Below are 71217 nucleotides of genomic sequence, written 5' to 3' on the forward strand. Positions count from 1 at the left end.
AGCGTGAAAAAGAAACTACGCGGAAGAAAGGACACACACAAACGCTGACCAGCAGCTTTGTCTCAAGCAATGCAGTACTTAGTTGGCCGAGTTTCGTGATATAACATTCGAATTGAAAACAACTGGAAAAATCCGACGTCTCTTTTGCCCGAGGGAACATGCTTGCTGGCTGTTTTACATATGCCGTTCACGGCTATTCCCTTACCATTGAGCGTTCATTTACTGAGTCGTCTTGGACCGGTTCTCAATGAGGGCTTTTTCCCCCTCCCACAGACTGCTATCGCAATTGCTCTTTCATAGAAGTGTGCACACTAAATTAGCGGTTCGTGTCAACCTTGCTAAAAATGGGCAGGATAGCTCCACCTTAGCGTCATCTATTCCTTTTCAGAGAGGAACCGTCGTCAGCGAGGAGAACGGCTTTGTTCTGTAGGAAGCTCTAACACTTGTTTGGTAGCGGTATAGTGTAAGGCCATGAGGACCTCTTGGACGCTCTTTGTGTTGTTCGCTCTGCTCTTGTGGAACTCGTGGGACTTCGTTCCGTTTCTGCAAGGATTAGGAAGCGTTGTGGGGACCGTTGCCATCATCTTGTTCGCCGCGCGCTGGCTCGCCAGACTCACCTGGAAGGTGTTGTTTGTGAAGCATCTTCCGAGCGACGGGAAAAGTGTGCTGGTCACTGGTGAGTTTGCCGGGCTACAGTCTTAATCTTTGAACCCCTATAAATGTTGTTTTTGAGAGTCGAAGCGAATATGCAACTAAATATTGTTGACCGTGGGATACGTTTGCGCCCAAAGTCAGACTACGCGTGAATTGCTCCCTTTTCTTTAACAAAACGCAGGTTTGAAGTTTGAAAATTGCACATGTGTGCTAGTTTCTTCTGTATCCTGTGTGTGTACTGTAGTAAGCCCTAAATGTCGCGATAATATTGCACTCTAAGTTTTTGAAAGCATTACGAAAACCCTCGATTAATTTCGTTCCACCGCAAAGAATACAGCTTAGTTTCGGCACCCTCTCTGGTAAAGTTTTTACTCAGCGGCATTAAATTTTTTTTCTGCAAAGGCAATAATAATCATAAAGTTCAATAAAAGCTGCTGTTCAAAAGATGCAATATATATGTAGTGCGCTGAATTTCAGACAGATAGATTATAAGTAACGAGAGAAGGAAAAGCTTAAAAACATTCAATTTTCGTGCTATAGCTATGCACTGGCCATCTCCGTTAGGGCTAACAGAACAAATTCTACGGCTGAATTTTATTTAGGGATAACGACCGCTTGCTCAGTCAGACGCTCTAATCTAGAAAAAAAGAGTACTTAATCTGTGACAGGGCTGTTCACTAAAGCTAGAGCGCACAAAAATCAGCATATTGTTCTGTGTATCCTTACCAGTCGCACTGCAAAGTAATGAGTCAGTTGAAGTGACGCATTCTTCGCAACGCTTCAAAATCCTCTTAACTCCGTTGATGATACAGTCTTCGAAAACCATTTTGCCGCTGGATAAGAAGCCAGAAATCCTGTTCCATGAGCAAGAATTGCGCGGAAAGACTGCCTTTGAAAACCTCGATGTATAAATGGACGCAATGTGTGCTGCAACGCGATGCAACAACAGAGAAGGCCATTTGGTTTCGGTATTGTGGGGTATAACGTCACAAAGCGAATTTGGCTGTGAGGGACACCGTATGCAGGGCCCCAGATAACTTAGAAAACCTGGGCTCCTTTAGCGTGCACTGATATCGCAGAGTACACGGGCCTCCAGCATTTCGCCTCTATCGAAACGCGACAACCGCGGACCTCTTACGCGTGCCGTCCCTTCGAAGAGACACTCGCTTATCTGCTCTGCATTTTACATAGCCTACTCAAGGCAATGTACTATTATTGATACTAGCTAGAAAACAGTTAGCGCTCCATGACCCACTCTGTTTCCTTCCTCTCATTTAACGCTACACCTATCAATTTTTTATAGCTATGTGCGCTGCCCTGAATTTAACTTCAAACCTTGTAGTTAGCCTTCATGCTTCCGAACAGTATGTGTTTGGTTTGGTTTTATTTGATTTAGCTTCTCAAAGGGACTGAGGCTGTACTCTTCGGATAATTTGGACCACCTGGGGCTTTAGTGTGCACTGACATCGTACAGTACACGGGCCTGTAACATTTTTGCCGTTATCAAAATGCGACCTCCAGGCGTCGTCGAGATCGAGCCTTCGTCTTTCGGGTCAGCAGCCGAGGACCACAACCACTGAGCAACCGAGGCTGCTGGCCAATAGGTGATCACTAGCCTAATGTGCTATTTGGGAATACTGGTTAGGTTCTGTTTATAAGCTGACAGTACCTTCCAAAAGCACTCCACCTCGCTCTGGTCTGGGACCGCAGTGGTAGCCAAGTGGTTGAGCAACCGCTTCGCATGCGCGTGGTGCGGGGTTCGATCCCCAATACCGCCTGGCACCCACCGGCGATAAAATGGGTACAAGCTTTCCCCTGGAAAGGTGCTTGGCGTATCTGGGGTGGAATGCTTGGAAAATGAGTCTTTGACCCCCCCTTGAGAAGTAAAAAATACCTAGTGTCATGGCGCTCTTTGACAATAGATGCCTTTTCGCCATAAAAAATTCATAATCATCATCATCATCATTCTTATCGCCAAGATATTTCAAGTTTATGATCCGGATATGCGATCCCTGCTCTTCGTAGATAGTTGTATTTGCTTACTACTTTTGATTCTTCACCGACATTTGTATACTGTCGTTATCTTCCTAGACAACTGAACTAGACAGGTCCCTGCATGGCACCCTCCTTGGGTTGGATATCATCAGCCTCCTCGTGGGCGACTATGATCTCTACCCTAGACAACTGAACTAGACAGGTCCCTGCATGGCACCCTCCTTGGGTTGGATATCATCAGCCTCCTCGTGGGCGACTATGATCTCTACCCTAGACAACTGAACTAGACAAGTCCCTGCATGACACCCTCCTTGAGTTGGATATGATCAGCTTCTTCGTGGGGGACTACGATCTCTATCACCGACCACTGAACTAGACAAGTCCGTGCATAGCACCCTCCCTACGTTGGATATCATCAGCTTCCTCCTGGGGGACTACGATCTCTACCTCCGACAACTGAACTATACAAGTCCCTGCATGGCACCCTCCTTGAGTTGGATATCATCATCTTCCTCGTGGGCGACTACGATCTCCACCCTAGACAACTGAACTAGGCAATTCCGTGCATAGCACACTCCCTAAGTTGAATATCATCAGCTTCCTCGTGGGCGACTACGATCTCTACCCTAGACAACTGAATTAGACAAGTCCATGCATGGCACCCTCCTTGAGTTGGGTATCATCAGCTTCTTCGTGGGCGACTACGATCTCTACCTCCGACAACTGAACTAGACAAGTCCCTGCATGACACCCTCCTTGAGTTGGATATCATTAGCTTTTTCGTGGGCGACTACGATATCTACCCCAGACAAATGAACTAGACAAGTCTGTGCATGGCACCCTCCTTGAGTTGAATATCATCAGCTTCTTTGTGGAGGACTACGATCGCTACCCTAGACAACTGAACTAGACAAGTCCGTGCATAGCGCCCTCCCTAAGTTGGATATCATCGGCTTCTGTGTGGAGGACTACGATCGCTACCCTAGAGAACTGAACTAGACAAATCCCTGCATGGCACCCTCCCTGAGTTGGATAGCATCAGCTTCCTTACAGAGGATTGCGATCGCTTTGTAAGCACGACAGTTTTTTTCCATCACGTTCATATACGCCTATTCGCACCCTGCCTACGGTAGACGGAAAAACAGGAAAAAAGCACAGAAAATACACGATTGCGGCGCTATACCACGCATGTCGCTTGCCAGAAGGAAAAGAATAGCTCCGGCATTTGAAATGCAAATCTACACACCAGGCGAGGACGCAGGAAGGATGACGCAAGGAATGCTGCGTATGCAAAAAACTGTGCTAGTAGGCAATTCCCATCACGTAGTCTTCGATCGTTCGCGTCGGCGGCGTACCTCTGCATCACAAGAAGTAAATTTGCCGTATTATCTTAAAGGTAGTAGTTATGCTAATCGTACCCAAGCACGTCGCGGATTTCACACGGGAACAGAAGTATGAGTATGCAATCTAAGGGGAAAACTAGACTGCTGTCTCGCCATTTGTGTTATTCTTTTGTGCTGCTTTTATGAACCTTCTATCAATTGCCTACTGCGGCTACTGCGGAGAAAAGATGCGAACACATAGCCTACAGTGCACAAAACTGAAACGAGGAAAGATTTGGCCCCACCGCGGTGGTTCAGTGGTTAGGGCGCTCGACTACTGATCCGGAGTTCCCGGGTTCGAACCCGACCGCGGCGGCTGCGTTTTTGTGGAGGAAAAACGCTAAGGCGCTCGTGTGCTGTGCGATGTCAGTGCACGTTAAAGATCCCCAGGAGGTCGAAATTATTCCGGAGCCCTCCACTACGGCACCTCTTTCTTCCTTTCTTCTTTCACTCCCTACGTTATCCCTTCCCTTACGGCGCGGTTCAGGTGTCCAACGAATATATGAGACAGATATTGCGCCATTTCCTTTCCCCCAAGAAACAACAACAACAATTATTTGAGGTGAGAGGTTTGCGAATATTCGAAATCGGACCAATGGAATATCGCACAATGATTATTTGTGTTCGTTTCAAAGCCTGCGTCTGCCGCGTGCTTCGAATATTCGAAAGGGCACAGATCATTGACTCAAATAGTTTCGGCAGCAGTCCGAGCAAGAGAATTCATCTTGCGCCCTTCCCGCCCTGATCCTAAGTTTGGAAACCGCGCAGTAATTTCTCGCAGCGTTGAAGAGTTCTAAAGTTTTTTGCTTCTGTGGCCTCAATTCAGGCGATTTCTGCGAGCGACACCACGTTTATGACGTCACAAGCGTTAATCGCATGTTACTGTCCGCTTTCCGCGTGAATAAAAAAAAATTTGAGGCTTTTATGTCATCTTAGAGATTTTATGAACTAAGTCGTCATTTCCAGCCGCTATTTCAGTTGTTATACACGCGTCCGAATGTTTTTCCAGCATTATCTGCGTCGTCATCGCTGCGTCAACCGAAGCATCATTTCTGGCCACGAACCGAATTTCGGTTTCGGTTTCCTTTCTTAAAATAGCTGTGATGACCCCACATACTTCGTGTGTCCACACGGGACGGAGAGGCAAAGAAACACCGCTAGACTCAGTTGGAACAAAACAGATATATTCAAGGATTACACATTATCGAGTAAATGATACAAAGGCCGGGGTGCTCAAGCTTATATGCAGCTGCGTCGGCGCCGAAGTCTTCGTCAGGAGGAACGGAGGGGTTGCGGAGTTAATTTTTTTCGTTCGCTCAGGCTCGGATGCTCCCGGATGGCTTGGGCGCTCGGGGCGCCCGAGGACGGACCGCCCGACGGTGTCGTCTCGGGCCCTCTCGTGTCTCAACCAGCCCGCTTTTTTTCTTTCTCCGCCCATTCCGGCGATCCCTATTTTCAGGCAGGAGCAGTGTCTCCCTCGCCCCCCCTCCTAGTGCCGGCGCCTGCGGTATTCCCCGTCTTCCCCGGACCTCCCGCTGGCTTGGGTCTTTTCCCTCCTGTCGGCGTCCATGTCACTCTTTCGCAGAATGCTTGACCAGTTGAAAGTTTGTTCGCTGGCGAATAAAGCTGACGGCCAGGCTCGCGGCATTCGGACCTCTAATGACCTTTACAAATATTCCTGTAGACAGTCTATAGACTGTCCATTGACTTCTGTCTATGAAGTCTGTAGACCAACCTTAGAGAACAGTCTATAGGCAACGCATATCCCACAGACAGTCTAAGACAATCTATAGATTTATGGCCATGCACTTTTCGTAGACTTTTGACTGTTGACAGTCTGTAGACTATTAATAGACAAAAAGAAATATCTGTAGGAAGGCAATAGCCTATAAAAAGTCTATAGACTGTCTGTAGACCATTTTTGTAAGAGGAGCATTGGACCTTAACATCGACGATTCCTGGTGCCATACATTCCCTTGCTCAAGCGCCTCTGGTGTCCCGCAAAGGGAAGATGCCGCCGGAGATAGCGGTCCTCCGGAGACGCGCAGCACACTGTCACATAGCTGTTCTTGTAGTTCTAAGTAAGGGTTTGTGGTGAATTGCGCTTGTAAGAGTTAAAGCTTCTACTAGAATGGCCTGGTGTTCCCTTAAGTGAGACTGAATGTATTTCCTTTCAGGCTGCGGCAACGGCATAGGCCGCGCACTTGCGAAGCGCCTCAGCAGAGAGGGTTTCCTGGTCTTCGCCGGCTGCCGCGACTCCCAATGTGAAGGAGCCAAGGAGCTCAGCCAATTGAAGAACATCAGAGTCTTGCAGCTCGATGTCACCCGGGACGAAGAAGTTGAGGAAGCATTCTCTATCGTCAAACGAGAGCTGGGCTCTCGAGGTAATGCGCACATTCTTTACCGCGCTTGTCACTTCTGACTTGTTTTGCTGCGCACGTCCGCTTCGCTATGACATTTTTACCTGAGCACAGTCGGCATTGTTGCAGTGTATTTGAGAACTGTGCAACTTATTCGCACGGAGTCCGGTACTGCGATTTGACACACAGGTGCCACCGAAGTCTCAGCACAAACATCAAATGCTGAGAAAACCCCAGCTCTTTTTCTCTAAAAGTTCGTCATTCCTATAATCTCCCGGCCTCAAGGAAGCAACAAAGGACACACGCTGCTCAAGAGTAATAACAACAGAAATCTTGGCGCGTATGACCGGTTCTCAAGACACGGGAAAGCTGTTTCAGACACTTATCGAATACTGCGCAGCAGTCTTTATTCAGTGTGAGCGGTTGCAACACTCCTGTTTGTAACGACGCAGGGGACAGAAAACCGCTGGTTAATGCAGCGATATCCATGTGAACGACTATTTCCGGGGCTCAGCTTAAGTTAAGGGCGACCCAGCGAGCCATGGAAAGAAAGTTGATAGGTACAATGTTAAGAGACAGGAAGAGGGCAGAGTGGTTTGGTTTATGGAGGTTTGACATCCCAAAGCGACTCTGGCTATGAAGGACGGCGTAGTGAAGGGATCCGAAAATTTCGACCACCTGGGGTTCTTTAACGTACGCTGACATCGCACAGTACACGGGCCTTTAGAATTTCGCCTCTATCGAAATTCGACAGCCGTGGGCGGGATCGAACCCGCGTCTTTCGGGTCATCCGCCGAGCGCCATAACCACTGAGCCACCGCGGCATCCTAGAGGGCAGAGTGGGTGAGGGAACAAACGCGTGTTAATGACATCCTAGTCGAAATAAACAGGACGAAATGGGCTTTGACAGGGCATGCAGTACGAAGGCAAGATAACCGCTCGTCCTTAAGGGTAACGTAGTGAACGCTCTTCACAAGAGTTCGTATGGGTTTCAGGAGTCAGGGAAACCAGGACACTTAACTCTCACAGTGACGTCTGGGCAGTTGTCTTTTAAGGCAGAAGGATTGGGGGGGGGGGGAGATTAGATTGTTATACCTTGACATAAGAGCACGGCTGGAAGAGCGGCAATGTGGAGGTAAAACACACGAGCATGTCAAGCTGGGCGGCGTGGCAAAGGCGAACGTGACGCATGATATGGACCTGCATCGGCAATGGTGTACGTCGAAGGCCCTCCATGATTTCCCGTGGCGATTGAGGGTGGCGTGAACGCGGTCCACCGTGGTTGAATGCTTGAAATCAAGTTAAGGTAAAGTGCAGAGCTCCAAGTGAAAGTTTTCTTTTGTCTCCTCAGCTCCTGGCGTGCAGCGCATTGCAATAACGACTCTGTCTTAAAGCGGCATTGTCATCAGTTTTAAACCAAACAGTTGTAGCGTTCTACTCGCCTCGCTATCATTACAGCGCTTTCCACCTTCGTCCTATAGGGATGTGCAATTGATCGTAGCACACCGGTGGACACGTCTTGATAAGTTCCCTGTCTTTGCTTTCACTGTTTGCTATTCTTGTGCTTAGGGCAGGAACGATATTGGAAGTGATTCCTTAAAAGCATAGCAAATCCGGGGCAGAGCAAATCGGACGAAAAATTGTACCGGCTCTTCTTATGTTTCAATGCCTCAGAAGTTAAGACCAGGGTTCCTAACAAAGCGCTTTTGTTGGCGCCAAAAAGTATATGTTCACATATTTATTTCATTTATTTGGACATACTGCAGCCCAGTGCTTTGGTCCCAACAGGAGGGGCTTACAAATGGAAGGATAGAACAAAGAGAACACATGCAACGCGAGAAAGAACACTTGGGAAACAACACACTTGTGGGAAAGGAAAAACATCGCAAAAATTGTTAGGCATTAAATGACAACAACAGAACTCGTGTATACTAGGAACCCTGATTTCATGACAAAAAGCTCTTTTGTAAGAAAAACAGGATACATTAACAACGTACATACGTGAAGCCCAGCATGCCTGGTAGGATCGATGATGATGATAGTGAATCTTTATGGCGCAAGGACATCTGGGGTGAAAGGGCGCCATGGCAAAAGGGATTTTTCCTTTGCTCAAGGTGGGGTCAACGACCCATTTCCCAAGCGTTTCACCCTGAATGAGCCGAACACCAGGCCAGGGGAAGCTTGTACCCATTGTATCACCGGTGGGTACCCTGCGGCAATGGGCATCGAACCCCGCACCTCCCGCATGCGAGCCCCCCCCCCCCCCCCCTCCCACCGCCTTTGGCTATAATCTGTTCGTATCCGTGGAGGAGAGCGTGTGGCCAAAGGGTCATGGGCAAAGGGTGGGGTCAGGGACCTTGCGCGGGCATCCCACACACTTTGTATTTTCCTGTTATCGGTCGTTATCGTGTGTCAATGAAATTCCGTATTACGAGTAGTGTAATCGCCATTTACTTAATTTTTTTTTTACTCTGGCAGTCCTCTGGTCCGTCGTAGCCAACGCCGGCGTGCGAAACGACGGACTTCTGGAGTGGATGACGATGGATAGCATCATCAAGGTGTTCAACGTCAATGTCTTCGGAACCCTGCGGGTCACCAAAAAGTTCCTGCCAATGCTTAAAAAGAGCAAAGGACGGATGATCGTAATCGGCAGCCCATTTGGTAAGAATCACGAAGCTTTGGTAGAGCGTGCAATGGTGTAAACTTCCGAATCCTTCCTGGCAGTGCTAGTTCAAAGTGCAGCAGTTTTTTAGCCAACCGCTCTCCCAAAAGCAACATTGAGGCTAATTCCACCAAATTATTGTTCTCAATATATATTGATCCTCTGTTTTTTTTTTTGATGCACTGGTGTTTGGCCTGCTAAAAAGACGCATTTATGGCTGAGAGAATTTTATTTAAAAATTTCTTGGGCCACTTGGTTCAAATTCGTGGCGCGTACACCAAGAATGTCTGGTTATTTGCGTTTTGGAGTGAATACGGTGTGACGTAACGCTTGGCGTCCCAAATCGTAACGTCCTGAGTGGGCTGAGCACAGTGGCGGGTTCTTTACGTGAAAAAGTTAGTACAAAATCTGTCTGGAATCCTCATTTCGCTTCATTATTGCGCTACTCATAAGTAGGAACAACACAGGACGCAAAAATCACACACACAGGCAGACACACAGGGCGCCCCCTCTATGTGCATGGTTCTTGCGTCCAGTGTTGTTCGTACCTATGAGTAGGGCAATAATGTAGTTAAATATGAACCAACTAGGCCCATTTGCAGCTTTACTTTAGCCATTTCGCGCGAGTTCAGCTGTCGCTGAAGTCGGAGTTACCAAAACGTGCGGTCAATTTTATTTCTTTTCCTTTTCAGGGCACTTTACGATGCCATTGGGAGTCGCCTACTGCATGACAAAGCATGCCCTGGTGTCGATGGTCGACGGCCTTCGCAGAGAGTGTCGAGGAAAAGGCGTCGACTTTATCAACATCGAGCCGGCTGCATACAAGTGAGCACCTGATAAGCTAACCGACGATAAACCCGAATCGTAGTAAAGAAAGTTTGCCAAAGATTCGGGCTTACATTTTGAATAAGCTGTTTAAGTGAAAGGTGAGCGCAACTGAGGATTGCTATGCGCCCATCCTAGCATTTTCTCAGTGGCTAAGGGTGGCGAACACAATGTGGCATGAATGATTAACCGCATTAGAGAAATGCTGTCGTTATATGCGTGCGGAGGTCTTCAGCACACCCCCTTTAGAAGCAGTTTTAACTGGGTGCTGTCCAATTCTCATAAATGGTGAGGCGTTGGAATGTACTATACTCGGCATGCTTTTCTTGGCAACGAAGACAAGGCTACACGACCGAAGCGTATCTAACTGTAATACTCTGCCAGTAGCTGCCACACAGGATGTCCTCCTGGCACTTCGCTCGCTTTGGGGTTGCTTCGCTTCGTGGCTGGTGTAACTGGCGCCATCTGTGAATTCTTCTATTAACCAAATGTATCTTACACAGACGATTCCTGTTGTGTCTCGAGTTTCACGTATTTGAGCGAAATGTTTAACGTAGGTTTTTCTCTCCGTCGTAATCATTTCCGCCTACTTCATGTACCATGTGGCAATTCCCCCGCAAATCGATTTTGAAATTTGCTGTTTCCTATGCCTCAGTTCAGGTTTTTTTTTTTCTGCGGGCAACACGGTGCTTGTGACGTCCTAACAATAATCGCTCGTTATTACCCGCTCCCCAACTGAGGAAGAAATTCTCAGGTTTGTATTAGGTCGTCATAGGCACTTCTTGGACGGAGTCGCCATTTCCAGACGTTATTTAAGTTATTAAACGCGCGTATGGGTGCTTTTCTAATGATGTCTGTGGTGCCATTATTTTCTCAACTGAAGCATTCTTCTCGGCCAGAAACCGAATTTCTGTCTCGGTTTGCTGCTGTTGCTTTTTGAGAACTTTTGAAAATTTGAAAACAATTTTTAGGAGCTAGGAAAGTGAAATTTTACGACACTAGTCATACAATTATTTCTAATACGCTGAAAAAATTCAACTGTAAACATCAATAAACAACAATAACTAGCTGAATCCTCCCTCCATGCTTAAATATTGAGTATCACCATTATAGTATGTTCAACACAACACTTTTCAATGCAGCTGGCGAATGTATTCTGCGCTGGATGAGAGGGCGGGTTCTGGCTCGCCAGCTTTGCCTGCATTGCTAAAAGAAGTCGCTGAGTTTAGTCTCTGACAGCCGTGCTTTTGCAGATAGCTGACGAGTTATTACGGGGGAAAAAAAACACTGTTCAGCAGAACCGCCTAAAAGGTCAGAAAAATATACCTGCACATGCGATATAAAGCACGGCGTCTCTAAACCTAATCGATATTTTTCGTAGAGACTAGCAGTAATATTTCAGTTACACAAGTTATTCGCGAAAGACGAGCTACAATTATTACACGCAATGGCCTGGCTTCGAGCATGGGCCTTCAAGGCGCTATGCGACTAGTATTGAGAGGAGGCCGTTGCCTCCATGCGCTGGTGAATTGTGAGCCCATCCTCCAATGCTATACCTATATTTCACTGACACACGGGATCATGCGCAGCTTAGAGGAAGCTGCTGGTAAGACGATCGCACCGTTTACGTAGCATCCCCCCTTTCTAGTCAAGAGAGCGGAAGGGAAGGGGGAGGGCTAATTAATACTGAAAGCTTGACAACTTAGTGGACATCTGCACTGGCTCTAGCGTTGGCCCCCTCCCCACCTGACCTGTAGTAATTGCGCGTCTTAAAGCGCTCATAAGTCAGACAGAGACATTTACTTGGGGAACAGTCCTCGTGTCGTAACCCTGCGACTCCTCAACTATTCTTCTTTCATAGAACTCGGATGACGGCAAACCTTGGTGACCCTGGTTTGGTGCAGCAGGACTGGCAGCAGCAGTCTGCGGAGGTGACAGCCCACTACAGCAAGGCCGAGATTCGGCGCTGGTCGCGCTTGCCGAGGCTTATCTACGATATTATCGAGAGAGAAAACCTCGAAGAAGTCGTCGATCAGATTATGCTAGCGATTCGCGAGACGGATCCGAAGACGTGCTACATTTCACCATGGCTTTTCGGTAATTTCATGTCCCACGTGCCTCGAATACTTCCCACAGAGCTTGCCGATTTGGCCATAGGAACCATTGTAACGCGTGTGCCTTTCGTATTACGACTGGCGGGTTACGGAGCAAAGAAATCTAAGTAAGTCTCGGACACCACTTTTTTTCTTGCACGCGAGGAACTTGTGTGGCGAGGACACCTGGTCGGGCTAGATCGTTTCCGTTCAGCGTCGCAAGAAAATCATGGAGCACGAACCACACCAGACAGGAGGGGACAAATACAACACTGATAGCAGGTATTTTTTAGGCCGTATTTATTGCCCCTGGGCATTAACTATCGCTTGAAAAACATAGGGCCCACGCGAAGAACACCTTTAAACTGATCAGAGATTGGCTAACTGCTCAGAAACGGCCCGTCTTTCGTAACCCGAGCAGCCTTATTCTCAGCTTTGGGTTTTCAATATACAAGCAAACTGATTTAATGTGTCACTGGCATCGCATGGGACTTATGCATCGGCTTTGCTTTTGCAACGTCCATTCATGCTATCCAGTTCTTTCAAGTTTATCAGCTGCGGGAGCTTCGAGGCCTTCGGCTCCATGACTATGCAACATTATGGAATCTTTTATTCGATAGCGTGTACCGCAGAAGGACACAGGCAACATCACAAACCAAGCAACTCAGGAAGAGAGAAGGGTAGGCCGATGTGAAAAGAACTACCATTTTCCTGGCACTTGCATGCCGCCATTTCCGAAGCCCAGTCATTGTTCGTGCGCGCTGCTTTCCTTGTGACAATAAAGGTTCTGTGGAGCTAAGCCTTAAGTGGTGCCGCCAAGAACATATTGAAACGCCTCTTAATTGAGCGTTCTTACGCTTCGATCTCCTTAAGGTCGACGTTGTGTCTTCTGCAGTGTGCAGAACAACGTGTTTGGTGCTGATCATATCCTAAGGCCTTATGGAGAAAGGACCATCAGTTTTGGAGGTTGGTGTGGTTGATTCTCTCAATAAAAGAAGCGGATTCATGACTTTTTATGATCAGTTTCTGCTGTACTTTGGAGCAATTTTAACAATTGTTTCTGCCTCCATTGGAAAAAGCGGGAATGGAGCCGGGCGATTGAACTAGCCGACTAAACGATGGGTAGCGGCATTTAAACTCATTGCCTACAATTTATGCACCATGCATAACGCATGTTTTTTCGAATAATGACTCGCTCTGGCTCTTATTTTTTTCAAGTGGAAAGAATGAACTACAGAATAACAGAGTGCTAGACGAGCTGGTGCTGATTGCTAGAGAACGGCTGCGCAAGAAAGACAACAATACATGCGAACACGGCCAATTGGTTATTTGACGGAGATGAGACACATATTTAGACGAAGGTTCAGCGTCAGACACAGGGCATAATCGCTGAAAACCCAGTAAACAACACGAAATCACTCTAACCCATTTATCAAAACCGCGCATCATTGTAGAACCCTGCCCATCTCCTGCGTATGAAGCGCTGCTATCGTTGTCTAAAACTAAAAGAGAAGAAATTTCTTAGTAAAAGCAGTGTCAAACATTCCTAGCAATAGCAGTGTCATACAACCGAAACAAAACCATCACAAATGGTTAAAAACAAACGCAAAATATTCGAACAACAGCAAAGCCAACTACGACAAAAAAAATGGCGGTGGTTTAGCTCTGGTTAAACCATAAGTGACGCGATAGCTACAGCTGGCCGAGTGGAACTCGCACAGTTGAATTGCAAAGTCAGTCTTTCGCCGCTCCGTTTCGCTGGGTGCTCCTTATTCATCTTCGTCCCACTTGACACGGCGCATGCGCACAGCTGTTGCATGTCGGTTTCGCCGGCGCTCCGTGCCGCCGGCAGCAGCAGCTGCTCCGCACCACGTGGCTAGTCACGTGACCAACCCCGTGCCGGTGGTGGCGCCGCCGCGGCGTGGCTGCGCCGCCATGGTCACGTGCCACGGCCAAGCTGAAGGCTAGAAATGCTACCATAATATAGCTATCGCTACAAAATAACACCTATTTAGCTGTCCCCCAAGCTTAACAACCACAAACGATGGTTTCTTGCCAATATCATGTCACGATAAAACATTTAGAGAAGGAATATTTTACTTCTTCGGGCAGCTACAGAAATGTGGCTAAAAGATGTGCTTCTTTTCATTTTAACAAAAAAAAAAGCTTCAAGTATTTCGTGCGCCACCCGATCGCGACTCGTGCCTTCTATCTTAATAGCATTGAGCACATGCTCGCACTTGCATTCCTTGCGGTAAGGTAGCAAATTGAACCCACATTCGTTTCCTAGTCACCTGCGGTGCTCTCGGGCCCTGTGATAAGAACAGTGACCAGTCTCACCTACGTAAACCCTTCCACACGTCAGTGGGAATTCGTACACCACACAGAACACGCGTGCAGCCCCCAATGTATTGCTATCCATCCCTTCGCACTGAAGTTTCTTTTTTCCGATCGGCGAGCGCAACCCGCTTAGCTTTTTGTCAAGTTGGTTTGCGAAGAATTCGTCGCCTGAGAAGAAAAACAAAGGCCTCTGTTTAAGCTGCCTCTATTAAAAAAAAGACCCAAGTTTTTTCACTTGGGCCTATTTTCAATAGAAGCCGCTTCCACGGAGGCATTTCTTTTTTTTTTCGGGAACGTTTCTTCTGGACATTTACACTGTTATGCAACTGCGTATATTCGCTATGAAACAGATGTCTCAGTTGCGTTGCCTTTACGAGATTTAGTAATGTAAATAGGTTTTGTGTTTCACATCGGTCTTGAAGGAAGGTAGGCTGGCTTCATGGTGTCCAGCGCCGTACTTACTCGTGCCCGGTTACGTCAGGGGGCGCTCGACAACTGATCCGGAGTTCCCGGGTTCGAACCCGACCGCGGCGGCTGCGTTTTTATGGAGGAAAAACGCCAAGGCGCCCGTGTGCTGTGCGATGTCAGTGCACGTTAAAGATCCCCAGGTGGTCGAAATTATTCCGGAGCCCTCCACTACGGACCTATTCGTTCCTATCTTCTTTCACTTCCTCCTTTATCCCTTCCCTTACGGCGCGGTTCAGGTGTCCAACGATATATGAGACAGATACTGCGCCATTTCCATTCCACCAAAAACCAATTATTATTATTATTACGTCAGGCTTCGGCTCGTCAAGCCCTGCAAGCAGCCAAGACCTAAGCAGACCACGTGCACTGCCTAGGTCGAATAACGCAAGTTTGCAAAGACGGCGTCATGCTCTGCGCTCAGGGTGCCTGGCCGATACCCGAGTATCATTGGCATTACCTGTAAGTCTTTCTAGAATGCGGGTACATTCACCGCATGGAAGCAAAGGTGGAAACGCATATCGCACTGATACAGGGGAATGGTTCAGATCTTCATCAACGTAATCTGTCATTATCCGTGCATGGCTGATTCACCCTGCTCGTCCTCTTGTTTCGCGGCATGGGCGTTGCCCATGTTGATGGGCTTCATAATTTGAAAGCTCGAAACCGGCGCTTAAATCTCGAATACAACTGACGCCGGGATGCAGACCAAACGGAAACAGTTGCTTGTTTCTGGCGCACCCAAATACGAGAAGGTAGCCGCTCGCATCGCTTAAGGCAAAGCTGAGTAGATGGCGAATGCCTCGCCAAACTCGCAGAAAGTTTGGTGGAGACCGATTCAAAGATCGCGTCTAGTAGTGTCTATATGGTCGGCCCTAGAATGTATGCTATGCTGATCTTGCAAAGCTTGCCATGTTATCCTTTACTTTCATTGGTGAGGTGAGCGGAAAATTTTTCCTGTACGCAGAAAGCAGCTTGACCACTGGCAACATGCCCACTCATCCGTTCTAAACGCCATGTGTCTTCTCCTTGCACGCAGGGACCTTACACAAGTTTACGTAAGAAGGCCTTGCAAACACTTACGATCAGCAGCGTCGTGAACAAGCGCGTTTTAAGCTTGTATCGGAGATGGGTGGTGATGCGGTTGAGGTGTTGGCAGGTGCCAGCGGTGCTGCCGACGCTAGGACCGAGTGTTCTTGGGGAGAATGTGAAGGCCATACTAAAAAAAAAACTGCGCACAAAAGACAGAAGACCAGAAGAAAGAAAGGCACAAGACGAGCGCTGGCTCACAACTAAGGCTTTATTCATAAATAACTCTGGTGTGTGTAGGATGAAGGAAATGCATGACACGTGAATTAAAGGCAAAACATGAAAACGAAACGAACCATGCGCGCGCCGCCAAGAAATGTACAAGAAACGAAAGCTCCTTGTTAGATAAAACAAGATTAGGTTTACTAACGCAGCCGCGTTGCTCCGTTGCGATAAAAAAATGATTCTGCCACTTCCCGCGTGGTCTGGTCCTTGTAAGAGTATAACACCTGAACGTGACGGGCCATGTTGGCTCTGTGTGTGTGTGTGGGGGGGGGGGGGGGGGGGTCGAATTGCGTAAATCTGAGATGTGACCGCTTGCATGTGGGAAATGGCTGCGGCTGAAGATAGTCTGTGAGTGAGGCAGAGGCAGGATTCAGAACAGTCTCCTTGAAGATGATTCTTTTCGTTTGTATCATGTTCAACCGTCCAGTTTTTGATTGTCGAATAAATGTTTTGGGTCTCAAATAATCTTTTTTTTTGTGGGGGGGGGGGGGGGGTGAGCGGAATTTCCTTGGCGTCAGATTAATTGACTATCGTGCAAATCGCGCTAATTGCGCAGTTCTGCTACTAACAGCCTTTCTGTTTCTTCTGAGTTGGCGCTTGTGTCTCGTCTGTTCTGTCTTTGTGGTTGCATGTTTTTGCGCTAGGTTTTCTCTAAATCAAGTATGCACCAACTAGCCCAAAAAGAGGTGTTAATGCAGTATCTTTCTTAAACGCAACGACGTTTTACAAATATAAGGGCCTTGCAAACATCAATGACCGCCAGCGTTGTGGACAAGTCAGTTTAACGCTTGCCTCTGCGATGGAAGATAAAACGGGTCCAGTGTCGGCAGGTGCTACCATCGCTGACGACGCTAAGACTCCGCGTTATCGGGGAGACTGTCAAGGCCAGGTTGGCCCGGTTCAAGGGTCAAATGGCGTGAATCCGAGGTGTGTCCATATACTACATAGGACACATCTTGAGGCGAATAGCTGACGATGGGATGGGAGAGGCAGAGGAAGGATTCAGAACAGTCTCCTTGAAGATGATTCCTCTCGTCTGTATCATGTTCAACCGCTTACTTTTATAGTGCCAAAGAGGTTTTTGGGTCGCAAATCATGTTTTTTTTTTGTTGATACCGGAAATAGCTGAGTGTCATGTGAATGGGATAATCGTGCAAATTGTGCTAGTAGCGCAGTTATGCTACTAACAGCCTTCTTGCTTCTTAAACGCAACGACCTTTTACAAACATATAGGTCATGCAAACATCAATGACCACCAGCGTTGTGGACAAGTAAGTTTAACGCTTGCCTAAGCGGTGGAAGATAAAACGGGTCCAGTGTCGGCAGGTGCTACCATCGCTGACGACGCTAAGACTCCGCGTTATCGGGGAGACTGTCAAGGCCAGGTTGGCCCGGTTCAAGGGTCAAATGGCGTGAATCCGAGGTGTGGCCATATACTACATAGGGCACATCTTGAGGCCAATAGCTGACGATGGGATGGGAGAGGCAGAGGAAGGATTCAGAACAGTCTCCTTGAAGATGATTCCTCTCGTCTGTATCATGTTCAACCGCTTACTTTTATAGTGCCAAAGAATTGTTTTGGGTCGCAAATCATGTTTTTTTTTGTTGATACCGGAAATAGCTGAGTGTCATGTGAATGGGATAATCGTGCAAATTGCGCTAGTAGCGCAGTTATGCTACTAACAGCCTTCTTGCTTCTTAAACGCAACGACCTTTTACAAACATATAGGTCATGCAAACATCAATGACCACCAGCGTTGTGGACAAGTAAGTTTAACGCTTGCCTAAGCGGTGGAAGATAAAACGGGTCCAGTGTCGGCAGGTGCTACCATCGCTGACGACGCTAAGACTCCGCGTTATCGGGGAGACTGTCAAGGCCAGGTTGGCCCGGTTCAAGGGTCAAATGGCGTGAATCCGAGGTGTGGCCATATACTACATAGGGCACATCTTGAGGCGAATAGCTGACGATGGGATGGGAGAGGCAGAGGAAGGATTCAGAACAGTCTCTTTGAAGATGATTCCTCTCGTCTGTATCACGTTCAACCGCTTACTTTTATAGAGCCAAAGAATTGTTTTGGGTCGCAAATCATGTTTTTTTTTGTTGAGACCGGAAATTGCTGAGTGTCATGTGAATGGGATAATCGTGCAAATCGCGCTAATAGCGCAGTTATGCTACTAACAGCCTTTTGCTTCTTAAACGCTACGACCTTTTACAAACATATAGGTCATGCAAACATCAATGACCACCAGCGTTGTGGACAATCCAGTTTAACGCTTGCATCTGCAAAGGAAGATAAAACGGGTTCAGTGTTGGCAGGTGCTACCATCGCTGATGATGCTAAGACTCCGCGTTTTTTTGTACATGATGATGTGGTGGTGTGTAGGAACAGAATTATATGTTATTTGCATGGAATTTATTTGAGGTTGTCTTTCTCTAGGAAAATGACTGGTCGCCTATTTCAAAAACCGGTCAACAGATGCTTTAGGTAAGGCAGAAAGCTGGACAAGTTTATACATATCAAAAATAGAAATTACGGCCGCACCACGCAGGGCGGATACATGGAGCCATACATTATTATCATAGTATCTCTTATCTGATCAAGCAGCCTGCGGGATGTGCCGGCATTCGTGCACATTTTTCCTGCGTCTAGTAAGCTGAGTGCTTTGCATTGGCACTTGAACATCGAAGAGCATTTTCTTTTCCGATGGGGCTAGCACGGTGAAAAGCCCTGTCTGGTATTCTGTGCGAGGTTACGTACGACATGCCGCATTCGTCTGGAAAATTGTATCTGTATGCTTGGGCAAATAGGAAACTTTGCGAACAGCTCAAATCCCCACAGAAGGATACGGGCAGCAGTCAAGCTACGAATTGAAAGATTTTGCCCATGTAAACCTTGTACGCCTGCCTCGATAGCACCTGCATTTTCAAAAAATACAAAAACAAGCGAAGAAGAAAATCATTGAGCCGCTGATTATTCATCACAGAGGATCAGATTGTGTAAGCCCGCCCACTATCATTCTTCGAGGAAGAAAATTACACATTTGATTGGATGACCCTCTTTTCAGAACGACAGTGTTTAGTCTCATTTATGCGCAAATATTTTTGGTATTTCGAGCTATCATTTTATGTGCATATATTTACGGCCTGTGGAATAAAGAAATGAGTTGATAGTCAACCGCTGTGCGTTGTCTTGCACGCTTCTCATTTGGGCTGCGTTGTGACCTCCCGCTCGAGGAGCTTCCCGCCTGCTTTCTGTAAAAATTATTTTCGGTTGCGCAACATGTGATGTACACACTGTGAAACGCTCTTGGCGATTTTGTAGCGGTAGCTGCATTACGGTAGCATTTCGAGCCTTCAGCCTGGCGGTGGCACCTGACGGTGGCGGCACCGCACCGTCACGTGGTCACGTGGTTGGCCACGTGACTAGCCACGTGGTGCGAAGCAGCTGCTGCTGCCGGCGGCGCGGCGCGCCGGCGAAACCGACCTGCAACAGCTTTGCGCATGCGTCGTGTCAAGTGGGATGAAGATGAAGAAGGAACGTCCAGCGAAACGGAGCGGAGAAAGGCTGACTTTGCAAATCAACTGAGCAAGTTCCACTCGGCGAACTGTAGCTATCGGGTCACTGCAGGTTTAACCAGAGCTAAACCACCGCCAATTTTTTTTCCCGTTCGAATGCTTCAAGTGCCTCGCTACATTTCAAGTAAGAATTCAGAACTGACCTCCCCTTGGCGCAACTTCTGCTGTAAGTCAGGCTTCCCACAACTCGTTCAATTTTAGAGGGACAGGAAATATGTGTTGTCCTGGACCTATATTGCTTCATCACAAGCAGGCTGCTACGACTTGACAGCCACACCTTCCATGGAACACGATCCGTGAGCCATGGTGTCGGCCCACGAGTGACAAATCTATGAGCAATGTCAGAAGAGCTGTTTTTTTTTTCAGAACAACAAATAAGTTCCGAAGGGCACTGCCTAAATTTAACCGGCGGACCTGAGCCTGCGAGACCTGAGAAATATGTGGGCACCTTGAGCAAGACAAAACTCGATCGCGCGCTACGTATGTTCGTATGCAGACACGTGTTGCGAATTCGGAGGTTATCCTCCAACATGGCGGATTGCGAGCGGCGGCCGCTAGGTAGCAGCTTATATCTCATAAGGCCAGTTGGTTTCTGACGGTGTCCAAATAAATAGTTTTAATTAGCGCAGGCGCAAAACATTGATGCTCGAATTTCCGGAAACCAGATAGCCTAGAAAAACAATGTCATCCCGCTACGCAAAAGCTATTAAACCCAAGCTACATAGGCTAAAAAACGAATAAGGGAGACACCTATAAGGTCTCACTGCCTTATGGTAGATTAACTGGTGTCAGGCCCTGCTCTCTCTCGAAAAAAAAACATGCCTAATATCTGCTCTTCAGCACGTTGGTGCCCCGTCTACTATTGCCCTCGTGGTGACGGCCTGGCCTGAAGTCATTGCACTATACATGTGCTCCATGAGAAGGTAGCGTCTGAATCGTGAGCCACATTGGTCGACGAAATTGTCGTAGTCCAATCCAAGCACCAGAACACACGTGCCGCCGTATAGGTTCACCCGAAAAGAGAGCACCCCGTCGCTGCTGACCACGAACCTCATTGCAGGCGTGCCACTAGGGTCCGGTGGTCCTCGCAGCACCCTGTGTACGATGCACGAACCCGTGCCGTTGGCTTCCCTGCAGAAGCTGGAATGGGCGCAACCCAAGTAGATTGGCGCGAACTTCATAGAGGGCTCGAAGTATGCCGCTCCGGTCGCCGGATCTACTCTGCCCTCAGAGACCATGGGCGCCGCATACTCAGTGATGCAGAGCTGCTGGATGCTGATCCGTTGAGCTACGCGCGCGTACCGCTCGAGCACACTGTGAACTAAACTAGTAATGTTCGCGCACAGGTGCTCCATGGAGGGATTTCTGGGAAGGCGCACGCGATGGGTGGCAAGAAAAAAGTAGTTGACTTCGCTGTAGACGCTGTCCACGAGATGCTCGTTGGCGGCGTTGACGTCCAGGATGACGGAGGTGATGGCGTGTGCGAAGCCTTGGCTATTGAAGGTGCTGCGGATGTTCCTTAGAAGCTCACCGAGCAACCGCAAGTCATCTGGGTTCTCGCATCCCGGTTTTGGTTCAACCCAGTCCACGGTGACTCCGTCGAGGCGAAAGTTTTGCATGGCATTTACCACACTGTCCATTAGGCGCTGCAGCATCGCGGGATCCTGAACTATCCTCGTGAAGTGCGGGCTGTCTTCTGGGTAGCCACCTAGCGCAAGCAGGAGCTTGATATCTGGGTATCCTTGAGCGTCAGTGATGGTCCTCAGCTGGCTCAAACCGTGTTGCGCGTCGAAGGCGGGCATCCTGCTCGTGATGGTTCCGTTCTCGACGCCTACCGACCAGTACAAGATGTTGGGGCAGAGGGAGAACGGCAGGGTCTGGAACATGTAGTTCCAGGTCGTGCCCGTGTAGAGAGGATCGTAATCGGGGACAACACGGGAGCTGTTGAAAAGGCAGAAGAAAGGCCTCGAGGGTGACGTGGGTGTCGTGCTGTTGTAAGTTGGTCCAATTTGAAAGTGCGTGGGCAAAGTAGGCAGAACTACGGACTCCATGCAAGGAGGTGGCGTGCTCTGCGTGCTGGTATCGGTAGTCGCGATTGATGTGGCCCCTGTCGGCAGTCGAGAAGTCCTTGGGAAGCTGGGTGCCTCAGACATTGTAGTCCGCTCAATATCCATGAGGAAGGGCACCAGAAAGAGCCAGACGGACAGGATCAGAGGGAACAGCAGGATACCGCACAGCAGCCACACCGTCAAGCAGAAGCGTTCGTGTTCCTCCGACTCCTCGTGTTCCCTGCTCTGCGACTGGCGGACCCTTACTATTGACGGTGCGTGCGACGTCAGCGCTTGCTCCCCTTCTAATTCAACTTGCGCTTGAGTTGTCGCTGAAGGGGGTGCTGCTCTAGGGCTTAGCACGACGACGACGTCTTGTGTTTGCGGCTGCGCTCCAGGGGGACTTGCGATTCTGGCAACCTGATGTATCGGTGCGTCGCTCTGAATGACGTATGGGCCTATTCGTATCTTTGGAGACACGGAAGGGGTCGCGGAGCTGCTCTCTGTCCTCGACGAAGAGTCCTTGTCTTGGCCCCTCCCGTCTGGGCTCAGTCGTGGTCTGTTTGTCTCCTGATATACGAACTGGTCGGGATTCATCGTGGCAGCTGTCCAGACCACTGAACAAGAGCTTCTTCTTTGTCTTCTTCGTTAGCACGACTAGCTCTAATCCTAAATGCTGCGAGCTGAATTAAAGTGCAGAGTATGGAAAAACAGTGTAAAAAGGAATTTCGCGACACAAATGGTTTTAACTGTTTCGACCATTTCAGCCGGGGTATGACTCAGAAACTACGTGTAGGCTGGCGGGGTGCGTTTTCGTGGAGATGGATGGTGACGTGTAGTGGCGCCACCACTACGAGTTTCGTTCTGCGGAAAAGAGCTCTGTCTGCGAGGTCTTTTTAAGGATGTTGTAACCTCAAGGGTATTGTTATTTAAGCATAATTGTTTTTTTTTCGAACCGTTCCAAATATGTTCATCAACGTGCTGACGAGGCACGGAGACAGCGATGGAGATATACATATATATGGGAAGGAGGAGGAGGAAGAGAAGGACTTTAATGGAGCAGGAGAGGTCTATGGGAAGGATCATAACAAAGACGTACATATGTTCCTTTTCAGCTGTCTTGATTGAAGGCTCCTGCTAAACATTGTACATATGAACAAAAAAAGTACCGGAACGACGTAGTGAGCGTCTACACCCACTCGCATTGGCCTTTAGAGTCACTCAGCTGCATAAAAGTTGTAAGGGCTAATCAGCATCGGTTGGCTGGGTGGGAGGCCTCCAGGTCAGACATTCAAGTCCCGAAAGGGGCCCCGACTTGTTTATTTCTTTATGTCGCCCAAACAAAACCCATTTTAAAAAAGACCCACATAAAGCTTACAAAGTTGTAAGCAGTGTTTGGGGCCTGCAAGGCAGATTTTTTATCGCTTTGTAACCCTAGTTGTTCATCTCCACGCCCTACCAAATTCCTTAGGAGGTCATCATCATCACCCTGAATGCACCCACTGCAGGACTAAGGCCTCTCTCATGTCTCTGCCTATGCCTGCCAACTTCTTAATCTCATCCGCCCATTTAACTCCCTGCCTCCCCCTGCTACGCTTGCCTTCTCTTGGAATCCACTCCGTTACCTTTAAGGACCAGCGGTTATCTTGCCTTCGCATTACATACCCTACCCAAGCCCATTTCTTCCTCTTGATTTCGACAAGGATGCCATTAAACCGCGTTTGCTCCCTCACCCACTCTGTCCGCTTCCGGTTTTTTAACAATACACGTATCATTTTTCTTTCCATAACTCGTTGCGTTGTCCTTAACTTAAGCCGAACCCTTTTCGTTAGCCTCCACGTTTCTTCCCCGCAGGTGAGTACCGTTAAAATACAGCTGTTGTACACTTTTCTCTTGAGGGATATTGGTAACCTGCTATTAATGATCTGAGAGGACCTGCCATATGCACTCGACCCCATTGTTATCCTTCTAGTTATTTCCCTCTCATGATCCGGATCAGCTGTCGCTACCTGCCCTAAGTAGACGCATTCCTTTACCACTTTCAGCCTCTCGCTGCCAATTGTGAACTGCAGTTCCCTTGCTAGACTATTGAACATAACTTTGATTTTCTGCATGTTAATCTTTAGACCCACCGTTCTGCTCTGTCTGCCTAACTCATTGATCATGATGTACAGTTCACCTCCTGAGCGAATCAGCAAGGCAATGTCCTCAGCAAATCGCAGATTATTCAGGTATTCTACATTAACTCTTATCCCCAAATGTTCCCAATTCAGGCCTCGGATTGCCTCCTGCAAACAGGCGGTGAATAGCATTGGCGAGATCGTGTCCCCTTGCCTGACGCCTTTCCTTTTTGAAATTTTATTTCTGACTTTATGGAGGATTATGGTAGCTGTGCAGTTCCTATATATATCTTCCAGCCTTTTGACATAAGGCTCTTCGACACCGTAATTCCGCAATTTCTGTATGACCGCTGACGTTTGCACTGATTCAAATGCTTTCTCGTAATCAATGAAGGCTATATATAGGGGTTGGTTATATTCTGCGCAATTCTCTATCACCTGATTGATAGTCTGAATATGATCTATAGTGGAATAATCTTTACGAAAGCCTGCCTGATCATTTGGTTGATTAAAGTTTAAGGTTGCCTGACTGAATTAGCGACTACATTAGTAAATACCTTGTAGGCATCGGACAGTAAGCTGATCGGTTTGTAGTTTTTCAAGTCCTTGGCGTCTCCTTTTTTATGAATCAAGACTATGTTATGAACCAAGCTTCTGGTACGGTCGAGCTTATAAGGCATTGTGTATACAAGGTGGCTAGTTTTTCTAGTGCAATCGTCCCTCCGTCCTTAAACAGATCTGTTGTTACCTGATCCTCACCAGCTGCTTCTCCCCTTTCCATTGCTCCTAAGGCTTTCTTTCCTTCCTCTTTCGTCACTGGCGGGATGACGCATTGCTGTGCACTACTGTCTCTCTGATTAATGCTCTGATTACTTTCACTACTGTATAGATGCCTTAGGAGATGCCGTATAGAAATAAGCTGCCCAGGCTATGAAAAAATGCAACACTGCTTTCCAAGGTTGCTGTTTGAAACGCGTCGTCTTTGAGGCATTTTTGTGCAAATATAATATAATTGGTTTTTGGGGAAAGGAAATGGCGCAGTATTTGTCTCATATATCGTTGGACACCTGAACCGCGCCGTAAGGGAAGAGATAAAGGAGGGAATGAAAGAAGAAAGGAAGAGAGAGGTGCTGTAGTGGAGGCCTCCGGAATAATTTCGACCACCTGGGGATCTTTAACGTGCACTGACATCACACAGCACACGGGCGCCTTAGCGTTTTTCCTCCATAAAAACGCAGCCGCCGCGGTCGGGTTCGAACCCGGGAACTCCGGATCAGTAGTCGAGCGCCCTAACCATTGAGCCACCGCGGCGGGGCAGTTATTTATTCTGATTTTCTAAATTGTGTTTATGGGGTAAACGGCTCCCAAGAGCCGTCTGGTATCTGCTTAGTTGGCATGGGCGCTTTGCTGCTTGTAGTACTTAATAATTTATTTTCATCATTCACTGCTTTGCCAACCAATTGAGAAATAATTGAAATTATTGCAAATGTACTCAAGAACTCAAGTCAGGTTCAAAAGGCACTGCCCAGCGAGGCATGAAAAGTGCTTATGCATCAGCAAGCACGTTTTTAGATATCAATCGAAGACTACACTTACGCAGTATTACACGGCAGAGCATGTTGTCGATACAACTTCACCCCAAGAGTTACAGGTCAAAGTACAAACCAGACGAACCACTGAGGGCAAAGTTCAGCTGCGCATAGAAAATTTACAGGATTACAAACCAACATCACTGCAGTTAACAGGCTGAGGGTAAGGTTAAAGGAATGGCCGTGGTTCCTACCGTAGCTCAATTTGATTTTGAAAAGAGCAGCACATATATTAATATCATTAGCTTCAAAAGACGATTGCAGTGTAACTAAGGCACTTTTAAAACTCACCTGGTCGAAAGCAAAAGTGACGAAAGCCTATAAGCAAGAGGTTGTCATATGCGTAGAAGTAACCGCACACAACCTGAAATCTGCAATATAGACTACAGCATGATGCCATCTCAACACAAATTCGTTTACACGAGGCTGCAGAGCTACATGCTCAAATGAACGCAAATGCTCATAAAGTATCAAGGCAGATGATTAGCCCCGCCTACTAAACGAGGTTCAGCTAGACGTTACCAAAAGAAGCCCTCCCAACAAAGACCTTTGGGTGATTTTAGTAAGCTCGATGCGCACGGTGAGAAGGTCATTCTCGATGTACCCATCACGGTCCAGGTATGCCCCCTCAAAGTAACATTTGCCAAATATTGCCAGATTATTATTGCCATTCAAAGGCCTTGAAATGTATGCTTTCATGCTCACATCTGGTGTTCCAATGACCTCAGCCTTTTCAGATGTCCTGGTGTGAATGGCAGTGAGTTTTATTCTCTGCTGGAAAGGCCTCTGCAGAAATTCATCAGCTTCACCTATATGGAGTTGAGCGCACAAAACGAGTACCACACTGCTCTCAGCTTTCATTAAGAGCATTCCTGTCGTCAAGTGGTAGCCGTCTAGATATAACCTGCGCCCAATCGCTTGAGGAAGATCTCCCCTCATCGCGTTTACCTTCCATGACGAGTAATTTGCTAAATTATAATATAAACCCTTGGAGCCTTTTCTCATGTGCCACAGGACAGCATCGAGCTTACCCAAGATGTCTTTGCTCGTTTCCGCCGCATCGTATTTAGTTCCGATGCCGTCCACAGAAATGCCTGGAGTCCTGTTTTTTAATTGGGCTTAATGTATTTAAATCTTTGCAGATTGCTCCCTTCACAGCACCTACATCACTGCTAATCAAATCCAGTAGGTCAACTTGCGTAGCAGCCCCCGCACTAAGACGCTCAATAATGGTCGTCATTAGTTTGAGTTGTTCTAAGGCAGCCAATAACTGTTCCCCTCTTTTAACCATGACTGGTTTCTGCCTTCACAGTGCTTATCCATTCCTCGTCATGCTGCCTCAACTCCTTGAAATCCTCTTTTTCAGTGTTGCAGTATGCCAGCTCATGAAGCCGGTCACTTTGTGGGTCAACTAGAATTTCAAGCTCGCTGACGTTTTCCCCGCACAGTCCTTTCGACAATGTCGGATCCGCCCTTCTTCGAGCGTCTGTAGAAGCTTTCAAAGTTCTGTGCATTGCGTGTAATTTGTCTCCCGCCGCATCCACAGGCGCGGATTCTCTCTCCGACGCTTCTGCAATGAAGCTGACAAACGAGCCACGATCCCCCCTGATTCCGGAGCCCTCCACTACGGAACCTCTTCTTCTTTTCTTCTTTCACTCCCTCCATTATCCCTTTCCTTACGGCGTGGTTTAGGTGTCCAACGATATATGAGACAGATACTGCGCCATTTCCTTCCCCCCAAAAACCAATTCTTATTATTAGCCACGGTCCCCAAGGTCGGTGAAATTGGCGTGAGGCTTTCCGGCTGTGCTGGCTCTTTTTATTACGTAATGTGAGGCCAATTCAGGGACAAATGCTAGTGAGGATAGGGTCGAAGCACCTTCGTAGGTTGCAAAGATTTAATTGGGCCGTTTATATTTGAAGTGAATACCGGGTTAACTTCGTCGGATTCTGCAGAGGAGTGTTTTGTGGGTGTATATATAGAGAGAAAAACAGAATGAACGGAAAGGCAGGGAGGTCCATTAGGCGATGCCCAGTAGGCTACTATACACGTTGGGGAAGGGGGGGGGGGGGGTAAATTGAAAAAAAATAAAGATTGGCAACGAAATGAGTTAATTACAAATCCATGTGGATAGCTCAAGCACACTCAAGGACATTTCAAGCTCAAAGCTTATATGCGGCAACTCAACCCCGAGTCCTTTAAGAGGTTTAGGAGCGCCTTCACCGGTTTCCTTTGCAATGAAAGTTTTTACCTAGGTCCCAGAATCTTAGTTTGTGTGAGAGGAAGAGAGTGCAAGCGGCGTAATGTATCAGCCAGCAAGGCATGCTCTCCTTCAAAGCGAGGCGGTCACAGAGCAGGTGGCTCAGCGTTTCATAGCAACTTCACTGCTCACACGCTGAAGAGTCTGCCATTGTGATGAGACGGGAATAGGCGTTTGTGGACGCCACTCTCAGCCACAGGCGGCACGACAGCGTAGTATCACAGGGGGGGGAGGCCGAATCTTGCTCGATGTTGAAGGGTGTAATTGTATAGTTTGTCTTGAAAATAGAGGTCAATTTTTCAAAGAACTGAAGTCTTGTTTGCAGTGCATAAATATTGGAGATTAAATAACGAGATAAGCCTAACCACTTCACCTTTTAGAAACAAATCTGCGTCATGAAAATCACATCAACGTGTCATGTATATGAGGCGCTCTTATATTTGTTCCGGCACAATACACATGCCAAAATCAAAAATGGATCATTTATGGGAGAGGATCAGTTTGGCAGAATAGAAACTGGACAGAACGCCTTAGGTCGCCGCGGCTATAAAAACTTCCTGGTTTCCGCTTGGAACGCATTAACACCAAGATTAGCAAAGGTCAGAACTGCTTATCGTGTTCGTGCAATGCAAGGAAAGGTCTTCGTGCAGCAAGGAAAATAACAGAACGGCTGTTCGTGCTGTGCGAGACAGTGCCGATCGTTCTTTTTTTTTTTCCCTGGCAGAGCATGAGTGAAACCGGTATAAGTCGTGACGCTAATGCGGCACCCCCAATCGACGCCCAAGCTATCCTGTATACATACGCGGCCACGTGAAACGCACGATATGTTCCTATCTACGATCCAGATCACACGCCGCTGCCTTGAGATCCGATGCTGTAAGGAAGTTGAAACCGCATTCCCCGGTAAGGGAGAAAGGCGCGAGCACCGCATTCACCGTTGCCCGAAGGCGTACGAAACGATATTCACCGCAGGGCCCTTGGCCTCACGCATAAGCTGTCGGAAAACGCTGTCACGTAAGCACCTTAAGTTTGCAGCTGCTTGTCGGGTATCGGCAAGTGACGATGCCAATTGTGCTGACGCCATACCCGACAAGTTGTCGGGTACGTCGGACGTTCAAACGAGAGCGATCGTGAGCGGAGTTTGGTGAAGCTTTCACGGTGAATCTGCGCAGCGGTGAAGTCGATGCCAAATGCTATAGGATCTAAAAGGCGAGTTTTTTTTTCGTGGTAAGCTGTTTCTACTAACCGCATTGAAGTGATAGATTTTATCTGCCTCAGTGGTTAGCTAGGGCGCTCGGCTACTCAGCCGAACGACCAGGTCGAAATACCGGCGACAGAGGCGGCCGCGTTTCAATGGAGATGAGCGCAAAAGCGATTTCAGTGCCCGTTGAAGATCCCCAGGTGGTCCATATTAATATGTAGCCCTTCACTATGGCTTTCTTCATAGACCATGCGTAGCTTCCGGGCGTTAAATGACTACATTTAAAACTGCTTACAATTTAGTGTTGTCTGTAATGGTTGCTGTAATGGTTGCTTTAATGGTTGTTGTTACAGATACTAATTTTATGTTCCTGAAGGCAATCCCTTTAGTTTCTAATGTTGCCTTCCGACTTTCGCTTATCGTGAAGTAATGGAGTAATTACTAATTGTAATTCACTCCAGCGCAAATTACGACTATGAAGGAAACCTATGCAGCTTTCACAGAAACTTCTTGAATTGAGAACAATTATTTACAGTAATGGGATCGTATTTGGGGCCAACTAAGTTAACCAGGGCGGCTAATAGATGGCATGGCGAAGTCTAACTTGAAGTAAGAACTGTGTTCCCACTTCGTATTGTATCTGGTCCATGTTATGGGATTTCCCTGAGCAAATGGAACAGGCACGGATCAGGAACTATTATATGCTACATGGCAACCTGAGGACACTTCGAGCCTGCTGTCCGGCATGCAGAACTAAATTGTCGCTTGATGGTTGTTTCCCGTACTAAACTGCCCCCAACCCCATATCTATTGCAATTCAGGCGAGGCATATCAGTTCCTCGTGGACTGCCAAAAAAATACAGAAAAAAAAAACGTCTCCAGTTTTTCTATTCTTGAGAACAGAGCAGATAACCTGCTATCTTGCAATCCAAGCGAAAAGATACGAGCCCGCGGAGGCTTGACACAACGTACCGAAGAGTCCAGTGTCTCCATTCACGCTAAGGGTGCAGCCGGCCACAGGTCTTCATCGTAGAGCGGTGTACAGTTGCGTGATTTTTAATTATTTTATTTTGGAAAAGCAGTAACAAAAATTGTGCCGCATTGTCCTGTAGGAAGCATCATGAGGACGATATGGATACTGTTCTTGGCGCTGATCCTGCCTGTCTGGAAGCTATGGAGACTGGTGCCTTTGCTAACTGAAGTGGCCGTCTACTTTGGATCGTGGTGCCTGGTGCTGGTGGCGAGCTACTGGCTGGCGCGATTCCTGTCGTCGAAGCTGCCCATGAAACTGATTGATGCCGAAGGCAAGGCAGTGCTGGTGACAGGTTAGTGGATTTCCTTTCTTTTTCAGCTAAATAGAATGGAAATTATGCTACTGCAGGCTAAGTACCGAAATCTTATAAAAGTAATTTACTAAGTCTACATTCATATACTACTTATTAATTTTATTAATGTAAGGTAATCAAAGCAATCGGGGTGCCGAAATAGAATGCAGGCTGGGGTCGCATATTTAACAATACTTTCTCCACTAAATTCTATTTTTAGGACCTCGCTGCCATTAAGCTGTTTCATGCTCTTTGTATACTTTTTATTTCTTTTATTTGTGTTGGGATCGAATTTGCATCGGTTAATGCCCTGTGCACATTCTGCTCTGCGCACATTCTGCTTTGTGCACATACGGCTCTGCGCAGCACATACAGCTCTGCGCACATCGCAGGCAATTTTGTTTTTACAGTTGAGTGTAGTGAAAGCGGCCAGCTAAAAAGAGAAACATGTGCGGCGCACTCTGTCGGGAATTTTTTTTTTATCATAAAGCTGACAGATCCTTAATCTCATTTTGGCTGACAATGGCCTTCTAATCTCTCGCAAGGCTGCGACACTGGGTTCGGAAACCGGCTAGCCAAAAGGCTTTCCCGAGAAGGCTTTTTTGTGTACGCCGGTTGCCTGAACGCCGCCAGCAACGAAGCCCGCCAGCTGTCCAAGGAGCCGAACGTTCACGTACTTCAGCTAGATGTCACCAAGGAAGACCAGATGGACGAGGCCCTCGTCTCTGTGAAGAACACCCTCGGGTCGAGAGGTGCGTGTGTTTGAAATCTTCATTTCACTCGCAGTGTAGCCCAAATCACAGAGTTGAGAAAGAAAACGTAATTTCTGCCTCTTTCCAGCACCCATTTACAAAAGAGCGTTAGCTCGTACTCATCACGTTTCTCCATTTATTGGGTTCTGCTACCACCTCCCTTCGGCGTGAAATTTTTTTAGTCCAAGGAATTTAAGATAGCGGCCCCCATGGTAAACCGATATAGCAACCCAATTGGTGATCGACTGGTCACGTAATTAGTATATCGAATTGGTGATTGATTGGTGACGTCACTGATATATCCGAGACGGTCGCCAATTGAAGACGTCACCGATAAATTTAAGATGGCGGCCGCCATAGAAAATCAATAGCAACACAATTGGTGATTCATCGGTGACGTCACTGATATATCCAGTATGTGAATCCATGAACAACGACGAAAGTGTCATGGACGAAGACAGTTCGTGTAACCATCCAAGTAAAGAATTTGATGAAGGTGCCAGTGAAGAAAATGTTAAGCAGTGATTTGTGTCATAGTTGGTTGCAATATGTACAAGTGAAATGCTTGAGATTATGTTTATCATATGGGAGAATAAACGTAAAAATTCGTATTTTCATTGGTGTACCTCACTTTAATCTCGTTCAAATCAATTCTAGTAATCTAAACAGCTAACCCTCGTTACTTCAACGTCTTCGAGATGGGGGCGGCATCATTTTCTTGTTTCCATCAAAAGCAAATAATGTTGCGTCTAAAAAATACATTAAGACCTCAAGAAACTTAAAGGTTCACTTTCAAGTACAAACTACCACCCTTTTATTTTTAATAGGTATGTCCAAAACCACAGGGGTTAAATATAGTAGCATCGAAATGATAGCAATTTTAAGTTAAACGCCAGAGAGATCATGGCATAAGTTCATGTTTCGATCATGAGCATTGATGTAGAAGTTAAGGGGAAAACAATTTTTTTAACAGGTCGAAAAATCAGTGCGTATAAAAATGGCGGCCAACTTGCTAGACAGCTCACTATTTTTTTAACTGTTATTTATCGTGTACGGTCAATGGCACGAAACTACAGCCTATTTGTGACATGAATGATGCTAAATTCACACGAAGCCGAGAAATCAATCCTAGGTGCAGCCCAGTTTCAAAAAAACCTCAGGTAACTGTACACACAGGTGTGTACAGAGCGCATTCAAGGGTTAAACCAGTTGCTTCTGACCGCCACTGGAGCAAATAAGTTTGTTATTTTCATTACCATGTTACCTTACCTTTTCCTGCATCTTTCTTTGACCACCTTTCACTCCCGAAACCCTCCCCGAACACGCAGTAGTATTTGAGCTCTTTTTATTTTATTTTTATTTATTTGAAAATACTGCAGCCCCATTCCAGGGGCTATAGCAGGAGTGGTTACAGATATCATGCGGTACAGTTGCACGCATAAAGGGGTACATGGCAAAATGTGAAACAAACGCTGCATACAACATCATATAATGCTACGTCTCAATTTCGGACGCAAAATCAGACACAGAAAAGGCACGTATATTTCCATTTAAAGAGTTCCAACTCTCCACGGTACGCGGAAAAAACTGTATTTGAAAGCGTTAGTACGGGCAAAAAAGGGTTGGATATTAAGATCGTGATGGCTCCTGGTTAGAGATGGTTTTGAAAACGTGATATGCTTACTCTCTGAGAGGCAATTAGCAGAATGCACTATTGAGTGAAGAAGTTTTAAGGACTCAGTTTTCCGGCGGGATGCGAGCGGACTTAAGTTTAAGGAAGATATCGCAGATGAGGGTGAAAGATGAAAGTCGTAGCGGCGAAAAATAAATCTTACAGCTTTTCGTTGTACAGATTCTATTTGATCAATTTCACATTGCTTATATGGATTCCAAACATTGGAAGCGTATTCAAGAATAGGGCGAATTAGGGTTTTATACATGACCAATTTCGTCTCTTTAGGAGCGTCCCGTACTGTGCGCCTCAAGTAACCTACCTTTTTAAGAGCTTTAGCTGTGATATGATCGATGTGTTTTGACCATGACATATTGTGTGAAAAAACAACGCCAAGATATTTATATTCATGTACCCTTTGCAGGGATGAATAATCGTAATTAGAAGGGCATGAATAATTGTAATTAGAAGGGCATAGGCGGTTGGAGAAAGACATGATAACTGTTTTGCTGAAGTTGATTTTCATCTGCCACGTATTGCACCAATCACATACCAAAAGACTCATTCAGAAGGAAGTGATCACTGACAGAGTTAATAGTGGGGTACAATACACAATCATCGGCGTATAGACGGATCTTTGAGGTTATACTGTCAGGCAAATCATTAATATAAAGTAAAAACAACAAAGGGCCAAGGACAGAGCTTTGGGGAACACCTGAGGTTACGTCAGCTTTCGAAGAATCGACGGAATTAAAGCGAACAGACTGGGAGCGGTGCGAGAGGAAATCGGCAATCCAGTCAACGAGTTGAGAGTATGTTGAGTTGAGATATGTATGAGAAGAAGATGCATTTCATTAATGAGAGTATCTGTTTCTCTCTCTCTCTCCCTCATAGAATTACAATCTACAAAAGGGTTGTTTTAGTTTCTGCATTTATTCACCTTCATCAGCGCTCATGTCAACAGTCCTTTTAAGCAACAAACAATTTCTAAGTGCCATCTTCACTATCATTTTTCTGTTTGCCGAATAAAATTAAATTGCTCTTCGAACACGGCCCTCCTAGAAAAAATACAGGAGGCGTCAGCATAAGTCATAATGGACAGACGATGTTCAGAGCTGTCCAATATTTGCTCATAGAACCGAACGTGAATCTAGAATGGTTTCGACGAAGCCTCTTAGTGAACATAAACCTTGTGCATTGAATAACTTTTCAATAACTTTTTAATAATATTTTCACTGATTTCGCCATTCTTATTGCATACAGAAGTGATAAAAGGAATTAGCATTTCACACAATTTCGTGTGCGGTATTCGCACATCACGATTTACGATAAAAAATTTCTGAGACCGAGTTGCGCAGCCTTGCTTTCTTCATTTCGTCAAAAAAAGCGCACAAGATGGTCATTGGTTCCTGCTTTCTAATCTGCAATGCTAACTAGGCTTAATATTATTTTCATTGGCGCAGTCCTTTGGGCGGTGGTCGCAAACGCCGGTGTTCCAAGCCTGGGATTGGTCGAATGGTTAAGCATGGCTCGAATCCGACACGTCTTCGATGTGAACGTGTTCGGAGTGGTCAGCGTGTCCAAAAAGTTCCTTCCACTCCTCAGGAAGTCCAAAGGCCGCCTCGTTCTTGTCGCCAGCGCTCTTGGTAAGTTGGGCTCGCGTGGTTTGGTGGTAGAGAATTTTTTATTTTCTTGCGATGAAATGGTAATGCCTGGCCGCGACCAGAGCAGACCGGTGACCTCCTGATACTCTATTATGTCAACCATCAGGTCTCAAGCTAAACTAGCCGCCGCGTTGGCTCAGTGGTCATGGTGCTCGGCTGCTGAATCGGAAGATGAGGGTTCGATCCCGGCCGCAGCGTTATAATTTCGATGAAGACCAAAAACTACAGGCCCGAGTACTGTGCGATGTCAGTGCACGCTAAAGAGCCTTTAGTGGTCGAAATTATCCAGAGCCCTTCACTGCAGTATCAATCACAGCCTGAGTCGCTATGGGACGTTAGACCCCATAATAATAATAATTGGTTTTTGGGGAAAGGAAATGGCGCAGTATCTGTTTCATATATCGTTGGACACCTGAACCGCGCCGTAAGGGAAGGGATAAGGGAGGGAGTGAAAGACGAAAGGAAGAGAGAGGTGCCGTAGTGGAGGGCTCCGGAATAATTTCGACCACCTGGGGATCTTTAACGTGCACTGACATCGCACAGCACACGGGCGCAGTAGCGTTTTTCCTCCATAAAAACGCAGCCGCCGCGGTCGGGTTCGAACCCGGGAACTCCGGATCAGTAGTCGAGCGCCATGAAACCTAAACCACGCGAAACTTCCCATATCATGACGTTCATTTCACTCCAAGAAAAAAAAATTCCTTCGCTCTCTTATACACTTTGTTTCAGTTCCTCCTTTTCAAAAACTTTTCAATTAGAGCTTGATGATATCAATGTCGAAGCGATGAAAATAAGAATGACTTCACTAGAGAGTTAGCAGTCACGCATATTATGAACCTTGTGAGAGCTGTCATTCGATCGATTATTTCGGGCATTGTATGGTGTCGGTGGTGCTCATCTAGCGTATCTTTACGTTTAGTGCACCAGCTTGCCTCAAGGAAAGACGTTTCCCATATGGGAAAATTCAGAAGGCGATGAATTTGCTTTGAAATTATGAAGGGCCCGCGCCGCTGGTGTGGTTTGTGACCCCGCTGCGTAACAAATATTCGCTGCTTACAATATCACAAAAAACATGGCCATCTTAGAAGATGAAGTACTGTTCTTTCGTTGACAGAGCACCAGGCAACTTACCACGCATTGTTTTTTTCCTGGCTGTTCTCAAGAGAAAGATAAGAATCAACACGATAGAAAGAACGAAGCGCGTTTGACACAAGTTCAGTTTCACGTTTTTCCTTCCTTCTGTGCTGCTGTTTTTATGTTTCCCTCTTATAAGCATGTTCTAAAAAGCACATTTAAGCATCTTGATTAACTCTCTTCCTCATTTCGTGCCTGCTATTTATAGAAGCAAGTCTAACAGAATCATAATGGCATGACTGCAGGTATGACAGTGCGGCAGCATATATCGGACAAAAATGTCACACCAATACGCATATACCTTAAAAACGACTGACAGAACCGAGCGATCAATATCCTGAGCAGTCAGGTCCGTAGTCCTGAAATGGTTCTTAGCGGAACCAAATGTCCCTTGTTCTTAAATCATCAATTGTTTGTCACTTTCTTCGTAATGTGTCGCAGTGTCCGGATATTTCGAGGTAATGTTGCTGTAGTGTGAAATTTGCAGCGAAATAATTTACTACACGTATGGGGGCTGACGATGAATCGAAGTTTGGTACCGAAATAAAATGAGTAATTAACAACTTATAAATAATGTTTTGCACGTGGGGACTGGTGCTACGGCCGAGGTAAAGGAGTTCACACTCTTTCAGACACGACCTTTTAAAGGAGTTCACACATTTTGCGCCGCAGCTAATCCCTACTCTTCTTTATCGGAGGAGGCAGCTGTACCCAAATTACAGCACATTCATTTTAATTCTCAATTGAATTGAAACTGAAATTTATTCTGCAACAACAAAATCATGTTAAGGGGAGGCCGAGTAAAAGATGTAAGGATAGCTTGAACAACAATGAACTGACCCCCTAGCACACAACGCAATACAGCGGCATGCGGCTAAGGGAGCACGAATAATCATTTGAAAACATGTCAGTGTTGCATCACGTGAGAATTTAAGATACACAAAGCATGTGTAGGTGAAAGCGTAATGAATAGCACGATGAGATGCCGAAACAGGCATCATAGCATATTGTCACGAAGTGGTGACTGCGGTCCGGAAAGCAGAAAGGCTGCGAATATGGTGTCTAAACAAAACTCTTTATTTGGGCTGACTTGCGCCCACAATGGTCTCAATCACTCGGGGCGGCGTAGCAACCAGCGTGCTCGGCGGTCGTCGAACAGAATGTCCGCCGCTGTCCGCCGTGCTCAATTTAAAGCTCTTAGCGAACTTTCGCGATAAACCATGAAAAGTTACTGCAATATTCTGGAACAACGTAGAATCAGCTCTGCCTGGCTGCGATCAATCGAGATAAACCTGGTAGCGTCTTGAGTCGCAAACAAAGCGATAAAGCGGCTTTATCGGCTCCTGTGTCGACTAGAGTGGTTAGTCACCTCATTATCGGAAGAGAACTTTGATTTACTCTTTTTTAAACTTTTGCACTAGTGTTGGCTTTATCGTGCTTTTGAGTAGAGATGAGTGATACCACATGTAAAGGGCTGTATTCTACAAAGACCCATGCCAAGGTTTTTCCAATGGCGTGAACGAACACAGGTCGTAACACCATACCAATTTGCGTCCCATACTGCATGAGCAAGCACGCCGTCATCTCGCTGGCCGACGGACTGCGAATGGAGTGCCGTGACAAGGGCGTACATGTCGCCACCATCGAGCCCACTGCTTACAGGTGAGGTGCTGTCCTCGCGCCTCTTTCTCAACGTTTCAAGCACGAGTGAATAAGAAAACTCCCAGGATTTTTACATTCACTGGGGCGATGATGTGATGGGGGCAACTGCCAGGCTGACTTAAATCACGTGTCCAGGTGCGGAACATCCCCAATAGCGACCCACTCGTCGACCCACATAGCTGTACAAAGGGCTGCATAATCCACACGACCGCATTAGTCCCATGGACTCATGGTTTTCTAGCTGAAAATTTATTGATACAACAACAGGTGTATCTTACCGGTACTCGCCTAAGGGGCAGAAACCTAGAAGCTAACCAAACGGGTACAGATTAAGTTAAGGACAACGCAGCGAGTTATGGAAAGAAAAATGATAGGTGTAACGTTAAGAGACCGGAAGAGGGAAGACTGGGCGAGGGAACACACGGGTGTTAATGACATCTTAGTCGAAATCGACGGGAAGAAATGGCTCGGGCAAGGTATGTAATGCGAGGGCAAGATAACCGCTGGTTCTTAAGGATAACGGAGTGGATTCCAAGAGAATGCAAGCAAAGCAAGGGGCGGCAGAAATTTAGATAGGCGGATGAGGTTAAAAAGTTTGCAGGCATAGGGTGGGCGCAGCAGTCAAAGGACAGCGTTTATTGGAGAGACATGGGAGAGTCATTTGCCCCGCATTAGGTTTAATCAGCCTGATGATCATGATGTTAATTTATTGATGCAGGCAAACTCCAACTTTTACTCGGAGGCGTGTGCTAAGACTGTCATTCTGTTTCCTCTCTTCGGCGCGCGAACGCAACAGGACTCCCATCATGAAAGACGTCGGCCGCATGGAAGTGCTCCGGGAGCAAATGAGCCATCTTCCGCCAGACGTGCTAGAAGAATACAGCGAGAGTGAAGTCGAGGAGTGGATGAAGACAGGCAAAGCACTCTTAGATTTGACAGCCCGCGACAACATCAACGAAGTTGTCGACCAGATGATGCTCGCTGTCAGGGAGTCACAGCCGAAGCCAAATTACTCCGCCTGGGGCCCACTGGACCCAGCCGTCTACTTTTTTGCCCGGACAGCTCCTGCAGAGCTTATGGATGCCGGGTATCTTCTTTTAAGGAAGATTGCAAAACGCGTGTGGAAAAATTGAAGACTGGATGTCTGATAGATTTGCTTTTTCATAGGCGACTGAAATATTGTTTCCTCAAGAGATACTTACAGTCGCTTCCATACAGCACCTTCGTCGTACGTCAACCATAAGCAATGCTTAACAGTTCCTTACCTGGGCATTACACTGGACTGTGATTTAAACTGAAAACCGAGTTTAGACAACTTCCGTAAAAAGGTGCCATATTCTTGCTTCGTTCTTTCGAAAGTACGAAAGTATTTTGATACGGCAACTTTGACGACAATTTATTTTGCATTTTTTTGGTTCCATGTGTGCAATATTGCATACTGCATTGAGGCTTGGGGATTCACATATCGTACTTATCTTCAACCTTGCATAATACTACAGAAGAGAGCTTTACGGTTTGTTAACTCGGCAGCACCTGGCACCCCGTCGGGACCACTGTTTATGGACTTCAAAATAATGCCTTTACATAAACTGCGTGATTACCGCACCACTTAACTGTTATATAGCATAATACACAACGAGACTCCCTTTCCGCCAACTACATTTTCTTCACCTCATAGAAACACACGCGCAGCGTCCGAAGGCAAATTTTTGAAGCCTCCCTCTCATAACATCTATGGCCACCGGCACCTGAGGTAGACAGGTGTGAAAGCTTGGAAAGACCTTCCACTAAGCATTCTTCCTGCTTTCTATAGTTCTAACACAATAACATTAAAGAAATATATTTGACGCTTGGTTTTAACCATGCTGTTATTATGCAATCAATATGAACAAGGCATTTATTCATAGGTTATGTGCTTTAAGTGTATTCGTTAACATGTGTGCAATGTGGATTATACAGTGTACTTGGTTGGTGGTTAGTGAAGTGCTTAATCATTAACCTTATAATCATGTATCTGTCTGCCTGCATAGCAGTGTTAATTACGCAATGCTGCTGTGAACAAGTGGTTGGTTTACTTTTATGATATAGCTGCATGAGGCGTGCAATCATTTGTTTTTCATTTTTAGTGAGTGGTCTTATGTTCGTGTTTACACTCTTCCATCTCACTCTTTCATATTCATGTGTGTGGATCCGTTACCAGCCTTTGGCTATGGATCCGCTCAGCTTTGTGCATTGCAGATGTGCCTCAAATGACAATAAATAATAATAACAATAATAATAATAATAATAATAATAATAATAATAATAATAATAATAATAATAATAATAATAATAATAATAATAATTCAGAGTCGATTTCTTACCGTCCGTGCGCTAACACTGGCTTTAAGTGGAGCCCACAAGACGTACCAAACCGCAGAAGAAATGGCCAGGTGACCAGTCATATGCCAATCGTTCGATAGCAGCACGTAAGCGCACGTTGGATCGCTGGAGCAGTCAGTGGAGTGGACGGAGCAATTAGCTTTATCAAAACCGCCGTCTTCCTCCAACACCTCGCGCTGGCGTCCTATTGTAGGATACAACTCAAGAAGGACGTGGCATACTCCCCTCAAATCATGCTCTCCAGCCAACGGCGTCCACCGACTTTCATGACGTCGTCGCTAATCCATGGTTCATTGCTTGTAATGCTAAGGTGACGGGGGATTAACCCCGAATTAAACTTTCGTCAAAAAAGATAAACCAGACACTAAGCGCGACGTCATCAAAATCGGTTAACGCCATTGGCTGGTGAGCCTCCTTTTGCGTCTTTCTTCTTGAGTTCTGACTACAGCGTCTCTCGAGGAGCGAGCCAGGCACCGTACCCCACAACAGCGCCAGCAGAAAGGAAATGCGGACGCGACAGTGCCACGCCAATCATGCCAATTTGTTGACACAAAAGGCTCCCATACTAATAAAGCAAAAACTAGGAGCTATCGACTGGTCTGATGCGGAGAAAATGCGATAACGCTTTTTTTTCTTGCTCACCAATCTGTTCCAGCCTTGACTCTACTCTAATTCTGACTCTAATATAGGCCGGGGGTGCGGCCTGATCTCGGTGACCGGAACCTTCAACGCACTCCCTCACCAGAACAGGATTTGGCCACCCTGGTGTAGTACTTGGCCACAACCTTCAATGATCAAACCAATTACCCCCGGTCCACAGTCCCCAGCGGCTGCGGAGCAACTGACCACGACTGCGGTCAGACATGTGACGTAGCGAAGGGTGCTAAGATTTTCTGGTTCCGGACAGGCCGCCACTGGAATCTGAACCTGGCGACATTTAACGCTAGAACTTTATCTGGTGAGGCTAGCAGAGCATTGCTGCTCTAGGAACTAGTGGGAATTATATGGGATGTCATAAGGCTTAGCAAAGTTAGGAGAACAGGCCAGGCGTATACAGTACTAAGAAGGACAGAAGAAGGACGGACACATACTGTGCTGTTGCGAATTAGCGGACAGACGAGAACTAGGTGTGGGATTCCTCATTAATCAGAGTATAGGTGGCAATGTAGATGAGTGCTATAGTATTAACGAGAAGGTATCAGCTATTGTAATTAGGCTCAAGAAGATGTACAAGCTGAAGGTGGTGCAGGCCTACGCGCCTAAATCCAGCCATGATGACCAGACCGTTGAAAGTTTCTATGAAGACGTGGAATCGGAAAAGAATAAAGTAAAATCACACTACACTGTACTGATGGGCGACTTCAATGCGAAGGTCGGCAAGAAGCAGGCTGACGACCACGCGGTAGGTGACTATGGGATAGGCTTCATAAATAGCAGGGGAGAGTTATTAGTCGAAATCGCAGATAGAAATGATTTACGGATCATGAATACCTTTTTTCTGCAAACGAGATTAGAGGAAGTGGACCTGGAAGAGCCGCAATGGTGAGACTAATTATGAAATCGACTTATACTGTGCGCACAACCTGGCATCGTGCAGGATGTGGAAGTCCTCGGAAAGGTGTGTTGTGGCGACCACAGAATGGTAAGGTCTCGAATTAGCTTAGACTTGAAGAGGGAACGGAAGAAGCTAGTGAAGAGAAAGTCCATTAACTAGTTAGCGGTAAGGGGGAAAGTACAGGAATTCAGGGTATTGCTGCAGAACAGATATTAGGCTTTAACTGAGGAAGACGATCTTGATATTCATACAATGGAAGATAATCTGACAGCTATCGTTACGGAGTGCGCAGTAGATGTAGACGGTAGAATGGTTAGAGAGGATACCGGTAAGCTATCTCATAAGAAACGCCAAAGCATGAGGGCGTCTAACCCTACCAACAGAATAGAACTGGCAGAGCTATCGAAATTAAATAATTGCAAAGTATCCGACATAAGGAAGTTCAATATGGAGAAGATCGATCATGCTTTAAAGAACGGAGGCAGCCTGAAAGCGGTGAAGAGGAAACTAGGCATTGGTAAATATCACATGTATGCGTTAAGCGACAAGGAGGACAATGTCATTAGCAATATTTATAAGATAGTTAAAGTAGCCGAAGAGGCCTACACAATTCTGTACAATAGTGAATTTAATCAGAGCATTAATGAGAGAGACAGTAGTGCACAGCCATGCGTCATCCAGCCAGTAAAGAAAGCCTTAGGAGCAATGGAAAAGGGAAAAGCAGCAGGTGAAGATAAGGTAACAGCAGATCTGGTGAAGGACGGAAGAGAAATTGTCCTAGATAAACTAGCCATCCTGTATACGCAATGCCTTATGACCACGACCGTACCAGAAGCTTGGAAGAACGCAAACATATCTTAATTCATAAGAAAGGAGACGCCAAGCACTTGGAAAATTACAGACCGATCAGCTTGCTGTCCGTTGCCGACAAAGTATTTCCTAAGGTAATTGCTAATAGAGCCAGGCCAACCTTAGACTTTAATCTACCAAATAATCAGGCAGGCTTTCGTAAAGAATATTACACAATGAATCATATCCACACTATCAATCAGATGATAGAGAAATGCGCAGAATATAACCAACCCCTACATATAGCCTTCATTGATTATGAGAAAGCATTTGACTCAGTGGAAACCTCGGGAGTCATACAGGCATTGCGGAATCAGGGTGTAGATGAGCCTTATGTCAGAATACTGGAAGATGTATATAGGAACTTTACAGCCACGATAGTCCTCCATAAAGTCAGCATTAAAATTCCAATAAGGAAAGGCGTCCGGCAAGGAGACATGATCTCGCCAATGCTATTCACCGCCTGTTTACGGGAGGTATTTTGAAGCCTGAATTGGGAACAGCTGGGAAAAAGAGTAAATTGAGAATACCTGAATAATCTGCGATTCACTCCCTGTGGCCTTGGCTGTGCAGCATTTTGAACGACGAACAAGAAATTTCACCGGACTCATTGCAGGGCTTGGAGAGACTTGTTTTGCGCTTCGATAATAATTGCTCGGAAGTCCAAAATCACACGCTGAATACCCTCTTAAAAGCTGCTACAAAGCTGGCAACGTTGCGTCTCGATGATGAAGTGTTGTGCTCGTTATGTGTGGGTCGTTGCCGTAAACAACCCTTGCCAAGTCTCCAGCGCCTGGCGCTGGTAACGGATCAACCACCGCCGGTACTGGGACTCACTGTCGGTGATGTTCGATGCCTGGTAGAAGCCTTGCCGTCGCTTCGGTACGTAGCAGCTGACAGCTACGACCTAAGACTGTTTTTACGCATTATATGCACACAGTTACACTCGAATGGTGCCTCTGTGCAACCCGTCATACGGAGTCTCCTCGCTCCAGTGAGGAACAGAAGAAATTCTGGCACAGTATAAAGTGTTCAGGTCTAACTTAACCTTTGCCTTTGTCATGAAATGAAAATAAAACCTCTCAAAAGTCACGGTCATCATGACCGACATCAAAAGCCTTTCTTTGTTTACCTTTTTCTACCGAGCTGTCGATCACAGCTACTGCAATAATCAACAATAACCTCCCACTCCCGACCGACTAAAAATGTCATGACAACCTCTGCAGTCATGTAGGCATTACGAAATCAAGGGGTAGAAGAGCCTTACGTAAAGGTAATGGGAAATGTCTACTGCGGGTGCACAGCTACCGTAGTCAGCAATAAAATTCCAGTAAGGAAGGGTGTCAGGCAGGGTGGCAAGACCTCTCCAACCGTATTCATTGCCTGTTTTCGAGAGGAATTGAGAGTACTGCATGGGGGGGGGGGGGACAGTTGAGGATAAGAGCACATGGATAATACATTAATAATCTCCGATTCGCTGATCACATTGCTTTACTAAGTCACTCAAGGGAAGATTACATTCCTCGGGAAGAGCAACCTGCTTCTCAAAAGCCTAACGCCGACCGTGTTTGTCATAGATAGGGGAGCCCCGCCGCGGTGGCTCATTGGTTATGGCGCTCGGGTGTTGACCTGAAAGGCGCGGGTTCCATTCCTGCTGCGGGGGTCGAATTTCGATGGAGGCGAAATTCTGGAGTCCCGTGTACTGTGCGATGTCAGTGTGCGTTAAAAAACCCCAGGTAGTCGAAATTTCCGGAGCCCTTCACTATGGCGTTCCTCATAGCCTGAGCCTATTTGGGATGCTGAAACCCTCTAAAAACACACACAAAAAAAGACTGGGGAGTAAAAGACAACGACCTTTGAAATTGAATAGAATGGTCGGTGAGAAAAAAAAAACGCTGTCGCATTGTCTCCGCGTCAGACCAGTTTAGTGTTTTTCTTTATTAGTGTGGGAGCCCTTTGTGTCAACGAATTGGCATGATTGGCGTGTTACCGTCGCGTCCGCATTTTCTTTCTGCTGGCGCTGTTGTGGGGTACGGTGCCTGTCTCACTCCTCGAGAGACGATAAAGTCAGAACTCAAGAAGAAAGACGCAAATGGAGGCTCACCAGCCAATGGCGTTGACCGATTTTGATGATGTCGTGTTTAATGTCTGGTTTATTTTTTGACGATAGTTTAATACGGGGTTAATCCCCCGTCACCTTAGCATTACACGCGATTAACCATGGATTAGCGACGACATCATGAAAGTCGGTGGACGCCGTTGGCTGGAGAGCATTATTTGTGGGGAGTTTGCCACGTCCTTCTTGACTTGTATCCTACAATAGGACGCCAGCGCGAGGTGCCAGAGGAAGACGGCGGTTTTGATAAAGCTTTGCTCCGTCCACTCCATTGACTGTTCTCGCGGTCAAACGTGCGCTTACGTGCTGCTACCGAAAGATCGGCATGTCACTGGTCACCTGGCCATTTCTTTCGCGATTCGGTACGTCTTGTGGGTTCCGATTAAAGGGAGTGTTGGCGCACGGATTGATCTATAGGCTCTGTTAAGGTGCAGGCAATAAATGTTCTGTAAGAAATCTACTCTGAAGGTTCTGCTGTGGCTGACGTACGAAAAAGGTGCTGCATGGAAGTGTCTAAGTATTGAGGGATTAATTACTTATGGACATCCACCCGAGCGCAGCCGTACGGCTACAAAGGAAAACTATACAGCTTTCTCAGAGCTTCGCAAATAAAGAAATGAGTAATTGCTCTTATTACAAATGTGCACCACCTTGGAGGATTTCCCAGAAAAAACATTTGACCAACACTGTTCCCACTTCGAGTTATTGATCAATTCGCTCTCGGCCTACCATAGCTTGCCGTCCCGCTTAGCTCAATTGGTAGAGAGACTACTCTGGTAAAGCGGTGGTCCCGGGTTCGAATCCCGGACCAGGACGAATTTTTCTTTAATTTCGAAGTTTCCGAGAAATCTGTACAGCTTTCCTTTGTAGCCGTATAGCTGCGTTCGTATGGATGTCAATGAGTAATTACTCCCTTAGTACAAATCTACGCCACCTTGGGGGATTCCCCTAAAAACATTTTACCGGCTGTAAGTCTCTCTTGAGGACACATTATTTCAGTCACCTATGAAAAAGGAAACGTATCACACATCCAGTCCTCACTTTTTCCAAACCCGTTTGGCAATCTTCCGCAAAGCAAGATACCCGGCATCCATAAGCTCTGCAGGAGCTACCCGGAAAAAAAAGTAGAGAGGAGGGTCCAGTGGTCCCCAGGCGGAGTAATTTGGCTTGGGCTGTGACTCCCTGACGGCGAGTGTCATCTGGTCGACAACTTCGTTGATGTTGTCGCGGGCTGTCAAATCTGAGAGTGCTTTGCCTGTCTTCATCCACTCCTCGACTTCACTCTCGCTGTATTCTTCTAGCACGTCTGGCGGAAGATGGCTCATTTGCTCCCGGAGCACTTCCATGCGGCCGACGTCTTTCATGATGGGAGTCCTGTTGCGTTCGCGCGCCGAAGAGAGGAAACAGAATGACAGTCTTAGCACACGCCTCCGAGTAAAAGTTGGAGTTTGCCTGCATCAATAAATTAACATCATGATCATCAGGCTGATTACACCTAATGCGGGGCAAAGGAATCTCCCATGTCTCTCCAATAAACGCTGTCCTTTGACTGCTGCGCCCACCCTATGCCTGCAAACCTTTTAACCTCATCCGCCCATCTAAATTTCTGCCGCCCCTTGCTTCGCTTGCATTCTCTTGGAATCCATTCTGTTATCCTTGAGAACCAGCGGTTATCTTGCCCTCGCATTACATACCTTGCCCAAGCCCATTTCTTTCCGTCGATTTCGACTAGGACGTCATTAACACACGTGTGTTCCCTCGCACAGTCTTCCTTCTTCCGGTCTGTTAGCGTTACACCTATCAATTTTCTTTCCATAACTCGCTGCGTTGTCCTTAACTTAATCTGTACCCTTTTGGTTAGCTTCTACATTTCTGCCCCTTAGGCGAGTACCGGTAAGATACACCTGTTGTTGTATCAATAAATTTTCAGCTAGAAAACCATCGGACCATGGGACTTATGTGGCTGTGTGGATTATGTAGCCCTTTGTACAGCTATGTGGAAGGAAGAGCGGATCGCTATTGGGGAAGTTCCGCACCTGGCCACGTGATATAAGTCAGCCTGACAGTTGCCCCTATCACGTCATCGCCCCAGTACATGCGAAAATCCTGGGAGTTTTCTTATTCACTCGTGCTTGAAACGTTGAAGAAGTTGCGTGAGGACAGCACCTCACCTGTAAGCAGTGGGCTCGATGGTGGCGACATGTACGCCCTTGTCACGGCACTCCGTTCGCAGCCCGTCGGCTAGCGAGATGACGGCGTGCTTGCTCATGCAGTAGGGGACGCCAAATGGTATAGTGCCACGACCTGCATTTGATCACGCCATGAGGTGTGGATCATGAGTGCTTGGTGAGGAATAGGGTACCTTACATGCGGCAGCACTCATATACAATAAAAAGCACGGTAGAGTCAACACTACGGCGAAGGCTTGAAAAACAGCAGTCAAAACAAAGTATTTAGAGATTGATGTTACGCTTTCTTAAGAAGTAAGTGATAAAGTTAGCAAAGCTAGCGAAGGTGAACGAAAACTCTCCCGCTTATAAAGTAGGCTACGTAGAACGCTGGAGTGTAATCAAATGCAGAACAAATTACAGTTAACAAATGCTAATATTTTTGTGGCCTATGGTGCCGTTACCTCTTTCATTTCATTTCTCCATTCTGCCTGCTATCCTTTATTTCCGCTGCCCCAGATCAGGTGCTTCAGTATCGATGGCAGATGCCGGGGCTAGCAAAAATCTTTTCCTTCCCTTTTACTATTATTTTTAATAAAACCACTACCACCACCACACTCCTTAACAAAATATTTAAAGAAACGAACACTGAGACATACATAACATCATCAAAAGAGTTGCGTGTTAAGTTGGTATAACGATGTGCTAAGATGTCTATTTTTCGGCATCTCTTCGTGCTGTGCTTTACATTTTCATCTACACCGGCTTTGTATTTCTGAACTTCTCACTTGATGTAATACAGAGGAGTTTTCGAACGGGTGTTCATGCTCCCTTAGCATCACGCGACCGTATTGCCCTGTGTGCTGTGAGGATTAGGGCTGTTCAAGCTGTCCTTACAGCTTTTACGTGGACTCCCCGTAACATTATTTTGTTGTTGCGTAATAAATTTCAGTTTGAAAATTGAGAATTAAAATGAATGCACTATAGTTTCGGTTATGGCTGGCTTCTCCGATAAAGAAGACCAGGGATTAGCTGCGGCGCAAAATGTGCGAACTCCTCTAGCTTATGTGAAAGTTTGTGAACTCCTTTAGCTCGGCCGGAGCACCAGCCCCAGCGTGCAAAACTATATTTGTAATTTGTTAATTCCTTATTTTATTTTGCGATCAAACTTTGGTTCATGGACAGCCACCATACGTGTAATAAATTATTTCGCTGCAAATTTCACACTGCAGCAACATTATCTCGAAATAGTCGAACGCTGCGACACTTCACCGATGAAAGTGAAAAACAATTGATTTGAGAACAAGAGACATTTGCTTCCGCTGAGAACCAATTAAGGACTGTGGACTTGACTACACAGACTTTTGATCGCTCCGTTCTGTCAGTCGTTTCTAAGGTATATGCGTATTGGTGGGACATTTCTGTCCGATATAAGCTGCCGCACTGACATACTTGCAGTCACGACATTGTTTCTGTACTGATATTAGATTTGCCATAGAGAATAATAATAATAATAATTGGTTTTTTTGGGGAAAGGAAATGGCGCAGTATCTGTCACATATATCGTTGGACACCTGAACGGCGCCGTAAGGGAAGGGTAAAGGAGGGAGTGAAAGAAGAAAGGAAGAGAGAGGTGCCGTAGTGGAGGGCTCCGGCATAATTTCGACCACCTGGGGATCTTTAACGTGCACTGACATCGCACAGCACACGGGTGCCTTAGCGTTTCTCCTCCATAAAAACGCAGCCGCCGCGGTCGGGTTCGAGCACGGGAACTCCGGATCAGTAGTCGAGCGCCCTAACCACTGAGCCACCGCGGCGGGGCCCATAGAGAAGCGCAGGCGCAAAATAAGAAATGTTCAGCAAAGGGCTGAAATGTGCTTATTGTAACATGCTTATAAAGGAGCAGCGTAAAAACAGCAGCACAGAAGGAAGGAAAAACGTGAAATTGAACCTTCCTTCCTGCTATCCTTCTGACTGATTCTGCGCTTCCTCTTCAGAACAGCTAGCCAGGAAAAGAAAACAATGCGTGGTAAGCTAGCTGGTGCTCTGGCAACGAAAGAACTGTATTTCATCTTCTAAAACGGCCATCTTCTATGTGATATTGTAAGCAGCGAATATTCATTACGCAGCCGGGTCACAAATCCCAGCAGCGCCACGGGCTCTTCATATTTTGAAAGCAAACGGATCTCATTCTAAAGATCACCTCATCGGAAATCTCGTTCCGTGAGGCAAGCCGCTGCGGTAAACGTATATATGCAGTTCGTGACCACCCCCGACTCCATATAATGTCCGAAATAATAGATTGCATGACAGCTCACTAGCTTCATAATATGCACAACCCCTAACTGTTTTGAGAAATAATTCTTATTTTCATCGCTACGACACTGAAATCATCAAACACTAATTAGTGGTGATGGTGATAAAACTTTATTGGATGCACTGGGCCGGGTTTTAGAGGAGAGTGGAGGGTTTCACCGCTCCCTTGCCTGCGTGGTAGTCCTCATTCCGGGACACCATTGGCGGTAGCCGCTGCCGGCGCTCTTTGAACCGGAGCCCTCTGGGACTCCAGGTACAAGTAGCCGGACAAGGTCGCCTCGCAGCCCTCTCTCGTTGTATGATTTACTTTTTCTGATTTTTCTGGCAGGCCCATACCATATGATACGCGTCTTCTCACATCTCAAAAAATCTGCAGTACCCCGAAAACTTTGGTCTATGTGTTTTAGAATCGCAGGGCTTAGAAACGACCCCTAACTGAAAAGTTTAATAATAACAATAATAATAATTGGTTTTTTGGGGAAAGGAAATGGCACAGTATCTGTCTCATATATCGTTGGACACCTGAACCGCGCCGTAAGGGAAGGGATGAAGGAGGGACTGAGAGAATAAAGGAAGAAAGAGTTGCCGTAGTGCAGGGCCCCGGAATAATTTTGACCACCTGGGGATCTTTAACGTGCACTGACGCCGCACAGCACACGGGCGCCTTAGCGTTTCACCTCCATCGAAACGCAGCCGCTGCGGTCGGGTTCGAAGCAAGAAAATGTTCTGAGGCAGTGAAATGAACGTTAAGAAATGGGAAGTTTAGCGTGGTCTACTCTTTATGTGGTTTAACGTCCCATAGCGACTCAGGCTATGAGGGATGCCGCAGTGGAGGGCTCCGGATTATTTCGACCACTTAAGGTTCTTTAGCGTGCACTGACGTCACACAATAGTCGGGCCTCTAGCATTCGCCTCCGTCGAAATGCGACCGTCGCGGCTGGGATAGAACCCGCTTCTTTCGGTTCAGCAGACGAGCGCCATGACTACTGAGCCACCGCGGCGGCTAGTTTAGCTTGAGACCTGATGGTTGACAGAATGGAGTATTAGGAGGTCACCAGTATACTCCGATCGCGGCCAGGCATTACCATCGCGGCCAGGCATTACCATTTCATAGCAAGAAAACAAACAAAAAAAACGTACCGCCAACCCGCGCGAGCCCAACTTACCAAGAACGCTGGCGACAAGAACGAGGCGACCCTTGGACTTCCTGAGAAGTGGCAGGAACTTTCTGGACACGCTGACCACTCCGAACACATTCACATCGAAGACGTGTCGGATGAGTGCCATGCTATGCCACTCGACCAGTCCCATGCTGGGAATTCCGGCGTTTGCGACCACCGCCCAAAGGACTGCGCCAATGAAAATAATATTAAGCCTAGTTAGCATTGCAGATTAGAAAGCAGGAACCAATGACCATCTTGTGCGCTTTTTTTTTGACGAAATGAAGAAAGCAAGGCTGCGCAACTCGGTCTCAGAAATTGTTTATCGTAAATTCCTCGATTCGTTATGTGCGAATACCGCACACGAAATTGTGTGAAATGCTAATTCCTTTTATCCCTTTTGTATGTAGATAAAAAATTGCGAAATCTATGAAAATGCTATTAAAAGTTATTGAAAAGTTATTTAATGCACAAGGTTCAGGTTCACGAAGAGGCTTCGTCAAAACCATTCTAGCTTCATTTTCGGTAATATGCGCCAATATTGGACAGCTCTGAACATCGTCTGTCCATTATGCCTTCTGCTGACACCTCCTGTATTTTTTGTAGGAGGGTCGTGTTCGAAAAGCAATTTAATTTTCTTCGGCCAAAGAAAAATTATAATGAAGATGGCGCTTAGAAATTATTGGTTTTTCAAAAGGACTGTTCACAAGAGCGCTGATGAAGGTGAATAAATGCAAAAACTTAACTACCCTTTTGTAGAATGTAATTACACGAGGGAGAGAGAGAGAAACAGATAATCTTTTTAATGAAATGCATTTTCTTGATCGGCATTTAAAAAGAGCTCAAATGCTACTGTGTGTTGGGAAGGGTTTCAGGAGTGAAATGCGGTCAAAGAAAGGTGCAAGAAAACTTAAAGTAACATTGTAATAAAAAAATAAAATTAATTGCTCCAGCAGCGGTCAGAAACAACCAGTTTAACCCTTTAATGCGATTTGTACACACGTGTGTATACAGTGACCTCAGGTTTTTTTTTAGACTGGGCTGCACCAACGATTGATTTTTCTGCTTCGTGTGAATTTAGCATCATTCATGTCACAAATAGCCGGTAGTTTCGTGCCATTGAGCGTAAACAATAAATAACATATCAAAAAATAGTAAGCTGTCTAGCATGTTGGCAGCCATCTTTATACGCACTGATTTTTCGACCTGTTAAAAAAAATTGTTTTTCCCCTTAATTTCTGCATCAATGGTCATGATCGAAAGAAGAACTTATGCCGTGATCTCTCTGGCGTTTACCTTATCATTGCTATCATTTCGATGCTACTATATTTAACCCCTGTGGTTTTGGACATACGTATTAAAAATAAAAGGGTGGTAGTTTGTACTTGAAAGTGAACCTTTAAGTTTCTTCAGGTCTGAATGTATTTCTTAGACGCAACATTATTTGCTTTTGATGGAAACAAGAAAATGATGCCGCCCCCATCTCGAAGACGTTGAAGTAACGAGGGTTAGCTGTTTAGATTACTAGAATTCATATGAATGAGATTAACGGGAGGTAGACCAATGAAAATACGAACTTTTACGTTTATTGTCTAATATGATAAACACAATCACAAGCATTTCACTTGTACATATTGCGACCAACTATGACACACATCAATGCTTAACATTTTCACTGGCAACCAAATTATTCACTTGGAAGGTTACAGGAACTGTCTTCGTCCATAACACTTTCGTCGTTGTTCATGGATTCACATATTGGATATATCAGTGTCGCCACCAATGAATCACCAGTTGTGTTGCGATTGATTTCCTATGACGGCCGCCATCTTGAATTTATCGGTGACGTCATAAATTGGCGACCGTCTCGGATATATCAGTGACGTCACCAATCAATCACCAATTCGATATACTAATGACGTGACCAGTCGATCACCAATTGGGTTGCTATATCGGTTTACCATGGGGGCCGCTATCTTAAATTCCTTGGACTAAAAAAATTTCACGCCGAAGGGAGGTGGTAGCAGACCCCAATAAATGGAGAAACGTGATGAGTACGAGCTAACGCTCTTTTTTAAATGGGTGCTGGAAAGAGGGAGAAATTACGTTTTCTTTCTCAACTCTGTGATTTGGGCTACACTGCGAGTGAAATGAAGATTTCAAACACACGCACCTCTCGACCCGAGGGTGTTCTTCACAGAGACGAGGGCCTCGTCCATCTGCTCTTCCTTGGTGACATCTAGCTGAAGCACGTGAACGTTCGGCTCCTTGGACAGCTGGCGGGCTTCGTTGCTGGCGGCGTTCAGGCAACCGGCGTACACAAAAAATCCTTCTCGGGAAAGCCTTTTGGCTAGCCGGTTTCCGAACCCAGTGTCGCAGCCTTGCGAGAGAACAGAAGACCATTGTCAGCCAAAATGAGAATAAGGATCTGTGAGCTTTATGATAAGCGAGCTTTAGAGAATACAGTGCAAGTCTTTTTTTTAGTTAGACCAGTTTGCACTACACTGAACTGGAAAAACAATTGCCGGCCAAGCAAGACAGGCCAAGCAGTACCAGAATGTGCACAGAGCATTAAAGGATGCAATTACGAACTAGATGCTAACTGAAATAACAGAAGTGTAAAGTCCATGAAACAAATTAAAGGCAGCGAGGTCAACCGCGGCGCAGCATCCGGATCTTTAGAGGACGCCGACGAGGCGAAAGCAAATGTCGAAGGCCGTTTCATTTCGCTGGCGCTTATATCGCTGTAACACGGCATCGCTAAATCTTCTCGGGCTTTCAAAGCCAGATTGCTCAACTGAGATCGGTAGTCTCAGATAAAAGATCAACTGATAAGTTGTGCGCACTATAAGTTGTGCGCCGACGGTTCGGCCTTATTGGCCAAATTGGAGACATTTCTCGCAACCTTAAGTACTCGAATCGCTTTTAAAGACTGTTGTATATCTATGTGCCAGTATGTAGTAAACTACACTTGTCACAACTGTCTGCATCAACTGGATTCCTTCAGAGTGTAAGCTGATGGGCCATTTGGTGTTTCGTCGTGTCCCAGCTGTGTTTAAGCAGTCTCATCTCTTGAGTAGAACATGTGGGGGGCTACTTGGTGCACTCTAGTTGAAAATAACCGATATTTAAGGAATGACACGGGGCGACATTTACCTCGTCACTGTGAAGCCTGCGGTGAAGACATCAGCATTAGCGTGGCGAGGCTGAAGGATGCCAGTATCTTAAAAACCTGTTCACAGGATGAACCTCTGAACCGGTCGAGACTTTCCTTAGCAGAAAACGGGTAGTGACTGTGCAAGCACCCTTTCAGTCAGCATGTATAAGAATGAAAGCCTTTTTTTTATAAAGAATGAGGTGAGGCAAGTGTGTAATGCCGTTTCTTCCTGAAATGCATTACCTTGTGCGCATGCGTGGGTTCTCCTGACCCTCTTGATGCACCTTCCTATATTCGCTCGCTCATGCTGTGAATAAACAGTTGCAAGTTGCGCCTGTCCGGTCTTCCTTGCTTTGTGTTGTCTCATTTGGCGCCAGTTATTTCTGTTGAGTTTTATCTCTGTTGTCCTTGTTCTCTGAACTGTGTCTTGAAAATAAGTCATTTCGTCTCTTTTCGGAGTTCAGCTGTCCCATAACAAATACATAAAACTTACGCGGAAACTAGTTTAGAACAATAAGATTGAACTTAATGCTACAAACCAAAAAGTAACAAAAAAAGTATATTTCTTAATTACATTAATGGGCGCATGTGGCGCGATCTTGTGATCGAGAGGTTCACTTGATGCCTGCGGTGAACATTGTCACATGATTTGCCATTGGTTTGGTTGTGGGAGTGCAATCCTTCGTTCGCGTTCCGCCGCCACTTTACTGCTCCATCTTGCACGGCTGCCAAATCTTTCAATGCTTATTCGGATTCAGACAGCGCAAAAAGGAACAGAAACACGTACCCATAATTAGCCGTATCTACTCCGTTATTGTTTGTTGGTCTGCCCACTTCCCAGAAGAGCAAAGATTTTTGTACGTGCATTTGTTTTCACAAATATCCCTATACTTTTTGCTCTTTTCATAATAAATGTGAACTCTCATCGATGAACACAGTCTGATTTTGCGTTGTCTTTGAGTTCTGTTTCAATTAGTATAACCCGGAATATTCAAGGACGTTACCCGTCCAAATAGATCTGTATGAAATGCAACTGTCGGATGTCATATTTTGTTCGATTTTTTTGTGAACAAATATTTTGTCCTATTATGATTGGCAGATGACACCTCTGACATCAGTGCTGATAGTTACCAGGAGATATTACTTGGTTGGTACGGTTCCAATGGCTGGGTGGGCCAGAGGCAAATAAATAGAATAATTTATAGGAGAAAGTAATATTAAAAATGTGCCCCCAGCCTGCCTTCCATTTCAGCACGCCGATTACTTTGATTACCTTACCTTAATAAAATAATAATTAACATTAAAACAATTAATAAATTATTTTTATAAGCTTTCGGTAGTTAGCTTGCTCTAGCATCATTTCGATTCTCCTTAACTGAAAAAGAAAGGAAATCCACTAACCTGTCACCAGCACTGCCTTGCCTTTGCCGTCAATCATTTTCATGGGCAGCTTCGACGACAGGAATCGCGCCAGCCAGTAGCTCGCCAGCAGCACCAGGCACCACGATCCAAAGTAGACGGCCACTTCAGTTAGCAAAGGCACCAGTCTCCATAGCTTCCAGACAGGCAGGATCAGCGCCAAGAACAGTATCCATATCGTCCTCATGATGCTTCCTACAGGACACTGCGGCACGATTTTTCTTACTGCTTTTTTAAAATAAAATATTTAAAATTCACGTAACTGTACACCACTCTGCGATGAAGACCTCTGGCCGGCTGCACCCTTAGCGTGAATGGAGACACTGGACTCTTCGGTACGTTGTGTCAAGCCTCCACGGGCTCATATTTTTTCGTTTGGATTGCAAGATAGCAGGTTATCTGCTCTGGGCTCTAGAATACAGAAATGGAGACACAATTTTCTTTTCTGTACTTTTGCGACACTCCACGAGGAGCTGACATGCCTCGCCTAGACTGCAATAGTTATGGGGTTGATAAAATTTTTGCAGGGAGACTGCCGCCGCGGCAGAATTTAGTTCTGCATGCCGGAAATCAGGCTGTAAGTGTCCTCAGGTTGCCATGTAGCATAGAATACCTCCAGATCAGTGCCGGTCCAATTTACTCAAGGAAATCCCCTAACATGGACCAGATAGAATACGAAGTGGGAACACAGTTCTTACTTCATGTTAGACTTCGCCCTGGCATCTGTTAGCCGCCCTGGTTAACTCAGTTGGTCCCAAATACGATCCCATTACTGTAAATAATTGTTCTCAATTCAAGAAGTTTCTGTGAAAGCTGTATAGGCTCCCTTTATAGCCGCAAGGTTGCGCTTGAGTGAATTTCAATTAATAATTACTGTCTTAATTCACGATAAGCGATAGTGCGAAGTCAACATTAGAAACTAAAGGGATTGCCTTCAGGAGCAGAAAATTAGTATCTATACCCTACTTGCAGCAACCATTACAGACAAAACTAAATTGTGAGCAGTTTTAAATGGAGTGGTTTAACGCCCGGAAGCTACGCATGGTCTATGAGGAAAGCCATAGTGAAGGGCTACATATTAATATGGACCACCTGGGGATCTTCAACGGGCACTGAAATCGCTTTTGCACTCATCTCCTTTGAAACGCAGTCGCCTCTGTCGCCGGTATTTCGACCTGGTCCTTCAACTGAGTAGCCGAGCGCCCTAGCTAACCGGAGTCGTGAGCACTGAGCACTGAGCTAATCTCAGTGTAGTTTATCTACCGCAGTCGTGGCCTAGTGGTCTGGGCGTCCGCTTCGGCTGCGAGAGATGGTTGCTTCGAAACCCATCGCCGGACACCCACCGGTAAAAATGGGTGCACGCCACCCCCGGCCCGGCGCCCGGCTTCTTCAGGGGTGTGTGCTTGGAGGAGGCTCCGCAAACCCCGCTGCGCCCCTTCGGGAGCAAACCCAGTTTCGAACAACTCAGCCTGCAAAGGTGGTTCGTGTTTCACTCCCAGGTGAAGGGTTCGACTCAAGACTCGTACGCTCTAACCAGCGTCAGGTTCAAACACTATGGTCCTTCGTCAGAAGCGATTCAGAGTATCACTGCGGTCCTGGGCAAGTCTGGTTTTTTTCGGCTTTCCGACTTTGTGAGAAAAACTTTGTGAGATTATCTGCACTGAGGCAGATAAAATCTATCACTTCAATGCGGTTAGCAGAAACTGCTTACCGCGAAAAGAACTCACCTTGTAGATCCTACAGCATTTGGTGTCGACTTCACCGCGCGCCGATTAACCGTGAAAGCTTCACCAAACTCCGCTTAGGATCGCTCTCGCTTGAACGTCAGACATACCCGACAGGCAGCTGCAAACTGGAAGGTGCTTACGTGACGGCGTTTTCCGACAGCTTATGCGTGAGGCCAAGGGACTCACGGTGAAGATCGTTTCGTACGCCTTCGGGAAAAGGCGAACGCGGTGCTCGCACGTTTCTCTCTTACCGGGGAATGCGGCGGCAACTTCCGTAGAGCATAGGATCTCAAGGCAACGGTGTGTGATCTTAATGGTAGATATGATCATATCTTGCCTTCAACGTAGACGCGTATGGGGGATAGCTTGAGGGTAGGTCAGAGGGGGAAGGGGGGGGGGGCGCATTACAGCCACGATTTGTATCGGTCTCAGTCTCGCTGACCCAGGAAAAAAAAATAACGTTCGGCACCGTCTCGCGCAACACGTGCAGCCGCTCTGTTATTTTCCTTACTGCAGACAGACCTTTCCTTGCATTGCACGAACACGATAAGCAGTTCTGACCTTTGCTAACCTTGGTGGTAATGTTTTCCAAGCGGAAACCAGGAAGTTTATATAGCGGCACTGACCTGAGGCGTTCTTTCGAGTTTCTATTCTGCAAAACTGATCCTTTCCTATCAATGATCCATTGTTGATGTTGACATATACATTGCGGCGGAACAAATAAAAGGGCGCCTCGTATATATGACACATTCACGTTATTTTCATGACGCAGATTTGTTTCTGAAAGGTGCAGTGGTTAGGCTTATTTCATTATTTTTTCTCCAATATTTATGCACAGTCAACAGGACTTCAGTTCTTTGAAAAACCGACCTCAATGTTCAAGACAAACTCAAGAATTACACCCTTCAACATCGAGCAAAATTCGGCCTCCCCCCCCCCCCCCCCCCCCCCCCTGTGATACTACGCTGTCGTGCCACCTGTGGCTGAGAGTGGCGCCCACAAACGCCTATTCCCGTCTCATAACAATGGCCGACTCTCTAGCGTGTGAGCAGCCTCTCACACAAACTAAGATTCTGAGGCCTTGGTATAAACCTTCATCACAAAGGAAAGCGGTGAAGGCGGTCCTGAAATTTTTAAAGGACTCGGGGTTGAATTCCCGACTATAAGCTCTGAGCTTGAAGTGTCCTTCAGTGCGCTTGAGCGTTCGACATGGACTTGTGATTACCTCATTTCGTTGCCAATCTTTCTGTATTTTTCCCCTTTTTTCCCCTCCCCAAGTGTAGAGTAGCCTACTGGGCATCGCCTAATGGACCTCCCTGCCTTTCCGTCCTTTTCTCTCTCTCTCTCTACACCCTCAATGCACTCTTCTGCAAAATATGACGAAGTTCACTTTGTATTCACTTGAGATTAAACGGCCCAATGAAATCTTCGCAAACGACGCGCGCACTTAGATTGTATCCTCGCGAGCATCTGTCCCTGAATTGGCCTCACATTACGTAATAAAAACAGCCAGCACAGCCGGAACACCTCACGCATATTTCACCGACCTTGGGGATCGTGGCTCGTTTTTCAGCTTCATTTGCATTCAGCCATTGCCGTTATCCCATTTGTTTGCTTTTACTTTAGTAGCGAATTTAAGATACGCTTCTGGTTCTTTTCTTTTTTTTTATTGGGCCGCCGTGGACATAACTTAGTATTACAGCAGGGCAATTCAGAGATTTGTCCTGTACTTACTCTGAAAAATACAAATATTTCATTTTATTTGATTTTTACCACTCACTAACCTGTTCCCCGTTCCCCCTTATCTATTTTACCCATGCGTATAGGATCACCAACTGGGTATTATGAATAGTTAACTTGCCGGCGATTTTCATCTTCCTGTGCCTCTACTTATTTAGCCAGCCTCTATAAACAAACCGCTATAAACCTCTATAAACAAACCGCTATAAAAACCTGTGCCTTTACTTATCTAGCCAGCCTCTATAAACAACCTCTATAAACCTCTATAAACAACAGCAGGCATATTGAATGTCTGCAAACGTAGTTTTTTTTTTTTTTGGCTCCGGTATTAACGTGACAGCATTAGAGCAGACGTTCGACAAAAAAAAAAGCACTGCGCGTTGTCACCCTAATTCAGGATTGTTCGACAGGGTTATGACGTCGCACGTTGAGCTGTGGATCGAAAATGACTAAAACTACACGCAGTGACCGAATGCTCCGCGAGTTCTACCTTGAACGATTAATAACTGGACGCCCCACTCCAGTTGTAACCTACACAGTGCTGTGCGCGTGTGTGATTTAATTCCTCTAAACTGAACTAATCACGCGCACAACCTGGACACATTACTTATTGTGTAAATAGTTTGTACATATTACTTCTCCCCCTGTCCTCTATTCCTGTCGCCTCACCTCTTTCATTTCATTTCTCCATTCTGCCTGCTGTCCTTTATTTCCGCTGCCCCAGCTCAGGTGCTTCAGTATCGATGGCAGATGCCGGGGCTAGCAAAAATCTTTTCCTTCCTTTTTACTATTATTTTTAATAAAACCACTACCACCTAAAACTCAACTTATTGTGTTGTGTTGGGTTTAGTGGCGCATAAACATCTGAGGCTATCACGCGCCAAACACAAGATATGGAAAACTGTTCTGTACAGGATTTTATAAAAAAAAACGTAAATCAACGATGCAGTACTGGGAGTAAAAAGTTATTTCATACTTCCTAGTGAAGATAATACGGACAAAAAATTTTCAAATGGGCAATAATAAAAGCTTTAAACATCAGGTAACCTCAGAAGCCATCCTTGGCCGGGCAAGTATCTCGAGACTCCCAACCAATGAAATAGAGACCTCAGCCTTCTTCTCAGGAATGAGAAGGCTGCTGAGGTGTATCAAGTTAGAATTTGCAGTTTATAAAAAAAATAGCTTCTCTTAAAAAAAGCTAGAAACCTAAGGTGCGCCAACAATTGCATTATTACCCAAAAGTAGCAGCACTATTAACCAAAAGTAGCAGTGGATGAAAAGGAATGAACGAGTTGATTATAAAATTGGGTGAAGTACTTTTTCTTAGTTTTTCGAGTTTTGAGCATGGCAGCAAAATATGTTTTATTGTGAGCTCGTCTCCACATCTTTTAGAAAGAGGTTTGTCTTGTTTCGTCAGTTAGCAAATAAGAAGAAAAAAAGGGAGGGGTGAATTTCGGAGGGAGGTTGGTCGCCAAACCAGCCTCAGGCCGCGGTATCCTGAAGCGAACAGAGACGAAAAAAGATATTCATTATCAGAATTCGCCCGGTTATGATGGTAGTTTCTCGCTCCAGCCTTCACCGCGCGTTTCACGGAATGTGGCGACAAGCTGAGTCATAAGTTGTAATCTATCAATGAAGGATACAAAACAAAGAAACCTTCCTTTTTCCTTTTTCCATGATTGCCACCACATCTATGAAACACGCCGAATTACACTAAAACAAGCCTCTTCTAGCCGGCACGAGAGGGCGCCACCTTCCCACTAGTTCAAGCTTCCTCTGCTAGGTGGCGCGTTGGTGTGTGGTTAACAGGGAGGGAATGGTTGACAGGGAATGGAAGTTAACAGGGACCTGTATGAGGTCAGCTCCCACCCTTTCGAACAGGATGGCATCACTACGCTGGTGCCACTGGTGACAGAGTAGGGAGTAAGATAGGTCGCCTGGCAACAACTTTTTCGGGGGAACCAGAGCTTTGAGGGAACCAGTGTAGACAAGGAAGAACCAATGTCAAAGAAACGATGGAATCATAGGAGAAGAAATAGACACAATCACCAGGGCCAAGTTAATTCAGATATAGGTTAAATTAACATGCAAGGTGGCAGGAATAGGCTGAAATGGGAGGAAATAGTAGAACAGTTAAGGCAGGAGGAATTAATGGTATATGGTTTAGTGGAAACACATCTTGGAGACATAGAGCAACCACCCTGTAACCCAGACTACGCATGAGAGTATTGCAATAGAACAGAGGGCAGCAGAAAGGGAGGTGGAATTGGGGGATTCATTCATAAAAGTATGAATTTTCAAAGGGTTAAACTGCAATGCAAGGAACATTTATGGCTAAAAGGAAAAGTGGCAGGGAAGCAAACAGTCTTAAGCTTGGCTTTGTATACCTGTGGACAGGAGCTAATGCCAAAGAGGAAAGCAGGAACATGGTTGTATGTATTGCAAGCGGGATTGATGAGCTAGGAGGACAGGGCGAGATAATTATATTAGGCGACATGAATGCACACATAGAAGACCTGGATGGGTATACAGATTCGACAGGAAGCATGCTGCTGGATATGTGTGACAGGCATGATTTAGTTGTATGCAACAGTACCGAGAAGTGTGAAGGAGCTTATAACATGAGAGACAGCAAGCTGCACTCGACGATAGATTATGCACTTATGTAACATAGGTTGTATAATAGACTAGAGGTAATGAGCATAGATGAACATGGTTTCAGAAGTCTAGGTAGTCACCACAAACGTATCAACTTGAGTTTCAGAAGAGAAACCCATGTAGGACCGAAGCGAGATGAACAATCAGAGGGGACAGTTTGCTCCGAAAAGCAGCAGCCAAACCAACTGATAAAGTAATTTTTGAGGATAATGAAATGCTTAGTCACTCAGGAGGTGAACTGCAGATCATGACAATGAGATAGACCGGCAGAGCAGAACGCTGGGTATAAAAATTAACCTGCAGAAAACCAAAGTAATGTTCAACAGTCTAGCAAGGAAACAGCAGTTCACAATTGGCAGCGAGGGGCTGGAAGTGGTAAAGGAATACATCTATATAGGGCAGGCAGTGACAGCTGTCCCGGATCATGAGAGGGAAATAACTAGAAGGATAAGAATGGGGTGGAGCGCATATGGCATGTTCTCTCATATCATGAATGGCAATTTACTAATTTCGCTCAAGAGAAAAGTATACACAAGTTGTATTTTACCGGCAATCACCTACGGGGCAGAAACGTGGAGGCTAACGAAAAGGGTTCAGCTTAAGTTAAGGACAGCCCAGAGAGCCATGGAAAGGAAAATGATAGGTGTAACGTTAAGAGACCGGAAACGGGCAGATTCGGTGAGGAAACCAATGCGTGTTAATGATATCCTAGTCGAAATCAAGAGGAATAAATGGGCTTGGGCATGGCATGTACTGCGAAGGCAAGATAACCACTGGTCCTTAAGGGTAACGGAGTGGATCAAAGAGAAGACAAGCGTAGCATGGGGAGGCAGAGAGTTAGGTGGGCGGGTGAGATTAAGGAGTTGGCAAGGATATGGTGGGCGCTGTTGGCAAAGGACAGGGTTAATTGGAGAGGCATGGGAGAGGCCTTTGCCCTGCAGTGGGTGTAGTCAGGCTGATGATATGATGATGATAATTCCTTTTCAAAGATCGTTGTCTCTTACTACCCAATGTTTTTTTTTCTTTTGTTTTATGAGGGTTTCACGTCCCAGACCGACTCGGGCTATGAGAAACACTATAGTGAAGGGCCCGGGAAATTTCGACTGCCTGCGGTTCTTTAACGTGCACTGACATCGCACAGTAAACGGGCCTCCAAAATTTCGCCTCAATTGAAGTTCGACCACAGTGGCCGGGATCGAACCCGTGTCTTTCGGGTCAACAGCCGAGCGCCATAACCGCTGGGCCAGCTTGGCGGGCCTCCCCAATGTGTCCCAGACACAGTCGCCTGTGGTACATTAGAGATCCTAGTTTCTCGTCCTGAGGAATGCAGTTAATCCCTTGAGTGGCTTAGCAAGGCAATGTCATCACCGAATCGCAGATTACTAAGGTATTATCCGTTAACTCTTGTACACTGTTCCAAATCCAGGTCTCTGAATTTTTCTTGAAAACAGGCAGGGAATACGGCTGGAGAGGTCTTGCCTCCCTGCCTGACAACCTTCATTATTGGAATTTTATTGCTGACTATGGTAACTGTGCACCGACTGTAGACACTTTTCATTATTTTACGTAAGGCTCTTCTACCCTTTGATTCCGTAATGCCTAAATGACTGCTGTGGTTGCCATGACATTTTTAGTCGGTCGGCAGTGGGATGTTATTGCTGATTATTGCAGTAGATGTGATCGGCAGCTCGGTAGTAAAGGAAAACAAAGAAAGCCTTTTGATGTCGGTCATGATGACCGTGACTTATGAGAGATTTTATTGTCATTTCTTGTGCAAAGAAGAGGTTAAGGCAGATATGAACCGTGTATGTTGTGCCAGAATTTCTTCTGTTCGTCGCTGAGACGAGGAAACTCCGCATGACAGGTTGTACAGTTGCACCATTCGAGTGTAACTGTGGGCATATAATGCGTAAAAACAGTCTTAGGTCGTAGCTGTCAGCTGCTGCGTACCGAAGCGATGGCAAGGCTTCCACAAAACACCGAAAATCATCGACAGTGAGTCCCAGTACCTGCAGTGGTTTATCCGTTACCCTGAGACGAACTTGAGCGACAGATGTTTGAGACGCAGGTGTGTTAGCACGTTATTTAGCAGCTGTCCAAACGACAGGAGAATGAGTTCCTCGTAAGTTAAGGAGAGGTGAGTGACTTCGAAAAATATTCGGAGGCTTGGCAAGGACTCTTTGCCAAAACGAACCACAAATAAGGATCACAACACTTCGTCATCGAGACGCAACGTTTCCAGCTTTGTAGCAGCTTTTAAGAGGGTATTCAGTGCGCTATTTTGGACTTCCATGCTATTAGTACGGAAGCACAAAACAAGTCTCCCCATGTCCTGCAATGAGTCCGGTGAAATTTCTTCTTCGTTGTTCACAATGTTGCATTGCCAAAGCGACAGGCTCTGCAGATGAGGCCAATTTTTCGCGGTAGCCGAGAGACTGACGCAAAGTCAGCGCGCGCTTATTAACAGCAGATGGTCGAAATTAATACAGAGCCCTGAAATATCGCGCCGCTCATAGCCGCCAAGCACCTTCTGGACGTTATATAACACGGACCATTCCAATTATTTTCCTCCCAGATATTTATGCCAATTTGTGCCGGCACGAATCGCCCGTTTCTCACGTTGGGCAGGGTCGCCATTCAAAAGCGCCTCAAGTCTTCTTGGCGTGTAGAGAGCTGTTTTACATGGCTGGGAGGTTTTTCATGGTTTAGAAATGTAACTTGAGTCATTACGTGCTTACAGCCACTTAAGCTGGAAAACATAAACGACCAGAAAAACTAACAATACTGTAAAAGGAAGACAACGTGAGTACTCACTATACACTGACGACTATGGGACGGGATACTTTGCAAAGTAGACGCGCAGCTATCACAGCACTGCGACTGCGGATCCGGAATCATAAAAGATGGTGGTTAGACGCACAACTACCCAGTCTGGATATTCCGTGCCTCCGACGCAGTGCCACTGTCTTATATGCTAATACGAATCGCCTTGTAACACGTACTGTCGCACACTCACACTAAGAAAAAGACAAGAAACACTGAATTCGTGATAACTATGGTTAGCGCCAGCGCTATCGTAGCCCTTTTAACAATCTGCCACCCCCTGCTATGCTTGCCTTTTCTTGGAATCCACTCCGTTACCCTTAAGGACCAGCGGTTATCTTGCCTTCGCATTACATGCCCTGCCCAAACCCATTTCTTCCTCTTGATTTCGACTGGAATGTCATTAACACGCGTTTGTTCCCTCACCCATTCTGCCCGCTTCCGGTCTCTGTACGTTACACCTACCATTTTCTTTTCCATGGCTCGCTGTGCTGTCATTAGCTGAAGCTGAACCCTTTTCGTTAGCCTCCATGTTTCTGCCCCGTAGGTGAGTACTGGTAAGATACAGCAGTTGTACACTTTTCTCTTGACGGATATTGGTAACCTGCTATTCATCATCTCAGGGAACCCGTCATATGCGCTCCACCCCGTTCTTATCCTTCTAGCGATTTCTCTCTCATGATCCGGATCAGCTGTCACTACCTGCCCTAAATACACGTATTCCTTTACCACTTCCACCATTGTTTTTCAGCAGCGCAGAAGACAAAGGACGAGAAAAGTGCACAGACACGGCGCTGAACTTACAGCTGGTTTTTATTGAGTCGATTTCCACTATTTAAATGCAGTGGCAACCAATCTCGAACGAAAAGACATATACAAAAAACAGATTGACGATAGTGACAATTCCTGAGCACAGGTCTACAGTGGCACAAGACCAGCTGTGCACGTTTTTCTATTCACATCAAGGAAACGTAGTTCTTTATCTGACAGCAACTGAGACAACGCTTACGCATTCATCTTTGAATCTGTGGATTTCATGAGCTTCAATGATTTCACGAGTGATTTTCGTTCTATTATCTGACAGCGCTCGGCACAGACTGAAAACAGGATCCTGTTTTCCGTCAGACCCGACGGCGGCGGCTGCGTTTTTATGGAGGAAAAACGCTAAGGCGCCCGTGTGATGTGCGATGTCAGTGCACGTTAAAGATCCCCAGGTGGTCGAAATTATTCCGGAGCCCTCCACTACGGCACCACATTCTTCCTTTCTTCTTTCACTCCCTCCTTTACCCTTCCATTACGGCGCGGTTCAGGTGTCCAACGATATATGAGACAGATACTGCGCCATTTCCTTTCCTCCAAAACCAATTATTATTATTTCAGTCAGGATTCTGTTTTCAACAGGGTCAGGACGCTGTTGTTTCAAGACGTTTTCAAAACGCCCAGTGCTATGCGCGTTATTTCTTCTTCGCTGCAGTACAAAGTCATTGCCAAGTCTCTAGCAACTGACGCTCGCAACAGATAAACACCTGCCGTGAATGGAACTCACTGGAGATGACCTTCGGTGGCTTGTACGAGCTCTGCCCTCGCTACGGTACGCAGCTACAGACAGTTATGACCTCCGGCTTTTCTTCCAGCATTACATGCCCGCTGTTACCGTCGGGTGGTGCCACTGTACGCCCTGTGTTGCAGAGTTTCCTCGCCTCAACGACCAACAGAACGACCTCTGGAACCGGGTAATTGGCCGAAGGGACCTAAGCAACTAGCCTCTTTAAAAGTCTCGCTTCAGGTGCTGGGGTCTGATACCCAGTGCAGCCGGGTAATAATAATAACAATTGGATTTTGTGGAAAGGAAATGGCGCAGTATCTGTCTCACATATCGGCGGACCCTTGAACCGCGCCGTAAGGGAACGGATAAAGGAGGGAGTGAAAGAAGAAAGGAAGAAAGAGGTCCCGTAGTGGAGGGCTCCGGAATAATTTCGACCACCTGGGGATCTTTAACGTGCACTGACATCGCACAGCACACGGGCGCCTTAGCGTTTTGCCTCCATAAAAACGCAGCCGCCGCGGTCGGGTTCGAACCCGGTATCTCCGGATCAGTAGCCGAGCGCTCTAACCACTGAGCCAACGCGGCGGGTACCAGCCGGTTTTTCAATAGGTACAACCTTATCTCCACCTGATACTCGCCTTTCTCTGCGGTTAAATGTTTCAGGAAATGATCTCTGGGCTACTCTCCCCTTTTTCTGAGCGCTGATCAGCGAAGGTCTGCATAACGCCTTGTGAAGATAAAGTTCGACTTCGGCCTGTTCAAGGAACTGCCTATTGAAATTCGCAGTGACGGGATTTAAAGGTGGCGAACTCCTTTCCCAAGCCATCCGCCTAGTAAGCTAAGGGCCAGACTGGGGGATAGATTGTACCCATTTTTGGCACTCTTCGACAGAGGGGCTCGAATCCATCATATACCAAAGCAGACACGGGTGGCCTAATAATATAAATAATAATAATAATAATAATAATAATAATAATAATAATAATAATAATAATAATAATAATAGTTGATTTTGGAGGATAGGAAATGGCGCAGTATCTGTCTAATATATCGTTGGACACCTGTACCGCGCCGTAAGGGAAGGATAAATGAGGAAGTGAAACAAGAAATGAAGAAAGAGGTGCCGTAGTGGAGGGCTCCGGAATATATTCGACCACCTGGGGATCTTTAACGAGCACTGCCATCGCACAGCACACGGGCGCCTTAGCGTTTTTGCCTCCATAAAAACGAAGCCGCCGCATTGGTGGTGGTTACCCGCCGCGGTGGCTCAGTGGTCAGGGCGCTCGACTACTGATCCGGAGTTCGCGGGTTCGAACCCGACCGCGGCGGCTGCGTTTTTATGGAGGAAAAACGCTAAGGCGCCCGTGTGCTGTGCGATGTCAGTGCACGTTAAAGATCCCCAGGTGGTCGAAATTATTCCGGAGCCCTCCACTACGGCACCTCTTCTTCCTTTCTTCTTTCACTCCCTCCTTTATTTCTTCCCTTACGGCGCGGTTCAGGTGTCCAACGATATATGAGACAGATACTGCGCCATTTCCTTTCCCCAAAAAACCAATTATTATTATTGGTGGTGGTGGTAGTGGTTTTTTATTAAAATATTAATAAAAAGGAAGGAAAAGATTTTTGCTAGCCCCGGCATCTGCCATCGATACTGAAGCACCTGAGCTGCGGCATTGGTGTGTTAGTGGTTTTATTAAAAATAATAGTAAAAAGGAATGAAAAGATTTTTTGCTAGCCCCGGCATCTGCCATCGATACTGAAGCACCTGAGCTGGGGTAGCGGAAATAAAGGATAGCAGGCAGAATAGAGAAATAAAATGAGAGAGGTGAGGGGACAGGAAGAGAGGATAGGGGGAGAAGTAATATGTACAAACTATTTACACAATAAGAAATGGGGCATTGGTAAACAGTTTTTTAGGGTAAGAAAATGGCGCAGTATCTGTCTCACATATCGGTGAGCACCTGAACCGCGCCGTAAGGGAAGGGATAAAGGAGGGAGTGAAAGAAGAAAGGAAGAAAGAGGTGCTGTAGTGGGGAGGGCTCCGGAATAATTTCGACCACCTCGGGTCGAAATCATTCCGGAGCCCTCCACTACGGCCTACCCCCGCCATCATGGCATTGCAAAATCACATTGCATAAAATCGCGTGCATAAACACTCTGATAGCAAAATCCTTCTCTTATTGCCGGTTACATTCTTTCAAGTACACCGTAGCCAAGAGACTCCCGTGTAGTCAGTGGTGCAAAAAAATGCTGGGGCTAATAGATGCTTACGTAGTGTCAAGCCCTAGAAATCAAATTAAGAAGTAACCACTGCACACGGATTACCAGCTCTCTAGCGGATCTAGAAGAGGAAGCAAGAAAGAGAATAAAGAACTTTTCTTCTATCATTTCTCTAACATTTTTATTTATGCTCGTAACACATGCACGGCATATCAACGAGCTCTAAAATGGGAGTCCCAAGAATGAACAGCATGCATAACAGCGCTGGCTTCACGAATGAGAAATTTAATGTATGTGAGCAAACGTACAATTCAAGCAGTCATTTCTGCTCTGTGTTTGCTCTATTTAAATTCAAATGAGGCATGTAGAAATAACATACACTGCGTGTCTTGAACAAATGAACTTCTATAAAAGGGCAGCTGAAGAGTACATCGAATTGGAATAGCTGCCAGCGTCTAGACCTAGCCACTCTGTAATCCACCAGGATTTATTTTTAACGTGATAGCGATAAATGCCCCGTTCACGACAAAATGCGGTGTCGGGGTTCTCTGCGTCCGTGTCGGCGCCGGCGATGCGAGTTAAAGAAGATGCCGCCCCCGTCTGGAAGACGTTGATGTAACGAGCGTTAGCTGTTTCGTTAATTAGATTTGATATGAATGTGGTTAAATTGAGGTACACCAATGGAAATATAAATCTGATATCTTTGATTTATAACTTACGTCACCTATCAATAAATACAGTTGGGTATATCAGCGACGTCTCCAATCACCAATTCGATATACTAATGACGCCACCAATCAATCAAGAATCGGGTTACTATATCGATTTACTGTGGGGGCCGCCATCTCGAATTCCCCAAGTAAGAGTTAACGCTCTTAACGATCGTGATTTGAACAGGCGGTGCCCACAGAGCAACCTAGGAGACAGATGGGCCCCTGGGTCACGTGACCTTGCGCCATCATCACAACCTGCCAACTGGATAGCGAGGAAATTGCTAACCGTTGCAGGCGGCAGTAAATGATTGATCGCTCGGTATGAGTCACCTGCACTACAAGAGGCCCACCACCTGGAGCACCTGCCTTCAAGCCAGGGGAGTATATATACCTCAACCGCTGCACCACTGCGTCAGGAGGGCTATGACGACTCCCAAACGTCTATCAACGTAAAGCAGAGACAGATCTTCTGCATATATAAAAACCCAACTCTTCACGCTATCGCCTCATACACTTAAGGCGTAGATTAAACGTCCCGTTCAATTTTCTAACGATTTTATGTGACGTAGTTGGCGATTAAAGTTGTGTGGACACTCACTCGCCCGTCGCATTCGAGGAGACCCGTGGACTACAGTAGCGAGTGGAAATCGCTCTGTATTGAAGTGAGCAGTAGTACCGCATCCCAGCGTCCGTTGAAAACACTGTCCATTTTTGTTCACCACTGCGTAGTACACGAACCACAATTGCCGTCCGAATACATGAGTCACTTCGCACGCAATCACAATAGTGGGTCTAATAATGCGAAACCAAAGGCTACCACCTCACCGTGAAATCTTGAGATTTCGCGTCCGAAGGATGCTGAGTTGGTAACGCGACATATACACCACTATACATCAACATACAGGGCGTTCACGCAGGACACGGATCAATAGAATATAGGTAATAATATCGGATTACAGTTAACATATACAGCAGTAATTATACGTATATCACGTTACAATTAACATTCATTACACATCCATAATGATACGCAAATCATTTAACGTATACGAACCTCGCAAAGCGTCGCACGTACGGGCAACGAGGCGACGCGTCGCAACCGTTGAACTCACGAGCGTCTGTCCTAAAACGCACGTCGTTGGAGCATCGACGCCTCAACTTCGTCCTCCAAACCGTAGTCTTAACGGGCAGCCTGCAAGACATGACCGCGCAAAAAAAAAAAAAATTCTGCAGGTCGTGCCCCACGGCTGTTCAAGGCTACGGGTCCGCTCAATCACGGCCACCAACCAGCACCGCTGCTCCACGGCTCCGATACCAGCCGGGGAGGAAGATCTTGAAGGCGAGTTGGTGGGCGCGTCGATGCCGGGGAGGAGTCCTGCTAGGAGCTAGACCTCTCCCAGAACAGCTGCGGGCTCACAGCTGCCTTGAGGTGGTCGGTGGCGCGGGTCAACCGCCGCGCCTGGATGGTAGGGGCTTCTAGAGGCGTTGCTGAGACCCCGATGGAAGCGTCGATCTCAAGACGCTCCTCCAGAGGGGCCCCTGGAGGCGGCACGGAACGCCGCCAGTGCCTTATTCTGAGCCAAGGGCAAGACGCCGCCTACCATGAAACTCGAGGCTGGGGATGGCGGCCAGGCTGGAAAGGCCGGCGTGTCGAGGGTGACGGTCTGCCGAGAATGAGTCGCCTGGCACTGCTTTCTCGAGAGATATGCAAGCGGCCAAGCTGGATGGGGTTCGGCACAGCGCTGAGGCCAGCGTCCACGAAGCCAGGATCCGCCACGTACGCAGGTGTTTCTGTCCGGCGTGTCACAGGTGATGGACTGCCGAGAAAAAGTCGCCTGGCACTGCTCTCTCGAGAGAGATGCAAGCGGCGAAGCTGGACGGGGTTCGGCACAGCGCTGAGGCCAGCGTCCGCGAAGCCAGGATCCGCCAGGTACTGAGTTGTTCCTGTCGCCGGATGGTGGTAACGACAAGAAGGCGGCCAACTTAGCGGAAAGTATCGCCGGAGGCCTCGCAAGAAACGGGGCTGAGGACCAAACTGGAGTCCCGGTTGGGTCGCCGAGAGCCGTCGGCGCTGCCGCTCGCCGAAGTGGACGCCCAAGGAAATCCAAAAGAGCAGAGCTACCTTCGCCATCTTGATCATCTGGTTCTGATCGGCCCGGCGTTCCGGCGTGCCTTTTATACCCTCAGCGCCACCTCGTCTTTTTTCTCGAGCTTAATTGAATTTTTTGTTTTGGGCAGGCTGGACGTCCCGAATTAAATCAAAAGTGAATAATTTTACAAGAATTCGTTTACTTTTACAGAAATATTGGACACGAAAATTGCGTCCGTTTTTCTTAATGCGAAATGTGGTCTAGGGATTCCGCGTCTGGTTTTTGCAGGCCCAATCTGGCGTCCGCAGTGCACAGATCGCTTGAATAATAGCGAGGCGCAGTAGCGTCTTTATATGCAAGCCACACTGTAGACATGGACGTGCGTACGGGGCAGTGTAGAGTAGTTTGTCCACGTCATCAAGGGTGGCTCGGAAGAAGTAGTGGCAGAGGAAGAAAAAGATGGCCTCAGTTTTAATACAGGGACTTCTAAGGACAGTTATTGTTAATATATTCGCTCAACAGCTCCACCAAACGTTTTTCTCCGTGTGCCTGTAGTATTTATTTGCGTATAGACGCACATATTTAAGCAATTACCTGACGTAATCACCGTGCACTGCAGATAAACCCCTTCAATCGAAAGAGCTGCTTTTCACTGACGTGGCACAAATGCTTGTTTGCCAATTAAATTATGTGTGCCTAAACAAGAGTATCATAGGACGTTATTGAGAAATACGAAATAAAGCTTTTAAAACCTTTTCAAAGCTTTCCTGGAAGCTTTGAAAATGGCCCTACGAGGATTGCTGCCTTGTATGACAGACATCCTTGGGCAGAGGGGGCAATGTTAGAACCAGCGACGCAGGGAACATGGCAGAACGCTGCGCATAGGTACTGGGAGCAACCTGGCCATACATGTCAAGGAGTGCCAAAATTGCTCAGCTTTGCTAAACAATGCTACCGTTATCGGCCGCGGGAAGTCCAGGCACGAGCGCGAGCTGTTATAAGCGTTTTTAATCAAAAAGAACGAGCGTGTCTGTATCAGCGACCCATCTGTTATTCTCACTGACAAAGAATGGAATTTTTTATCTGGCTAGTAACGACGCCCGGACTTTGTTGAATGTGGCATGTATGTGCGCCTGCGCAAGTAGTGGCTATAAATATGTGTTGGAACCTTAATAAATTCAGCTGAAAGTCCGGCGACAGTCTGTGTGCGTCTTCCTCTGGTCTTGCGTCATTTCTCGAAGTTTTTTTTTTTTCACGTGAGCATCCTCCATCGATCCTATACGCGTATGAAGGACGAGGTCCTGTGTTACGTTACCGGTGTCACTGTTGACGTAGCGTAGAATGCCGTGACCAAAAATACCTGCGTTTTACTCCCGTCCGGGACCGATGCCTAGGTGGGCGTTGACCTTAACAGACGCGTGGAAGCTCTCAACAATCTGTAGCCATGCAGGCCAAGTAGGTCTGGATTCCCCACTAAGAGCTA

The 71217-nt window shown here is 46.4% G+C and overlaps 3 protein-coding genes across 6 annotated transcripts; 2 read left to right on the forward strand and 1 right to left on the reverse strand.

The window, feature by feature from the left end:
* The first annotated feature begins 315 nt into the window (after positions 1-315).
* On the forward strand, positions 316-12945 carry LOC144105618 (retinol dehydrogenase 5-like). The gene is made up of 5 exons (XM_077638740.1): positions 316-676; positions 6209-6415; positions 8870-9052; positions 9746-9878; positions 11740-12945. The coding sequence occupies exons 1-5, from the start codon at positions 472-474 to the stop codon at positions 12101-12103; spliced, it is 1092 nt and encodes a 363-aa protein (XP_077494866.1). The 5' UTR covers positions 316-471; the 3' UTR covers positions 12104-12945.
* A 16899-nt stretch (positions 12946-29844) lies between these two features.
* Positions 29845-38245, forward strand: LOC144104560 (retinol dehydrogenase 7-like). The gene is made up of 6 exons (XM_077637649.1): positions 29845-29930; positions 29999-30211; positions 30757-30963; positions 34099-34281; positions 36963-37095; positions 37892-38245. Exons 2-6 carry the CDS (start codon positions 30007-30009, stop codon positions 38226-38228), a joined length of 1065 nt encoding a protein of 354 aa, XP_077493775.1. The 5' UTR covers positions 29845-29930; positions 29999-30006; the 3' UTR covers positions 38229-38245.
* A 5977-nt stretch (positions 38246-44222) lies between these two features.
* On the reverse strand, positions 44223-56205 carry LOC144104558 (retinol dehydrogenase 7-like). 4 transcript variants are annotated; one of them, XM_077637646.1, is made up of 6 exons: positions 55945-56205; positions 54200-54422; positions 51815-52021; positions 49648-49830; positions 46169-46301; positions 44223-45371 (listed from the first exon to the last, which is right to left on the reverse strand). In XM_077637646.1, exons 2-6 carry the CDS (start codon positions 54402-54404, stop codon positions 45035-45037), a joined length of 1065 nt encoding a protein of 354 aa, XP_077493772.1. In that variant the 5' UTR covers positions 54405-54422; positions 55945-56205; the 3' UTR covers positions 44223-45034. The 4 variants fall into 4 exon arrangements, with proteins under 4 accessions (XP_077493772.1, XP_077493773.1, XP_077493774.1 ...); XM_077637647.1 differs by having other exon boundaries at positions 54200-54412; positions 55929-56205; XM_077637648.1 differs by having other exon boundaries at positions 55929-56205.
* Positions 56206-71217: the final 15012 nt, after the last annotated feature.

Source organism: Amblyomma americanum, chromosome 9 (genome assembly GCF_052857255.1).
Source record: "Amblyomma americanum isolate KBUSLIRL-KWMA chromosome 9, ASM5285725v1, whole genome shotgun sequence".
In the NCBI taxonomy this organism is placed as follows: domain Eukaryota; kingdom Metazoa; phylum Arthropoda; class Arachnida; order Ixodida; family Ixodidae; genus Amblyomma; species Amblyomma americanum.

Coding starts and splice junctions, on each gene's coding strand:
- LOC144104560 (XM_077637649.1), top strand. CDS start 30,007: ATGAGGACGATATGGATACTGTTCTTGGCGCTGATCCTGCCTGTCTGG. Junction 30,212..30,756: donor CAAGGCAGTGCTGGTGACAG/GTTAGTGGATTT, acceptor ATCTCTCGCAAG/GCTGCGACACTGGGTTCGGA. Junction 30,964..34,098: donor GAACACCCTCGGGTCGAGAG/GTGCGTGTGTTT, acceptor TCATTGGCGCAG/TCCTTTGGGCGGTGGTCGCA.
- LOC144105618 (XM_077638740.1), top strand. CDS start 472: ATGAGGACCTCTTGGACGCTCTTTGTGTTGTTCGCTCTGCTCTTGTGG. Junction 9,053..9,745: donor CGTAATCGGCAGCCCATTTG/GTAAGAATCACG, acceptor TTTCCTTTTCAG/GGCACTTTACGATGCCATTG. Junction 9,879..11,739: donor ATCGAGCCGGCTGCATACAA/GTGAGCACCTGA, acceptor CTTCTTTCATAG/AACTCGGATGACGGCAAACC.
- LOC144104558 (XM_077637646.1), bottom strand. CDS start 54,404: ATGAGGACGATATGGATACTGTTCTTGGCGCTGATCCTGCCTGTCTGG. Junction 52,022..54,199: donor CAAGGCAGTGCTGGTGACAG/GTTAGTGGATTT, acceptor TTCTCTCGCAAG/GCTGCGACACTGGGTTCGGA. Junction 45,372..46,168: donor ATCGAGCCCACTGCTTACAG/GTGAGGTGCTGT, acceptor CGAACGCAACAG/GACTCCCATCATGAAAGACG.